Source organism: Callorhinus ursinus, unplaced genomic scaffold, assembly GCF_003265705.2.
Source record: "Callorhinus ursinus isolate GAN/ISIS: 27379988/994484 unplaced genomic scaffold, GSC_fseal_2.0 scaffold64, whole genome shotgun sequence".
Taxonomy (NCBI): domain Eukaryota; kingdom Metazoa; phylum Chordata; class Mammalia; order Carnivora; family Otariidae; genus Callorhinus; species Callorhinus ursinus.
Window position 1 is genome coordinate 143,771 of NW_027397126.1, and position 71,764 is coordinate 215,534.

A 71,764-nucleotide genomic window follows, 5' to 3' on the forward strand; every position below is an offset into this window, starting at 1 on the left:
TTCAATGTTGTGTGTGTAGCTACCACATCTTTCACTGGTCCTGACTTCACTCCTGAATTGCAGAGTATCCCTCCACTTGGATATCCCACCAGTCCCTTAAATCCAACCTGTTCACAGCCAAGCTGTACCTCCTGACTCCCATTTTAATGCTATTAGCAGCCCTGTGTTTTCAGGTTATGTGGGTTCAAAACCTTGGAGTAGTCTTCCAATCGTTCTTCCTCAAGCATTCCCCATCTACCCACCCGATCAGTTGCCATGACAGGTTAGTCCTACCTCTGCATCAGCTGCTGTACCCAGCCTCCCTTCTCTCCTTTCCATTCCTACTGCATACAGTAAGTTAAGGCCTCCTGACTTTTCAGCAAGACTACGTTTCTAGCCCCCCCCTTTTTTTCTTTTACTTTTCTAACCTGAACCGGCCTCCCCTACTGCCCATCTCTCTACATTTCATTCTTCCCTCTTTCTGCTGCCAAATTAACATTGGGGAAGCTTTGACCAGGGAAATGAATGAGTTAAAAATGTCTGTGGCATAAAGATCTTCCACAGTATGGCCTCAGCTTTGCTTTCCAGCCTTCCCCTTTCCCCCCAGCACGGGAATGAGTCAATTCAGTGTTTATCAAGCACCTCAGGTAAGCCAATGACTGTGCTAACCACTGGGCTAAACTTATCTACACTTTTCAGTGATCAGGTATTTACTGAGCACTTACTGTGTACCCAGTATTGTAGAGTTCTCTTTCAGTTTAATCCTTGAACTGAGTCTATGTCCCTAAGAGAATTTAATGTCATCTGCAAACACGGAGATTTCTTTGGTCCTCAGTTAAATTTGAGAGACATTCATTGATGCTTAGGTGTGTTTTATTTTTTTAAAAAGATTTTATTTATTTGACAGAGAGAAAGAGAGAGAGAGAGCACACAAGCAGAGGGAGCGGCAGGCTCCCCACTGAGCAGAGAGCCTGACACAGGGCTTGATCCCAGGACCCCGGGATCATGACCTGAGCCAAAGGCAGACGCTTAACCCACTGAGCTACCCAGGCGCCCCTCAGATGTGTTTTATTGAGTACCTATTTTGGTTAGACCTTATGCTAGATGCTGTCAGTAAAGAAATAAGTAATGCCTAGTTCCTGCCCTCAGAGTACCCATGACCTGTGGAGTAACAAAAGTGTAAATCAAGCATGACAATATTTCAGGAGGGCTAAGAGAGAGAGAGTTGCCCAGTGGACTGTGGGAGCTCATACAAGGGGCCCCAAACTCAGCCTCAGGACATCCCGGAAAGCTTAGTGACCTTTATTCTGAGTTTTGTCAGAGGATAGAGGTTAGGTGAGGAAAGGGTTGAAGGACATTCAAGCAGAGGGAACACATGGAAAGGCACATACATGTGTGGAAACCACGTGAAGCATTCAGGAAACTGCAGAGTTCAGAATGGCTGAAGCAAAAGATATTTGAGGGAGAAGGGTAGGCTATGAGGTGAAGAAGTGGTCGGGAGTCGGGGCTTATGGAGCATCATGGGCCAGGCTAAGGAGCCACAACTGACAACAACGGGGTCACTGGAGGGTTTGGAGCAGGGCTGTGCTATATATAATCAGATGTGTGCTTCAGAAGGATCCCTCTCATAGAAGTATGGAATGACAGTTGGTGGAGACCAAGGCCAAGGTCAGCAAACCTTGCCCGTAAAGGACCAGACAGTAAATATTTTAGGCTATCTGCAGACTCTACAGTCTGGCAACTACTTAACTCTGCCTTGCAGTGCAGAAGCTGCCACAGACCATAGGTAAACAAATGGGCACAGCCGAGTCCAATAAACCTTTACTGATGGACACTGAAATGTGAATTTCACATCATTTTCATGTGTCACGAAATGTTCTTCTTTTGATTTTTGTTCAGCCATTTAAAAAAAATGTATAAAGCATTCCTAGTTTCAGGCCATACCAAAACAGGTGGCAGACCAGATTCCATTGGCTGTACCTTGCTAATCTCTGGACTAGCAGATAAGAGTGTAGAGAATGTAGCCAACTCTTTGGAGAAGCTCATCTCTGACGGGGAGAGAAAACTGAGGTGGTAGTAGAGGCAGGTGTAGACAAAGGCCTGTTTCTCAGAAGAGATCTGGAAGTGGTTTTGGAGAACAGGAAGAGATAGTGGGCCAGTTTTGTAAGAAATGAGTCACGGGGATGAAAGGCACAGCATAGGAAATATAGTCAGTGGTATTGTAATGGCGTTGCATGGGGACAGAGGGCAGCTACACTTGTGGTCAGCACAGCAGAACGTATAGACTTGTGGAATCACTATGTGGTACACCTGAAACTGATAATGTAACACTGTGTGTCCACTAGACTTCAATAAAAAGAAAGCTAGTGGGGCGCCTGGGTGGCTCAGTCGTTAAGCGTCTGCCTTCAGCTCAGGTCATGATCCCAGAGTCCTGGGATCGAGCCCCGCATTGGGCTCCCTGCTCAGCGGGAAGCCTGCTTCTCCCTCTCCTGTTCCCCCTGCTTGTGTTTCCTCTCTGGCTGTCTCTCTCTCTATCAAATAAATAAAATCTTTAAAAAAAAATAAAAAGAAAATAAGAAAGCTAGTGGACAAGGAGTCGTTGAAGATGGTGGAGGGAGATGATGGTTGGAGTAGATCCTGGAAGAGGCAGGGAGGAGGTGATGGAATGCAGAGTACAGACTGCAGTGTATGTTTCGTAAGGGAGGAGGAAACATCTCTTTCACTGAGGCCAGAGGGGAGGAAGAAAGGAGGGGCATTAATAGGATACCTAAGTAGGTGGCAGGGTAAGGACGGTGAGGACTATTTTCTTGAGGATCTTGATTTTCGCAGTGAAAAAGGAGGCAAGGCTCAAATTCCAGGTGATTTATTGGTACGGGCCTCGAATCAGCCAGGATGAAAGCAGGGTGGGGGAGGGAGGTTGCTGTGACCCAGATGCCCACAGCCTCCATGAATGTACAGGAGTGACCAGGAAGTCATTAGGTGACAAGGAATGGAGAGTGTTAGAGCTTAAAATGAAGGCTGGAGGAGTGAGGAGCTTGGAACAACAATGGGGAAGTGAGCTGAGTGGCAACTCCTTCAGGCCACATGATATAGGGCGTGAGTTGCACTTATTGTATGTGTGCATGTGTAAGACAGTGGGGTGGTGAGGAGATAGCACCCCCTGAAACAGCCTCAGAGCACGTGATGTCCTGGGTGATTCAAGTACCCGTTAAAGGAGGAGACAGAAGGGACATCAGTGCAGCAACTGGCTTGGGTTGAGAGAGGGATACATTCTCAGGGGAGCCAAAACTCATGGGGATTGGCCCACTTGGTAGAATCATTGCCATGTCAAGATTCCTCCTGGAACTGTGATATAAAGAGGTGGCTGGGTGAGGGGGCATACTAAGTAGCTGGGGCCTCTAAACAGAGGTAGAGTCCGGTGCTTGAAGACATTTGCTTACTGGTCAGGCAAGCAATCTCTGACTTTGGTTTTTTCTTTTTTTTTTTTTCCAAGTTCCGAACACTAAGAGACTGAAAAATGACTTTGTGCTGAGGCAAAACAGCCTTGGATTAGGTTGGTTCTTCAGGCAAAACAGGCCTGAAGAAACAGGTAAACCAATTTGCTAGGTCTTCTGGGGTAATCAAGCTAGGTCTGGGGAAGGGACAGTGGGGAGACTGAGAAAGATCCTCACCTGGGTCTCCTAAAGGCCAGCCCTGTGTGCACAGGGCAGTGTGGTTAGGCTGGAACCAGGGTATAGGGGACAGGCAGCCATGAGATTTCTTGGGAAGGTACAGACAGAGCCAAGTACTAACAGGAGAAAAATGGCCTCACAGTCCCTGGGACAGTTCCTGACCTGACAGGGACAGAATTTGGAGTTGAACACCTGTTCTAGGTCTTTTTTTTTTTTTTTAAGCTCACTATCCTCACAGAACGTAAAGAGCTGGTTAGTGGGAGTGAATCCAGAATGGGGTAGCTGGGAGTTGCCTGGATGTTATTTGTCTTAGCGAGGAGGTGATATAGCCATGAGATGAAAGCGTTTAAGAATCAGGACTTCTAGTAGGACGCCTGGGTGGCTCAGTCGGTTAAGCGTCTGCCTTCCGCTCGGGTCATGGTCCCAGGATCCTGGGATGGAGCCCCGCATCGGGCTCCCCACTCAGCGGGAAGCCTGCTTCTCTCTCTCCCTCTCCCACTCCCCTTGCTTGTGTTCCTGCTCTCGCTGTCTCTCTGTCAGATAAATAAATAAATAAAATCTTAAAGAAAAGTCAGGAGTTCTAGACAGAATGATAGGAATTGGATTGATAGTACCATTGATGGTATGCAAAATTTGAAAAAGAATTCATGTTTGTAAGGGGAAGATGAGCTCATTTCAAAGCTGTTCTAGGTTTTTGAGCTTGGTAGGTCCCTCAACAGGATGTGCTCAGTATCCCACTGGTAGAGTCCTGAAGGGAGAGTGGCAGGTCAGGGCTGGGGATTTGTAGTGCATAGGTGTAGAGGTAGAAATGAAAGTCCGGAGAAAACAAAAAGCCCACACAGACTAAGGTGTGATTTGATAAGTATGGAGAAAACAGGAAGCCACTGTTCTCCAAGAGGTGAGAACTGTGAATCTTCTGGGGTGCCAGGTGGAGAGGCTGAGAGTAGAGAAAATACTCTTGGAGGAAGAGAGATGAGAGATGGTGTCAAAGGTGACTTCCAAGCTGGGGAAATTTGTGTTAGAACAGCAGGAAAAAGGAGCAAGAAGAGAAAGAGAAACGCACCACACCTCAAAAGATTTCCTCTTTGGGAAGGGAGAGGACTGTTTGGAGCTTGGGTAAATTTGAGCACACACCGACTGAATCTTCTTTGCGAGATGAACGAGTGTCTCTGTACAGGTTCCTGACGTGAGAGATGACTCGCATCTCGGGTGGCTGACATGTAAGGAAAACTGAACGTACAGACACACGCATATTCCTTGCCTTTGAGTCAATTTTTTTATGAACTACTACAGTGTTGTTGGTTTTTTCCCAGTGAGGACAGAACAAGGAGAATCCGATTTAAATGACAGAGATGGAGTTCTAGGCGTCCCCCGAGGGGACAGCTTCTTATCCAGTTAAGAGACACTGGGGGACAATATTGAGATGGGTTATGAAAGCTCGATTCCCCTGAGAGCTCTAAGAATGGGACCAAAGTAGACCTATCTCGATCCGCCTCTGCTTGATTACGCCGAGCTGAGGTTTCTTTTCCAGAAGGCCGTGGGCTAGATGCGACAGCCTTTCGTTCCCTGGCAGGACCTGAGTGTGCGGCTGCGGGGAGCCGGTGCGGTGGAGGCCCGAAGGGCAAAAGGATGGGGCCGAGCGAGCCGGGCGTGCCGCGTCCCCTTTAAGAGCGGCGGCGGTGGCGGCGGCCGCGGCGGCGGCGGCGCGCGCTCCGACGGCTACCCTGGGGCCCCGCCCCTTTCCCGTGAGCCCTCGGGGAGTGGTCCGACCGCGGGCGGCTGCGGGTGAGGAGCGGGGCGGGGGGCGGGGGGAGTCATGGCTCGGCGCGGCTGGCTGCGGGCGCCCCTCAGCCGCGGCGGCGGTGGCGGCGGCAGTGGCCCCGGGGCCCGCCGGCTCATGCGGCCGCTCTGGTTGCTCCTCGCAGTGGGCGTCTTTGGCTGGGCCGGGGCTTCGGACGGCGCCGGCGGAGCGGCGAGAGCCATGGACGAGGAGATCGTGTCCGAGAAGCAAGCCGAGGAGAGCCACCGGCAGGACAGCGCCAACCTGCTCATCTTCATCCTGCTGCTCACCCTCACCATCCTCACGATCTGGCTCTTCAAGCACCGCCGGGCCCGCTTCCTGCATGAAACCGGCCTGGCTATGATTTATGGCAAGTGCCTCAACCCTTGTCCGCCCCCTGGCGCTCCCCCTTTCTCTGCCCGCCGGCTGCTTCGCCTCCTCTCCTGGCCCTGCTCGGCCTGCGTTCGGCTCCCCTTCTAATTCCTTTCATTTTCTGCCTCGCCTTCTCCCCCACCCCCGTTTCTCAGCCTCGTCCCCCCTTTTTCTGTTTTGCCCCCCGTTTTTCTACCTCACTCCATTTCCTCAGCTTCGCCCCCCGTTTTCTCTGCTTCGCACCCCCTTTCCTTTGCCTGTCCACACCTTTTTTTCCTCCGACCCCACCCCCTTTTTCTTCCGCGCATCGCCCCCCCTCCGCCTCTGCCTACAAAGCTCGGGACCCGAGACTGAGGATGGGAAGGGAGTGGGTGCGGTGTCTCGGATTGGGCTGGGGACTGGGGGAGGGGAAGACAGCATAGCGATCTATTTCTCTGGGGTGTCAGTTTGTTTAAGGTCCACTGAAGCTGCAGTAGTATCTCTCCTGCTCAGGATCTGGCGTCCTTTTGGAACCAGAGTCCACCTTTACCCATCACCCAGCTCTTGCTACGCCCTGTCCTTTCGAGGTTGAGAATGAAAACCTTACCTCCCGTGTAGCGCAAGTGAAAACCCGAACGCAAAAGAAGCTACAAGGAAGGCTTGGGATATTTTTAATGACATCCTGATTTATTGTACTGTGCTCGTAATATCTGACTAGGATACGTATGGTCTTCGGTCCTAATCGAGGCGTATCGAGGTGAGGACAGGAAAGAGTTAAAGATCTCCCAGCAGTGTGTTGTACTATACGCTGATCAGGACTGTTCAGCCAAACAGTGATTAGGAACACCACGCATATGCAGTTTGGGTGACTTGCTGATGGCATAAGGTTATTGACAGATCACTGAGTAAATGGCTTCAGTTCTGTTATTTTAGTGTGCTTTTTCCTTTTGAGGTTTCTTATTTATGTATTTTTATATTTTGGTCTTAAAGCGAGAAGGGCAAATCAAACCGTGGGCTCACAGGCATTTTGGCCTGCTCCGAGGCCTCATGAGAGGTAAAGATGTATATTTTGCTGACTGTCTTAATGTGACTGTGAGGGTATAGGTGGCTGAAGACATGAGGGTGGACAGACAATCCTTTCTGTGCAGTCCGTGAGTGAAGATTATCTTCATATGGAACAGGCTTAAACTGATGAGCTTGTTGAGCTTTGTTTCTCAGACTTGCAAATAGGTAGAAGAGGCCTTGGCACAAAAGAGACATTTCTCCACGACCCTCCTCCCCAGCCCTTTCCGGTAAATACAGACTTCTGGAATGTGCATATGTGCATCTCAAGGGTGACAAAACAAGGCAGTTATGTGCATCAGGAAAATGCATGAACTCAGGTTTATTTTTCATCTGTAAGGTAATATGATTCTAAGCCTGTGTGCAAATATCTCTGCTCCCTAGGATTCTTAGTTTTTAGACATATTAGATGGTTTTCATACTTCATATTTTTTGCATTTTACTTGCAGCGCCCCTTAAGCTACACATCTCTATATAATTTCTCTGTATAACAATGTATGATTTATATTTACTATATTGAACAAACATTTGCTAGTCAGCCAACTATGTATTAGGCACAGAAAATACAAAGAAATAGATCTCCACCTTCAAGGCACTTAGCCCTCTTGGGTAGACAGATCACATAAAGAAAATAATGGCATCTTAAATTCAGTTAAATGCCAAATGAGTATTATGGTGTTAAAATAAGGAACTGATCACAGAAGCCTCTTTCCTCCCTATGGAGAGAGTATGATGTAGTGGTTAAAGGTGCAGGGCTTCAGGGGCGCCTGGGTGGCTCAGTTGTTGAGCATCTGCCTTCGGCTCAGGTCATGGTCCCGGGGTCCTGGGATCAAGCCCCGCATCGGGCTCCCTGCTCAGCAGGAAGCCTGCTTCTCCCTCTCCCACTCCCCCTGCTTGTGTTCCCTCTCTCGCTGTGTCTCTCTCTGTCAGATAAATAAATAAAATCTTTAAAAAAAAAAAAAAAGGTGCAGGGCTTCAGACCAGACACAATTTTTTTCTGTAAAGGGCCAGATTGTAAATATTGTTGACTTTGTGGGTCACATAGGTCTCTGTTGCATTTTCTTCTTTTTGTTTTTTTCTTTTTACAAAGCTAAAAACCATAAAAAAAACTATTCTTAGCACATGGGCCATACACAAACAAAGCATCACTGTGGTTTGCCAACTCCTGCTTTAGAGTCAGACCAGGATTCCTGTCCCACTGTGCTAACTGTTCTGTGTGATCTTAAGCGAGTCCCTTACCCTCTTACACTGTGATCTATAAATTGGGGAAAATGATAGGAGGGTTATTGTGAGGAAGAAATGTTTTTAGCTTAGTACCTGACCCCTAAGTAAATGTTCAATAAATGATAGCTGTGATACTATTATTATTGCTGTTATAACTGCATTTTCTCAGGTTAGGCTTAAAATAGTTCTTTTAATTCCTTAGTCGTATAAGAGGCAAACACAGTATTTTTTTAGTATCAAATAAGTACTTAGAATTGCCCCAAAAATATTTGCTCCTTGGTAGTTGATACCATTAACTTCCTCTAACTCTTCAGCTAAATAGAAAAGTGGTATTACTGACTGCATTTCCTGATGTTTCTGGTAGTAAAAGGTAATGGAGTACCTTAGTGTTAGTATTTTGTAAAGGAAAAACAAGAGTATCTCTTGCCGAATATCAAGTGGAAGGGTGTTATCTGGGAGTCAAATCTGGGCTTGCTTTGCCACGACTTGGCATTCTTTAGCCTGTTCCATTTTCTCAGTATGGCAATGGGGGATATGGATAAACAGCCTCCTAACTAACCCCCAAGTCCAGTTTGAGAACAGATGGGATTGGGTCAAAGAATTTTCAGTGCCATGGGAATCAATGTTTTCTAATCCTAATTACTGTCTGCCATTTACCTTTTCTTTGACTCTTATACCATCATAGCTGTTATGTCAATATATTATTTTAAGACCTTTATTTTTCAGCTTGACTTCTGGATGAAAAGGCTCCTTACTCTGGGACTATCTACCCCTCCAAGATTCAGCCCACCGATGATTTTATTTCTGTCATGTCGGTTTAGCTACCTAAATCCTGGAAAATGCTATTTAAAATAAGCCTCTCCTTTATCTTTTCGAGAATCAAGAGTAAAAAAAGAAAAGATTAAATTGTGATCAGTTTCTAGATTGTAATATAGCCTCATTGCTCCAATTGCAAACACAATGTGAAAGCACCCAAGTGTTCTGTTCAGTGGGCTAACTTGCTTAAGAAGCTTAAAAGTGAGTCACCATTAGTAAAAATTGTCAGGGTAGTTAACTAAGTCTGAAAAGTGATCACTCACTGTAGTGTGTTTACAGATAGTATAGAAAGCAAGGGACAGGGAAGAAATATTTTGCCTGAAATTTCCAGCATCCAGAGTCCTACGCTTAACTGACGTGCTTCATCAATAAATATTAAGTGTCTTTGACGTATGAGATATGATGGAAAATACAGATATGAGTCATCATCCCTGCCCACAAAGCACTTACGATCTAGTGCCTTAATAGGTAATGTTTATTGAGCATTCTAATGTGTTCATTTAAACCCCCTAACAACCTTGTGAGATGGGTACTAGTATCTCTCCCGTTTTACATATAAGGAAATTGGGGCAGAGAGAGGTTAAATGACCTGCCTGAAGTCACATAATTTGTAAGTATTGAGCCAGGATTCAGACCCAGTCAGTCTGGCCCAGCAGCCCCATTCTCTTAGCCCCTAACCTTATTGCCTTATACTGAAGAGATAAAACTTAACCATAAAGATAAACCGGTTAGTATTATCATCACTACACATAAGGAAACTGAGGTTCAAGGAGAGGTTATCAACCCTAAGGTCACAGACTAGAACTTGATGGAGCCGGAATTCATACATCTATCTGAATTTCAAACTTGTGCTTTTTCTCCTACATCATGCTATACTAAATTTCATAAGATCATATATGTAGAGAGATAATACTTATGTTGTAGAGGTTTTGGAGATAGATTGTGAGGGAAGGCTGTGAGGGAGTAGAGACCTTAACCACTGGAGCAGTTCATTGTGATGTGAGAACGAGAAGATGATTAGGAAGTTAAGAGAGGCTTGGGGGACTCAGTCGGTTAAGCGTCCAACTCTTGATCTCAGCTCAGGTCTAGATCTCCGAGTCATGAATTCAAGCCCCGCAGTGGGCTCCACGCCAGCATGGAGCCTACTTAAAAAAAAAAAAAAAGGATGGGGGGCGCCTGGGTGGCTCAGTTGTTAAGCATCTGCCTTCGGCTCAGGTCATGATCCCGGAGTCCTCGGATCGAGCCCCACATTGGGCTCCCTGGTCAGTGGGAACCCTGCTTCTCCCTCTCCCACTCCCCCTGCTTGTATTCTCTCTCTCACTGTCTCTCTCTCTGACAAATAAATACAATCTTTTTTAAAAATTAAGAAGAAGAACATTAGAGAGGCTTTGGAAATAGAAAAACCAGACTTCAGTGCTGGTTTTATCACTTAATGCCAAATACTGTTGGCTAAGTCATTTATCCCCATTTTAGAGATGAAGAAACAATGATTGAGAGATTTTTAATAATATCTACTACATAAGGTTATGAGGATTAGATAATATATGAAAGAATTAGGATGGGGATTGATTGATTCAGGTGCTAAGTGAAAGAATTCCCTTGGAAAAGAGGTTGATCTTTCCCCAGAGAGGGGCTAAAGAGAAATGAGCTAATGTTGACACGGGGAGGCTTGGAATTGAGGCAGCTTACATCAGATGGCCTGTGGCTTCTCCGAAAAGGAGGCAGTGAGATTGAAGATTTGAGAAGGAGGGTAAAGGTTGGAGGAGCTGCTGTAGAAAATGTTCTAGGAGACAAAAAGATGAATAAACACATATAAAACTAACCAGAGGTCGGCAAAGGCCTTGCCTTTTTTGGCCATCTTGAAGTTGAATTAGCTTTTTTTTTTTTTTTAAGAAAGATTTTATTTACTTATTTGACAGAGAGAGACACAGCGAGAGAGGGAACAGAAGCAGGGGGAGTGGGAGAGGGAGAAGCAGGCTTCCCACCAAGCAGGGAGCCCGATGCGGGGCTCGATCCCAGGACCCCGGGATCATGACCTGAGCCGAAGGCAGACGCTTAACGACTGAGCCACCCAGGCGCCCCATGAATTAGCTTTTAAAACAAATTCTAACAGCATTCTTCAAGAAGTAGATAAATGTTATATAATACACACACATACATACGTGTATGTAAATCTCTTTGTACATACATACACTTGTTAATCTGTAGAAATTTTATCAATTTTGACCACAGTTGATAGCCCAGCAATATTCCTTCCATATTTTTGACTATCAGAGGCTTTTAGTGTCATAGCCTGGGAGAATGGGCCGAGATCCCTTAGAAAACCAATTTCCATTGACCGTGAGCCCCATACAGTGTTGGAGCCCTGGGTGATACACTGAGTTCTTTATCCCTGGGAGGGGATCCAGCACAAGAGGGTCAGGAATGTGTAGGAGAGGTGGGACCTTTCTATTCTGTGAAAGATATGTCTTTGAGGTTGTATTCTTTGTTGCCTATTAGTGGTAATTTTAAATTTCATGATGTCAATGTTTTTTTGTACCTCTAAGTAGGAGGCTGGAAGTTTCCTCCTTATCCCCTTAACAAAGCACTCTTTTTGTGTACTTCTCTTCACTGAGAATTGCTTTAACTCTATGATTATGATTTGACCTTTCAGAGAACCCAAATTAACTTGAACTGTCAACTTTATTCAGAGAAATTCCAATTTTTCAGATGTCTGATGCTGTAATAAAAGGATCTCAATTTTTTCCAACCTAAGTAATTATTCTCCTTGCTGAAGTTTTGACTGCCAAAGTGTGTGTTTCAAATTTGTCCAAGTGCTGAGTCCTCCTCAGGGCACCCAGTGACATTTCAGCATTGAGTCGGAGTGCAAAACTGGTAGATACCATTCCTTACACAGTCGGCCTTAAGGACATGGAAAGAATTTGTGCTGCTGTTATTATTTGTAGTGGCTTAGCTAGGCTTGTGGCACATAAATATAAAGGGGGGCGGCTTTTACTGAGCCCCTTAATTAGGAGGTCTTACGGGATAGTAGAGAAAGAGCTCTTTCTGTATCATATAGGCAGGATGACTGTGGATCTATAGTCTTTGCTCACCCAGGTTATGTTTATCAAACCCAGCTAATACCCAGCTGTCCCTTTTTTATTTTGTTTTTTTAGAGGTTAGCTATTTTCACAGTGTATCTTTCATTTTTTTAATTTTTAAATAAACATACACGTCTTCACTAATTTCTTCCACCTCCCACACCCTGCCTCTGGCAACCACCAGTCCATTCTCTGTTATCTATGAGCTTGGTGTTTTGTTTTGTTTTAGATTCCACATATAAGAGGGATCATACAGTATTTGTCTTTCTCTGTATGACTTATTTCACTTAGCATAATGCCTTCAAGGTCCAGCCATATTGTTGCAAATGGCAAGATGTCATTCTTTTTATGACTGAGTAATATTCCATCATGTATATACACCACATTTTCTTTATTCATTCATTGATGGACACTAGGTTGTTTGCATGTCTTGGATATTGTAGATGATGCTGCAGTGAATATGCGGGTACATATATCTTTTTGAGTTAGTGTTTTTGTTTACTTCAGATAAATACCCAAAAATGGAATTGCTAGATCATATGGTAGGTTGTTTTTTTTTAATATTTTGAGGAACCTCCATACTGTTTTTCACAATGGCTGCACCAGTTTGCATTCCCACCAACAGTGCACAAGGGTTCCCTTTTCTCCACAGCCTCGCCGACATTTAGTTCTTGTCTTGTTGATCTTAGCCATTCTGACAGGTGTGAGGTGATCTCATCATGGTTTTAATTTGTATTTCCCTGATGCTTAATGATGTTGAGCATCTTTTCATGTACCTATTGTCCATCTCTATGTCTTCTTTGGGAAAATATCAGTTCAGGTCTTCTGGCCATTTTTTATGGAAAAATGTTCAGATCTTCTGGCCATTTTTTAATCAGATTTTTTTTTTTGGCTATTATGTGTATTTTGGGATATTTTGTATCCTTATCAGATATATGTATTTTAGATATTAGTCCCTTAGCAGATATATGATTTGCAAATATTTTCTCTTTCATTTATTTTCAATCTGGGACTTTGTTAAAAACTTTTTAAAAATTTCAGGTGATCGTACTGTTTAGCAGTTACTCATTGCTGCTCGCTTTAAAAAACGTGTGACTGTAAGTTACCTGGAGAATCCCTCATCTCTGCACCCTCCCCACTTCCCACATTTGTCCCCTCTCCTGCATTTATCACTTCCCACTTTGGCCTGGCTTCTGCCCCCACTGCTCCACTGGAACTGCCCTTACCAAGGTCACCTGTGAGCTCCTCGTTCCCACACCCGATGGACCCTTCTTAACACCTGTGTTCCTTGAGTTGGCTGCAGCATTGGCTAGTTTTCATCACTTCCTCCTCTTCCTTCCTATTCCTGGTACTTTTCTTCCTTCCACTCCTTCATCAGCTCCTCCTCCTCTACCAGCTCCTTTACATTGGCTATTAAATGTTGGGATAAAATTCTGGGCGTATATCCATAGTCCTCTTCCCATTTTATTTGCTCCCCAGGTAATCTCAAAGGCACCTGACTTCAGCCATCTCCACTTGAGACCCCCTACTTCCTTGAGCTCCAGATCCCACACACTCAACTGTGCATGTTGTCACAGGTACATCAAACTTAACAGGTCCGAAACAGAACTGTACGTTTTCCCCTGTGAACCTGTTCCCTTTCTCACTGAATGGCCCTGCTACCTATCTGGTTGCTCAGGCCAGCTTACCCATATAGTTGCCAAGTCAGTTTGGCTCCTCTTAGTCTTTCTCCCAGTCTCCCTTCCTTCTGGTCTACTCAGTCACCGAATTCTTCTAAAAGATAATACCTTCTAAAAATCCCTCTCCATCCCTTTCTCTGCCCTCTTAGATGAAGCCCTAAGCTCTTAGTGCCTGAAGGACTGCAGTGGCCTTCTATCTGGCCCCTTCAAACCACTGTGGTCTAGAACAACCAGTCTTTCTAAAATAGAAATCTGATGTCAAGCCACTGTTTATTTATAATCCTTCTATGACTTCCTTTTGCTTTCAAGATAAAGTCTAAACTCCCTTCCCCAACTTGCAAGGTCTTTTATGACTCAACTCCTGCCGATCTTTCACACTCAATTCTCACTTATAACCCAGCCATACTGAACTACGTGTGAGTCCCTGAATGGCCTGTGTTCTCCCACTCTTCCATGACTGGATGTGTCCTACTGTATCTCCTACCTGGAAAACCTCTTCTTTTACTTTGTTTCCTTGCTTAGGTGACTCCTCTGGAAAGACTTCCCTACCATCCCACTACCCCTTCCCACTTTCCCCGGCTGGGTTAGGTAACTCTTTTCTGTTTTTATAACACCTTGTATCCATATCTACCATACTATAATTGTTTATTTGGTCTGTTTTCTCTGATTGGGCTGAGAAGGAGGGACCTTGTTTTCATCTCTGAACCCCGGGGGGCCTACTCAGCGTAGTACTCTAGTCACATATATTAAAAGAGTGGCTGGCAGGTTAGTGTGAAAGGAAACAGGGAGGTAAAGTGTAACTGATAGTGGTATGCAGTACATCTTGGAGTTAAGGGAAGTTCCAGAAGTTTGAGTTCACTTTGCAGTTGAGCTATATCTATACCATGGAATATTATTTGACCATGAAAAGGAATGAAGGTCTAATACATGCTACAACAGGGATAAACCTTAAAAATATGATGCTGAGTGAAAAAAAAAAGCCAGACATGAAAATTCAAATATTGTGGGATTCTGTTTAAATGAAATGTCCAGACTAGGCAAATCTATATATAGAGAAAAAAGATTAGTGGTTGCCAGGGGCTGGGAGTTGGGGGGTGTGGTGAAAAGTGACTGCTAATAGGTATGGGGTTTCTTTTTGGAACATTGAAAATGTTTTGGAATTAGATAGTGGTGATCAGTATATGACCTTGTGACTATACTAAAAGCCACTTAATGGCTTAAAAGGGTAAACTTTATGGTATGTGAATTACATCCCATTAAAGCCATTATCAAACAGTTTGATCAATATAGGTGTTAGTACCTAGAACATTGTGCACATTTAAATATCAATATGATGGTCCATGTACAATTCTAGCAATATGTTGATGTCATAGCACTGGCCTGAGGACTTCTATTCCATGTTTTGATTTTGAAGCACATATTTTTATATCTTTTTAATTTTTTAAAGATTTTATTTATTTATTTGCCAGAGAGAGAGAGAGAAAGAGAGCACAAGCAGGGAGAGGGAGAAGCAGGCTCCCCACGGAGCAAGGAGCCCGATGGAAGACTCGGGGATCATGACGTGAGCCGAAGCAGACGCCCAACCGACTGAGCCACCCAGGTGGCCCAAAGCACATATTTTTAAATTAAAATATGACCTTTTAGTGGTAGAAGAACTCAGTCGATCTACAAATGCAAATGACATTCCGATTTGTTAAATGTGTATTATTTGGCCAGCCAGGTGCTGGGAAGTGTTGCGTGTTTAACAGTCTTATGAATTGATGGGTGGAGGTGGAGGTGGTAAACACATTTGGTTGGGACACCTTGGAGCATATTCTGTGTACGGATCATTTGAAGATATTTTTTATTTTGTTACATTCCTAATCACCTACTTATTATCTTGATCTAGAAATGCAGTGATATATGCTGTAACCTAGGGAATGTTTTTTCCTCTTGTCGCACTGGATTAGATGAATATTAGACTCTTAGATTTTCAAATTTAATAATACTTTAAAATGGGGGCACCTGGATGGCTCAATGGTTAAGTGTCTGCCTTCGGCTCAGATCATGATCCCAGGGTCCTGGGATCGAGCCCCACATCGGGCTCCCTGCTCTGCGGGAAGCCTGCTTCTCCCTCTCCCACTCCCCCTGTTTGTGTTCCCTCTCTCATCGTGTCTCTCTCTGTCAAATAAATAAAATCTTAAAATAATAATAATAATAATAATACTTTAAAATGTAACTGCATTTGGTCTAGAAATTGGTTCTGAACCACAGGGGACTATCATAAGAGCTTTCCTGTTAGCAATCCAAAGGTATGTGTGGGGTACACAAGAAGCAGTCTTTGTCCAAAAGAAGAGCTTATATGGTTCTTTTATTATTTCCAGGTCTTTTGGTGGGCCTTGTGCTTCGATATGGCATTCATGTTCCAAGTGATGTAAATAATGTGACCCTGAGCTGTGAAGTGCAGTCAAGCCCAACTACCTTATTGGTAAATGTTAGTGGAAAATTTTATGAATATACACTTAAAGGAGAGATTAGTTCACACGAACTCAATAACGTTCAAGATAATGAAATGCTTAGAAAGGTAAGTTCTTCGTTAAAGGGAATATTTGGATGTTTTTTTGAAGTGTGTAACTAGCAGCAAAGCGATTCAGGAGAAGAATTAATAGTGAATGTTTAATGATGTTTAAAACCAGTCTCTTAAAATGGAGAAAATCTCAATTAACAAGTGTAATATAATGCTAAGGAAATGGACATCTGTACATTTCATTTTCTGATTGAGGCTAAGTACTATAATCCTTTTTGTTCCATTCTGTGATGTTTATAATTGTAATAAATGGTGACTAGTATTGACTTAAGCAGAATTTATAAGCATTTCTTTCAATTTGCAGATGGTCCTTAGAGTTTATTGGCACATTGAGTTTATTTGATAATACCTAAAATATTTCGTTAATATTTCTTTGAATATTATTATTTCTTTCTTGTTTTAACTGTGTCCTATATGGAGGACAATTTAATCTTTCTTTGATTCATAATCTGGCACAACTTTAGGGGCCTCATTCTGAGGATCAGTTACTGTACCATGCTGTGCATAAAGCTTTATGTAGGAGGCTGTGCCGCAGTCTTACTGGCCCCCAGACGTTCCTGGAGCTGTTTTCTCCTGTCCCCGCCATAGTCCCCCATGAAGCTTCTCGGGGCCTCTTTGCTCGGGTCTCTTGTTTGCCGCCCACCCTCGGCCATGTGCCTCCACTTCTGTCTTCTGCATGGGCAGGACTTGGCTTTCATAGCTATTTGGATTGTGGTTCTGACCATCTTTAATGCTTTTTACAATTTCATACGAGCTTAATTTACTTTGCAGCGAGAGTCCTTTCCACCTGTGGAAAATTCCAGTTCCTTAAAAGTTCTAGTAAATGAAATTTTAACATGGGTATGTGTGTAGCTGCTTTGTGTTCATGTCAGATCCTGCTGCAGCCTTATGAACAGAAAGGGGCATCTCTGTTATTATAAGGAATAGATATTAAAAGAAATAGGCTGTCAGGTCTAGAAATCTTAGTCATTCAGAAATTTCTTACCATAATATTATGCTGTATACCTTTAGAGGCATGACCTGTGTGAGAAGTCTGTTTCTTAATGCCAGCAATAATGGCATACCCCCAAATTTTGTTACCAGTTTGGGGGTGTCTCTTGTATTTAAAGCAAAGATATGTTCATGCTTTTTCCCGTTTTTAAGATTTTTAATGTCATAGTATTTTACCACTCTTTCCACAGATATGACTTAACTGATTGCTCCAACACTGTCTCCTTGTCATTTGGTTGAGAAATAGAACCACAGCTATCCTATATGAAATATTTTTCAGTGACCACAGTAATATTCTTGCCTTTCACCAGTTTAACATTCAATCTTTTTTCTTTTTCATAATTTGATAATGTAATACGAGGTCTTCTACGGGAATTCTTCTAAAAGAACTCTTTATTTTAACAGGTTACCTTTGATCCAGAAGTATTTTTCAACATATTACTTCCTCCTATCATATTTTATGCAGGATATAGTCTGAAAAGAGTAAGTGCTTATGTATTTCATATACTTTGAACAACTTTAAACTCCCTGGACTTTGTCATGTCTGACACTTTAGAAACAGGCAGTTCTTTCCAGCTTTCCCTCCCTTCTCCTCTCCTTGCTGAAATTTATGCCTGCACAAAAATTCTTTCTCTTATTTCCTTTAATGAATAATGCATTTAATATTAGCAAAGCACACTAGAATAGAAAACCTTTTCTTTTTCAAATAATTGGTAAGTATTCTAACACACTGTAACTTTTTAATTTTTTCTTTTTTGTTAGAGACATTTCTTTCGAAACCTTGGGTCTATCCTAGCATATGCTTTTCTTGGAACAGCAATTTCTTGTTTTGTAATTGGGTAAGTACTTGAAGGTTAAAACACTTTTTATCCTTCAAATTATACTTTTTAAATAATGCATATTTGATTTATGCAGTATTGTATTCTTGAGTGTGTCTAAGGACCTTTTTCAATGAAATGCGTTCACATAGATAATAAGTTGTTTGAATTCTCCTTAAGACCAAGGTATTACCATATTTAAATGACACAAGTTAAATTTGGGATTAGTCACAAAGTACTACAGTAGACCCATCTTATTCTTACTGTATTCTGACTTCTTTAACAGTTGCTGTTTTTTTTCTAAAGTAGAAATGTGTTTATTGACCAGGTCAATAATGTATGGCTGTGTCACACTGATGAAAGTAACTGGACAGCTTGCAGGAGATTTTTACTTTACAGACTGTCTGCTGTTTGGTGCCATTGTATCAGCAACTGACCCAGGTATGTGTCCATGAGAGTGGAGCTTCAGTGCTTAAAGTTACAGTGTTTTGCTAGCAAAAGCACATGTGTGCAGTCCTTCCTTTAGGTGTAGAATTCATAAATTCCCATAGTACTGTACTTCCAGTTGTAGAGGAAAAAAACAAAATTCATAGGTCCTTTTGGCTTAAGCACACATTTTTTTTAATTTCATTTTATTTATTACATTTGCCCATTACTGGTCCTCAGGTTGATGCTGTTTAGACAACGGCTGTAAGGCCTTTTCTTTAGAAATTCAGGTTGGTGTCTATCTTTAGTAATTGGGTATTTGGAGAATATGAACTAGATTAGTTAAAATGGGTAATAATGGTACACTCCCTTTAATGCTTCTGGAAAACCAGTTCCCTAAAAATCTTCTGTTTATATTCAGCTATCCACATATAAGAATAAGAAAAACAGTTTTTCAATGATTGTTAGAAGGCAGTTGTGCTACTGTTAGTGTGATTTGGCATCACTGGTGGGCCTTACTATACATTAAAGAATTGTTTTTATAAAATCAGCTATATGGTTATGAAATAGTTTTTTAAGGTTTTATTTATTTGTTTTAGAGAGAGAGAGCTGGGGTATCTGCATGGCTCAGTGGGTTAAGTAAGCATCTGCCTTCGGCTCAGGTCATGATCCCAGGGTTCTGGGATCGAGCCCCACCCCCCCACACCCCCGTCAGACTCCCTGCTCAGCAGGGGAGTTTGCTTCTCCCTCTCCCTCTCCCTGTGCTCCTGCTTGTGCTCTCTCACTGACTCGCTCGCTCTCAAATAAATAAAATCTTAAAAAAAAAAAAAAGAATGCTTTAGAGAGAGAGTGCACACATGCAAGCAACCCGGGGGTGGGGGTAGAGAGAGAGAGAGACTCTCAAGCAGACTCCGCACTGAGCACAGAGCCCCATGAGGGGCTTGATCTCACAACCCTGAGGCCATGACCTGAGCCAAAACCAAGAGTTGGATGCTTAACCGACTGAGCCACCCAGGCACCCCGGAGATAGTTCTGATATGAGCACAGCTGGAGAATGAATACAATTCTATGGAGTTAGGTGGTAGTTTTCCTAATACAGTATTGGTGAGCCTCACAGCTATGTTCACTGTAGGAACTTAGAGAAGATGCAGGCTGAAGACCTAGCATTGGGACTGGGGTTTTTGAACTAAGGATGCAAGGTTTCTTTCACTGGGCTTTAGGACCTTGGCATAGGTTTGTTCTGTTTTACTTTTTGCTCTTGTAAGTTAATCATCTTCTTAAATTGTCATGCAGCACAATTAAAGATAGGATCCTAAGGTTATCTCTGAATTCCTTTGTTAACTCTGATAACACAGGGCATTACGTATAGGGAGTAGGAAAATATGTTCTCTGCTCTATACGAGATGATTTTATAAAGCTCAGAGGGCATTTTACAGAGCGATTTGTATAGTTCATTTTTAAAACTGAAAATCAAATTGCTCCTTTCAAGACCATCAAGGCTGCCCCCTTACTGTTTAGAGCTGCTCCCATTATCTGTATGAAGATAAGATGGTTTTTGCAAGGAGCCAATGGTCTCCGTTTTCTGCGTCCTTTTGCTTAGAAGCAAAGTCCTTGACTTTTCAACATCTATGAGAAATCTAAGTCAATCGGACTGGCTGTGTTACTTCAGCCTTCTGATTTTGTGTTGGTAGAAGTATTGCCGGGATGCTCAAGCAAAACTGTTCTGCTCATATTAAGTTGGACAGTTACATTTCTTCTGAGTTATATAGGCATTTTCCCCTATAATAATTCTGTTATTTTGCAATAGTTTACTTGCTAGAAGGGTGAGCCATAGGTTTTCTTTGCAAAATTCTTCAGCACCGCTTTTGCCCTCCTTTTCTCAGTAAGCTTTTTATCAGTATATTCCAGATGAAATGCTTTGCAGTAGAAACTACATCTTTTAAAATGCAAGTATCCTGTTTTTGTTGGTTGGCATTTGAAGGGGCTTTCCCATCTCTGGTTATAATAATCTTTCATGTCTGCTTGGTCTTATTTAGTGAGTGATCTGTATGTGACTCAGCAATTAAAGTTATATTACAACTTCAATCTCATCTGATTTTTCTAAGAATTCTCATGGAATTGTTGCCTAGAAGAAGGGTTTGTTTGTTTGTTTGTTTGTTTAATCTTCTCAGGCTGTAATAGCCTGATCATTGGCTTCTTATTAAGTTAAATATAGCAGCTGTAATTCTGGTCATAAATTTTATCTCAGCCAAAAACCAAACTTGTGCTTTCATTTCCTAACTGTCTTTGCTAAACTAAACCAGTGTGCTTGAAATTTGCAAGTCAAATAGAAATGAGTTGTAAGGCTCCAAGGAGAAAATGAAGTTTGTAGCAAAAGATGCTTTTCGTAATACCCTTCTTCATCAGATTAATGATCACCTGGTCTGTAAGAAGTTCTGTATATATTCTTTATGGAAAATAAATGTGCAAGACAAGCTGATTAGCATTTGCATGAAATATATAGGTCAGCTCAATCCTCCAGGGTTAATTTCAGCTGTTTGTAAGCTAAAGGAAATATTGCGGGTACACAATTAGGGAAAAGAGAAGTATCAGCGGGAACATACTGAATCTTTAATATGGTAAGAGAATGTTTATTGGGATCGGATCCTAAGAGGAAGAGATGAATTTCTAAGTAGCCATCATAATCATCTATGAAGGGGACTGTGTTACATTCGTGATGTCTAAATACTCCCCTCTTTCTATTTGCTAGTGACTGTCCTTGCCATATTCCATGAGCTTCAAGTGGATGTTGAACTCTATGCACTTCTTTTTGGGGAGAGTGTCCTCAACGATGCTGTTGCCATAGTGCTGTCTTCGTAAGTGTTTGTTTTCTTGTTATTTTCTGTATTTAGAATGTTGGGGTACTAGGAACCGAAAGTCACTTATTGAATGAAGTGCATTATGAATGCAGATGTTTGAAAGACTGAGGCATTGTGTTTTTCCTCTTAAAGAAATACATACTTACGAAAATGTGGGGAAGAAAAAATGGTATAGCCTTCTCACACCTAAAGGCAATTACTCTAAAGATTCGAGGGCACTGACTTTTATTCTTGTTTTCTATGCATGCTGTTTTTACACAGTTGTGATTGTGGCGTGTATATGATTTTTTATTCTGTTTTAACATTATAACATGAACATGTTTTCTTTTTTAATTAAATTAAATTTTTGGAACAGATAATATATTTACATGGTTCAAAAATCAAAAATGTACAGAGAGGTAACATAGAAAAGTCATGTTCTTACTCCTCTTTTCATCCACCTGTCCCCCCAGCCCCTTATATGTAACCATTTTGATTAGCTGCTTGTGTATCCTCCTATTTCTTTATCCAAGTACAACCACACATATGAATAAATATTCTCATTTGCCTCTTATTTTAAAAGTAGCATGCTAAATATATTCTATGCCTCACTTTCTCTCACATAACTATATTCTGGAGATCTTTCCATGTCGAGGCAGAGAGTTTTCTCATTCTTTGTTTGCAGCTGCAGAGTATCCTATGTGCTGTACTATGAACTGTTAAAGTTGATTTAATCAGTCTCCTATTGCTGGAAGCATAAAAGAGTTTTCAGTCCTTTGCTATCCCAAACAATGCTGTAGTGATTAACTTGACCTCACCTGCTTTATACATTAGTAGGATAATTTTCCAGAAGAAGTGAGATTAGTATGTTAAAGGATAAATACATTTGTAATTTGGTAGACATTGCTACATTGCCCGTCAAAAAGATTATGCCACTTTGCACTTTAAGCACTGAATTATGGAAGTGCCTGTTTCCTCATAGCTTCCCCAACAGAATATTTGTCAGACTTTTACATTTTTGCCAGTTTGATGATTGAGCAATATCTCATCGTAGTTTAATTTGTATTTCTCATATTTAACATAAGCATTACAGAAATGTTTGTTAATTTTTAGAAGTGTTAAGACAATTAATGAAATGAGCAATACTTTAGTCTACTTATAGAAGTTACTATACATGTTATTAGAAAGTGTTTGCAGGTGAAAGAATGAGTCTGAACCTCTGAGGGACTCAATCCTGCCAACCCACTCCTACTAAGGAAATATCTAGCCCCGGAGACAGTTGCCTTTACTCCATGCCATCTAGTGGGTGGAGGCCAGGGACGCTGCTCAATATCCTTCAGTACACAGGACAGCATCCACCACCCAACAAATAACTACCTGGCCCCAAATACCAACAGTGCCGGAACTGAGACACCCTGGTGTTTTAACCAAGATCACTTGTACATTGTTCTCAACATTGCAGTTGGTATTGTCTGCTCTTTGTATGGTACCTTTTTGTCATTATTTATGATAATAAAATTAATAATGTTTGTAACAATCTAAAGTATTTGACTTAGTAGAAAATTCCTGAAATTTCAGCTCTCAAATAACCACTATTAAGGTTTTCATCTAGGCTTTTCTATTAGGATATTAACATACATATAAATATATTGATAATTTTTATTTTTTAAATTTAATTTTTTATTTAAGTTCAGTTAATTAACATATATGTATTATTGGTTTCAAAGGTAGAGTTCAGTGATTCATCAGTTGCATATAACACTCAGGGGGCGCCTGGGTGGCTCAGTCGTTAAGCATGTAACACTCAGTGCTCATTCCATCAAGTGCCCTCCTTAATGCCTGTCATCCAGTTACCCCCTCCCCCCCACCCTCTATATTAATAATTTTTAAACAAAAAGGGCATAGTATTAAACATACTCTTCTGTAACTTGTTTTTCTCACTTGGACATTTTACTGTGTTAATACTTCTATTATCCCATTGTATGGTACACCACAAATTTACCTCTCCTATCCCTTACTGGTTAATGTTTGATGTTTTCTAATATCTTTTATTGTGAATGGCACTGCAGTGAACATATTTATGTGCAAATCTCTGTGAAACCTTGTGAGTTTTTCTGTATGATGATTTTTAGGAGTCGAATTTCTAGGCCAGTGGATATGATCAGTAAAAAATTGAGAGATACAGTCCTATTTCCCTCCAAAAATGTAATATAGGTCTAATTTGAAAGCAGTTGCACTACATGTAAGAGGAGCCATAGGTATAGTAATACCCAGCTTCCAAGAATGTAGCACAGGGAAATAGTCCAAAATTTGGAAAAAGTGCAAATATGCTCTTTCACCTCTTTATTATAGTAGCAAAAATATTAGAAGCAACTTTTACATGTCTAACAGTAGGGAAATGGTTAAACAAATGGTTATATCCATTTGGACCATTTTTGGTCTTAAAAACCATAAATGGTGATGGGACCCTTTATGTATAGATAAGATAGCATGACATTAGAAGCCATTTCATATTTATGAAAATAATATTTTTTTAACTTAACTATGGAGGTATGAAAAGAACTTGGTGTACATGCAAGCCCATTTTTCAGCCTTGAACCTTAAAAAACACTGTTGTAACCACGGGGAGAATTCATTATATTCCTGGAAATGTGTTTTTTCTCCTTCTTTTCTTTGACATGACTTGTATGATGTCTTTGAGTCCAGGCTTTTTATAAAAACACTGGTACGTCAATTAACTGAGATGAGAACTAATTTACTAATGGTAGACACTCTCTCCAGACACCTGCTGACAGTGATTCTCTCAGCCACTTCTATTTCCCAGAGTGACTATTTTAAAAAGAAGCATTTTTGGACCAGGTTTGGACTCGTAAAGTTCAAGACAGAGAGTGTCTCCTGTCATTGTGTGTCTTGGCCTCTTGCAGAGTGACTTTCTTTTCAAAAGTTTGAGGTAGAGATCCAGCTGGGTAAGCTAAGTGGATTCTAATTCCTTGGATGGACTTTCAAGCCCTTTTCCCTATAAAAGTCTATTTCAGTGAGTGAATAGATGTTAGGCATTGGGCCCATTCTGGTATTCTAAAAGTTGAAAGGGTACTTCAGTCATCTTTTTTTCCCATAGGAAAAACAAAATGTGACCAGGTTGAGTATTGAGCAGTATTCTTTATATTCTTATGCCTCTGCTGAAAACAAGTGGAATTTTTCATTAGTTTGTTCACATTAGTATGTTAGGGCTTGTAGGCACTCAGTGCTAGGAAGTCTTGAACAGAGTCATAAAAGAATAGTACAGCACAGTATCTTGACGCTGGAGAAAAAGGCTCGGTACAACTTCACACAGAAGACCTTAGAATATTCTATCTCCTGAAATTGTCATTTAAATTTTAGCTGAATTTTCTTGCCAGCTGGATCCACCACAGGGTGTTTTAGTAACCTTTTGTCCTTATTTTAGCAATTCAAATCAGAAGTTTTTGTCCCCTCTCCCCCCCACCTCTCCCCCAGCCCTGATTTCATCTTTCAAGCTCTACTACCCTAGAGAATGTATTTATTTATTTATTTCATTATTTTTTAGATAGTTCGTAACATAAAAGTTGCTTCTAGAAGTAAAAACAATCTCTCTCTTGCAGCTCAATAGTGGCATACCAGCCAGCTGGGGACAACAGCCACACCTTTGATGTCACAGCCATGTTCAAGTCTATTGGGATTTTCCTTGGGATCTTCAGTGGATCTTTCGCAATGGGTGCCGCTACGGGTGTGGTGACAGCTTTAATATCCTTTTGTTAATCTTTCCTTGTTAACCTAAAAAGTGGTTGAATCCTGTATTCCATGGTCTCTCCTGTTCCAGAATTGCCAGTGTGTTACACTTATGTTTTTAAGATTTATTTTTTTAAAGATTTTATTGATTTATTTGACAGAGAGATAGGGAGCATGAGAGAGCACAAGCGGGAGCAGTGGCAGGCAGAGGGAGAGGGAGAAGCAGACTCCCCACTGAGCAGGGAGCCTGATGCAGAGCTCCATTCCAGGGCCCTGAGATCATGACCTGAGCTGAAGGCAGATGCTTAACCCACTGAGCCACCCAGGCGCCCCTATTTATTTATTTCAGAGAGAGAGAGAGAGAGTGGGGAGAAGGGCAGAGGGAGAGAATCTTCAAGCAGACTCTCCACTGAGTGAGGAGCCCAATGTGGGGCTTGATCCCAGGACCCATGAGATCATGACTTGAGCTGAAACCAAGAGTCGGATGCTTAACCGACTGAGCCACTCAGGAGCCCGCATTGTGTTATAATTATTAACCTTATAACCAGGGACTTGGTTTGAAAACATTATGTAATCATCTTTACTGATAAATAAATAAGGGAATTTCCTTGTTTTGCATTAGGCTCCATGCTCTCCAACTTACACTACACAGGTCTGATTAGATGCAGTGACCCTCTGGGAGTGAGTTTTAAGGTTGTAGACGAAATTGATATAAAGGTAAATATATTCCAAGGAGCCTCTGGGTATTCTGCGCTGCTGTTCATTTGCTCTTTGTTGAATACGACAAATAGGAAGTGTACGACCATGATGTCAATTGAACAAAATCAGCTTCCTGGGTTTGGACAGATGGGAGTTCATCTCAACTCTCAACGGTTTTAACCTTCTGTTCTAGAGTCCTTGGCACGGCCACCAGGTTGCTATTTAAAGTGTTGGGCAAATCATTCTTGTGCTTATTCAGAAAACACTTGATTGCCTGCTGCATGCCAGATGCAATGCTCTGGGCATCAAAGATGGACAAGACAGACATGGCCTCTGCCTTCCTAGAGCTTCCAGTATAGGAGCACTGACACTTCACCTGTGGGCCCTCAGTGTAGGAAGGTGGCAGTTGGGGACAGCAGGGAAGATGAGTGGGACTTGATAATCTCTAAAGAGCTTCCAGCTCTAAAACTTCTAAGATATTTTCATACAAAACAAATACTTTTGAGAGCCCCTGACTGGCTCAGTCAGTAGAGCGTGTGACTCTTGACCTCGGGGTTGTGAGTTCGAGCCCGACATTGGGTATAAAGATCACTTAAGATCTTTCAAGAAAATAAAAACGCAAATACTTTTTTTCAAGGATCTGTAAGTTTGCTCTCCTTCAGCCTTGTGCTGGAAGAGACTTGTCTTATGGCTCTTTACAGGTGAACTAAGGCACAAAGAGACAGTAAAAGGTTCTGAAGGCGGAGCCAGGACAAATTGTATCGCTGTCCCATTACAATGTCCTTGAGGGGAGGGAGTCTGTCTTGTTCATCTTTCTGCTGTGGTACACATTTGTGGAAGCAGATGGAGATTCCAGCCTGAGATTTGTCACAGGTCTGCATGGGCCCTTCCCCGGCTGACTAACAAATACTTTTTAGATTCGTATAAGTGAGTGACATGCCCCGGTTTCTTTATCGTGGAATGCTCTACATCACGGAGGTGCTAGGGGATCAAATAAACATGAAATCTCATGGAAATGTCATGTTCTTAGTAATTATAAATTGCTCTAATTAGGGAAGCTGTCTTGCTTTGGGTTGCAGATTAATAGAGGTGGCCTGTTGTGTGTCTGATCTGTTGCTTACATCTCTGTCCTTTATGATGTGGTTTCTGGCAAGGCATGCGATACCCATAAAACAATTGACAAAACTGTGTGACTTCCTCATGGAAGCAAAGACTGCTGACTCCTCAGTACAACGCTCATTTTAAGAGGTCCTTCACTTTGGCGCTTCCTTATTCTGTGACTTGTGTGAGATTGGAGAACCCTTCTTGCCCTTTCATGGTTGTCTTGCCTCGACTATTATTCTTTGTAGTCTTACTTGTGTATTACAAGATCTTGTTACCAACCTTGACAGTCTTACGTGACAAAGTTCACCAAATTACGGGAGTTCCAGCTGTTGGAGACAGGCTTGTTCTTCCTGATGTCCTGGAGTACCTTCCTCTTGGCTGAAGCATGGGGCTTCACAGGTAGGGTCCTTTCTCCTTTTGATCGTAAGCCTTCACAGGGAGTGACTTTGCCAGTCATTGTTTCTACACGGGGGCACATCCTCTAGCATTTGAACGTACTTGTTAGCATTGGGATTTATGCTGTCACTTTAGAATATAAGAAAGATGTTTAATGGAAGTGGTTCCTCTGAACAAAGTAAGTCACAACTGGAAATTTCAACACTGAGCATATGATCTTCTGTAAAATACAAGCCTCAGTATGAAAGTTGGGAAGTCTCCTTTGATGTGAACTTGGAACTTGCTCTCTTTATAGGTGTGGTTGCAGTGTTGTTTTGCGGCATCACACAGGCCCATTATACATACAATAATCTGTCCACAGAGTCTCAGCATAGAACTAAACAGGTAAGAGAAGCTTTATAGTTTGTGAAGAAATGTTTCCTCCTTGGCAGCAAACCGAAGTCTTTCTTTACTGAAAAATCATCTTTAGTTGGTTCCAAATGATGTCTACTCATTTCAGCTCCTCTTCCTTTGACTCCAGAGAGAGATGGGATTGGCAGGTCGAAGGGTGGCCACACTGAGGGTAGAGATAGTTCAGCAGAATAGCTAGGGGCCATTATTATTGTGGTTCCAGTGATCAGTTGGCTTCCCTTCCTTGTTTTCCTGATCAAATCCCTTTTAAGAGGAATGTTTTGGAAGTTCACTCAGGTCTGACTAGAAGGACTGCTGGGTGATAGAAACAAGATTAATTTCTGATCTGACTGGCTCTACTGCTGGGTGACACAGAGAAGATTGACCTCCTTCGAGTGCCTCGCAGCTGCTCTGTCTCCAGGAATGTCAGCTACACCAGTGGTTGGGTTTTATATGGTGCCAAACGATCAGGTGTGCAGGGTACCTGAAGGGAATTATAAAGGAAAGAGGCATAGCATTTCCTAGCTTCATGAGGCGTTTGGGACAAATGAATGAATAATATGTAATATCTGGAATAGAAACAAATGAGTACTTGATTATGATTAGATGCTTTCAGTTTTGCCAAATGACTAGAACAGAGTGAGATTAGCCTTGGAAGGACTCCTGATAAAGCAGGAGCAAATGTCCTTATTCTTTTCTTCTTTCTTCTGGAGCCACAAATTTAGTATGTGACCTGATTAGACTTTTCTTCTCCCATGCATATACACTGAGGCTACAAATCCCTTTTACGAATTAATTTACTGCAGTAAGTGTAGAGAAGAAAATTAGCTGGGGTGTTTGGTATTTTTCTAGACGATGGAGTGGGGAATTAAAAAAAAAAAAAAAAACAAGGTAGGCGTTTCCAGTCTTGTTGGTGATATGAAGCTTGAATAACATTAAAAAAAAAAAACTCAGACTAATGGAACTTCTAGATTGTATGTTTCAAATGATATGTCATACAACAGGTCAGAGAAGCGGGGAAATGGTTTGAGGCTTGAGGAGGCTGGAAAACTGTCATTGAAGAAATGGTGTACCTAGAAAGATCGGAAGGATTCAGAAAAGCATAGAAAAAGGATAAGAAAAGAAGCCATAGGGGAAACAGTACTGGTAAAGGCAGGAACAAAAAAGTAGCTAGCATTAATGAATGGAAGGCCGCAAAGTGTGGCTCAGGGGTTGGCAGACAACGGCCAGACCTCCCTGTAAGGTCTGTGAGCTGGGGATGATGTTGACATTTCTAAATGGTTGGAAACAAAAGAAGATTTTTTGACACGGAAAAATTATATGAAATTCAGACTACAGTGTCCATTAGTAGTTTTATTGGCACACTGCCACACCCATTTTTTTTTTTAACATGTAGTCTCTGGCTGCTTTTGTGTTACATTGGTAAAACTGAGTGACTGTGATAGGGACCATGTGACCCACAGAGCCTCAAATATTTACTTTCTGTCTCTGATCCTTCACAGGAAAAGTTTGCCAACCCTTGGTGTTGTGGATTAAAGCAGAGAGTCTGTGTTGTTCCAAATCCTGGTTCCACTACTTGCTGGCTGTGTGACCAGGGGCAAGTTACATAACTTCTCTGTGCTTCAGTGTTGTCATCTTTAAAATGAGGATAATGATAGTACCTACCTCATGGAGTTGTGAGATTAAAATGAGATAAAGCTTGTAAAGTCCTTAGCATAATATCAGGCACATAATAAAAACCAGATAAAGCTTAGCTATTATCGTTAAACAAATAAGTATAATTATAGTATATTAAGTCATTTAAGGTAAATTAAATATATACTTATTTCCATTTTTAAGTCCCATTTTTCAAGAATGAGGCAAGCCCGGTTTAGAAAGGTTAACTTGCCCAAAGCCATGCAGCCAGCAAGTGGGAAAAGCAGGCTTGAAGCCAGAGCATTTTGACCCCTGGGCACGTGTTACTTAACCACCACCCTGTTTAGTGGCGCAGAGGGCGCATGTGCAAGAGCAGTGGTAGATAACTACGACAGACCGGGGGATGCTGCGTTACAGAGGGCCTGGGACTCATGCATTGGGGGGCAAGTCAAGTTGCAAGTGTCGGGTCCCTGCTGTGCCAGTAATCCTTGAGGGGCAGTGGTGTGAACGGGTGGGGCACGCAGGCAGCCTGGGCAGGGAGGAGCATGCGCAGGGCTATAACCTGCAAGCCCCTGCTCCCTGAACAAGGGCTGAGACCCACGTGAAAAGGGAAACCACACGACAAGGCGGTGATACGGAAGTTGTCATGAAGCATTTGATGCCAAGAGAAAAGAATCTGTACTGGATCTTCCAGCCTAGAAGAGGGAGGTGTCTCCAAAGTGGCGCATCCAGAGAGACTCACTGGGTGAGGGTGTAGGATGGGGGCAGCAGGATAGAGTGAGGGGCCCTTTGCAGTATTAGGGGTGGGGTGTGATGATAGCTTTAGACTAAGGTGGTGGCAGGGACAAGGAACATCCCCAAAGAAAACTTGACAAGGTTTGGAGGAGGAGGAGGAGGACAGTGACTGAACATGGGGATTGACAGAGGAAGTGATGGGGGGGACGTGCGGGGGCAACATCTCTGGCTTTATCTGTGGGACTAGAAATGTCATCTCTACATTTGCTCCCCTCTGAAGCACCTGCTTTGGGGATATACATGAGCTTTACATACGTGGAGTGTCTGCTTCGTTATCTTAGCGATACTCGTGTTTTCAAATGACGTAACTTAATGTATTTACTGGACTAACCTTTTAAAATTTCGTTTCAGTTGTTTGAGCTTCTCAATTTCTTGGCAGAGAATTTCATCTTCTCCTACATGGGACTGACACTGTTCACATTCCAGAACCATGTCTTTAACCCAACATTTGTAGTAGGCGCATTTGTATCCTTTATTATGTGTTCTATTTTGAAAAACTTCTTTTCAGTTGAGATTCGCCCGTGTCTTCTGGAGAGGTGGTTGATAAGAATACATTTAAATATATGAAATTTTCCTCTGAGTAAAACAAAGAAGGATTGCAACTCTTTTTTCCTATTCCATTTATTCTGTTCTCTCTTCATTTTTGTTTACTGCACAAATAACACAGGTTGAGATGACAGAAAAAGGTCTCCGGCCATTCCATCAGTCCCCCAAAATAAAACTGTTTGTCCTCTGTCACTGAAGGGAAGAGAGAGAGAGTAGACCCTGGGAAAGAGCTCTGCACCACGGGGCAGTAGTTGTAGGATGGTGAAGGGCTAAAGGAGGCTGCTTGCCTCTGCCTCTGTCTCTGGCTTTAAAAATCAGTCAAAATGGAGAAGCTGAGCGCATGAAAGAGCACACTCAGGAGTGCCAGCCTCGGGAGAAGGCAGGAGAAAATGGAATCTAACACATGTGGGGGGCGGCCGGCCTCCACCATTGTCCCGGGAGAGGACAGGGGATGGAAAGCTGCAGGTACACACCTGTAAGATGGAGTTCCTGTCTGATGGCTTCTAGTTTTATCTGTAAAGTAGGAGGTGAGAGCATCTGCTGAGAGGGCGGGAGGAGCAGGTGGCCTATCAGTTATCTATTGTATAACAGAGTACCCTAAACTGTAGCAGCTTAAAACAAACAGATCACCTCACACAGTCTCTGAGGGTCAGGAATCCAGGGACAGCTTAACTGGCTTCTGGCACCTCTCCTGAGGTTGCAGTCAGGCTCTGGACTGGGGCTGTGCTCTTTCAGGACTTGACCGAGGCTTGGAGGATCCTCCCCAAGCTCACTCACATGGCTGCTAGCCAGAGGCCTTTCTCCAGGGGACCTCTCCATGGGCAGCTCACAGCACAACTTCCCCCAGAGGGAGCGAGCTGAGAGAGCAGAGCACTAAAGATGGAAGCTGAAGTGCCTTTTATGACCTAATCTTGGAAATGACCATCATCCCTTCCACCACATTGACTGTTGGCCCCTGGTACTTAGTGTGAGCAGGGACTACACGAAGGTGTGACTACTAGGAGGCAGGGATCGTTGGGGACCATCTTGAAGACTGGCTTCCACAGGCGATAGGAGTTTTGAGGAGAAGGTTGGGAAACAGACGTAGAGAGTGTGGGCGAGCGAGTGAGTGAGTTGACCAAAGAAATGCAGTCGGATTGCTGAGCAGTATTAAGGATGTATGTGAGTTTGAGGAATAGGTACAAACAGTAGAATCAGTCTACTTTGTCCAGGAGTACTACTTGGCTGGAAGCATGGAGAAGAGAGATGGGTCCTTCGAGGTTTGGGGTTTAGTCAAGTGAGTGCAGTGAAAACCCAGAGAGGGGCACATGAGTATAGGGTACCAGGAGGAGTGTTACTAAGATGTGGCTGAGAAAGGAAGTGAAGAAGGGAGCAGACTGGTTGTTTGAGGAAAGACTTGAGGGCTCTTTGGATGGGAGGTCCCAGAGAGAGGAAGGTGGGGGAGCCATCCAAGGGGGATAGATAAACGTGAGACATGGAAGCAGAGAGTGTGGTTAGAGAGGGGGAGGTTTGAGTTAGTGGTTTCCAAAAGAAATATTTTTAAAAACTACTTCAGAATGAAGTTTCTGCCAAAGAGATTACCAGGAATATTTTAAAAATTAAAACTCTAAATAGAATCTCTTTTAGAAAATAAGGTATTACTGAAATGCCATTCTGTTGTGTTTTAGTCTTCTGGGAATGAACTTCAGGCAAAAAAGAGAAAACCCTTTTAATAAGAGAAGAACTCTAGCTGGAAGACTCCCATGAGATCAGTCCCTTCAGATTCTGCTAGTCTTTGAGAAACTTGAGCAGTCAACTGGCTTGGTCCACTATACTTATCCAGAAATGAGGCCAAATATTCTCTATACATTTCTGAGTCTGTGAGGAATTCAGGTTCCTCAGTGCAAGAGCCTACCGTGAAAATTGACTTACCAGGAGAGAGTTGTCCTCTTGCTGTAGTTAGGATATAGGCTTGACGTTACGTGACAATGACCCAAATTAACCAAGGTTTAAACAAGGTAGAAGTTTCTTTCTTTCTCATGTCAAAGTCTGAACTATTGTGGCAGCTCTGCTCCACAATCATCAGGGACCCAAGCAGCCTTCTTGCACCCATCCCTCAGGAGTTGCCCTTATTCTTAGGGGCCAGCAAGGCTCACCCCTCTGTCTGCCACTTCCCTTTAAGGACATGACCCAGAATAGGCACACATCACTTCCAGTTAACATCCATTGGGTTACACGTGCAAGAGAAGCTGGGAATTCTATTCTTTATCTAGGTGACTATGTATGCCGATGAAAATTGGAGGTGAGAGTGAGGGAGGGTCTACCGCTAGAGAGGAAAGGAAGGGTGGATATTGAGGATATAACTGGCAGTCACTGCCACATTGGCCCATGTGTTTTGTTGTTATTTTCTTATTTTTTTAGGGAAGCACCATTTTTAATAACTTCTGCATTCTAGAGTAGTTTTAGATTTACAGAAAAATTATGAAAATAATACAGAAAGTTCTCCTGTACCCCACACCCAGGTTCCCCTGTTGTTAACATCTCACACGAGCGTGGTACACTTGCCACAATTAATGAACCAGTATTGACACATTATCATTACCTGAAGCTCATACTTCATGCAGATTCTCAGTTTTTCCCTAAAGGCCTTTTTCTAGTCTAAAATCCCATCCAGGATGCCACATTTCATTTAGTTGTCATGCCTCTTTAGGTTCCAGTTGACTGTGACAATTTCACAGACTTCTTTTTGATGGCCCTTGATAGTTTTGAGGGGCTCCTGGTCAGGTACTTTGCAGAATATATCACAGCTAGAATTCCTGATGTGTTCCCCATGATTAGACTGGGCTTGTGCATTATTCCCAAATAAGACACAGAAGTAAGGTGCCATTCTCATCACATTATGTCAAGGGTACATACTTATTAACATGTGAATGATGTTGTTATTAGCCTTAATCACTTGACTGAGATAGTGTTTGTCAGGTTGCTCCACTGTAAAGTCATTGATTTTTTTTTTTTCCCTTTCTATATTGTACCACTTGGAAGGGAGTCACCATACGCAGCAGGGAGTTAGGTTCTTAAGGACAGAGTATCTATAAAATTATTTGGAATTCTTTGCATGGGGGATTTATCTATTCTCCATTTTTATTGTCATTTATATCAGTATGGACTCATTGATATTTATTTTATACTTTGGGTTATAACACATTACTACTTTTTAAAATCTTGTTGCCCAAACTGTTCCAGCTTTGGCCATCAGGAGCTCTTTCAGTGGGTACTTTGTCCCTTTAGCACACTCCCATCACTATGTGTTTTGAATTTTTTTTAAGCACTTCCTTACTTTCTATGGAAGATGCTTCAATGCTCATCTTGTGTATTTTCTGCTCCAGCCTCAGATCAGCCATTTTTCCAAGGATCCCAGGTTCTTTTTATTGGGGAACGGTATTAGAAACCAAGATCTGGGCTGTAAGTGTGTTCAGTGTTATTGGGTTGTCCTGGCTTCTAGGCACTCTCAGCTGACACAGGGAGGTAACATGTATGTATATACTAGCTCCTGTATATACATATACCTATACATATATATGTAACATCCGTATCTCTATTAAGCTAAGCATAAGTTCATACTGATGTCTTTACTGCTAATCCATTACCACATGCATCATCCTGGCCTCCTCTTCTTGATGACCTGTGAACTCCCATTCCAGTAGTGAGAAACGTGGCTCCCACTGTCCACCATCCCACTCCCTTCAGTGTTCCATTCCAGCATACATAGGAGCATCAGAATTGTTAACCAGTACTCCCATGGGAAACAACTTGACCAACAAGCCCATGATGCTTATGTGCAGTTCTTTGTGCCTTTAGTCTTACAGACTCTGTGCACTTCCAAAGTTACTGAAGCTTCTGAAGATAGTCTTTCACCGTCTTGAGTGTGTAGTCTAGATAATATTAATAGTGAAATGAAATTAACCTTAACCTATTAATTTTAGATTGCTATTTTCTTGGGAAGAGCTGCTAATATTTACCCCTTGTCCCTCTTACTTAATTTGGGTAGAAGAAGTAAGATTGGATCAAATTTTCAGCACATGATGATGTTTGCTGGTAAGTTGTAACTTTCCCTCTCTTGGCCCACTCCACAAAACCACTCACAACACATATGCTAGCTTGATTTTAAACAGAAATGATGTGCTAGTAATATAAGAGTCCCTTAAACTTTGAAGTTGCAACCTCCAATAGAAAATTCTTTTTATAGTGTCCCATTCCCTTCTGTGGAAATTTTCTGGTTTCAAATTCCTGGTTCAGAAATCTGTCACATGTAGTAAAGAAGATAAAGATGTATATATTTTCACACAGAAACCTGTATGTGAGCATTCATGGCAGTTGTAGTCATAATTGCCAAAACCTGGAAACAGCCCAGTGGGTGAACAAATAGGCAAGCTGTAAGACGTCCATGAGGCCGTGGGGTGCTCCTTAGCACTAAAACGCACAACTGGGGATACACTCAAACAACATGGATGCGCCTCAGAGGCATTGCGCTGAGTGAAAGAAGCCAGTCTCAAAGGGTTACATTCTCAAAAGGACAAAAGCACAGTGATGGAGAACAGCTCAGGGGTTTGGCAGAGTGACAGAAAGGTGGGGCTGGAAAGATGTAGTACCAAGGAATTTGGTGAGGGGGTTGGCGGGGGTGGTGACACTGTTCTGTGTCTTGGTTGTGCTAGTGGGCCCACGCCTCTATGCATTGTCAAAACTCGTGGGACTGTACGCCCAAAAAGAGTGGATGTTACTGGGTATACGTTTAAAAATAAAATTTAAAATATTGTTAAAAGGTCAGAGCATGTCAGGATCCTCTACTAATTCTCTGTATCTGTATATACTTTTGTACGTTAATACATATTATGTATTTGTTCACATGCTTCTACGTTCTTAGAATGTGCCTTATTTCTCTGAATTTCTGAAGCTAGCATTGGTAAGGAGTTATGGAAGAAATGCCTCTTTCATTCCATTGCAGGCCTCCGTGGCGCGATGGCATTTGCCTTGGCCATTCGAGATACTGCCACTTACGCACGGCAAATGATGTTCAGTACCACACTTCTGATTGTGTTTTTTACCGTGTGGGTATTTGGTGGTGGCACCACTGCCATGCTCTCATGCTTGCATATAAGGTAGGTAGTGCCTGGGAACCTCATTTTACTATTAAGCTCTAATTTAGGGTTTTCTTTTTCAATTATGAGAAAAGTTTAAGCTTTGACAAATGTATAATGTTTTATTTTTTCCTTTTAAAAATTATGTAACCTGTAGTACAGAGAAAATGGGAAATGTGCAAAGGAAAGTTAAAAACCATTGTTTACACTTTGAGGGATGTCCTTCTAGATCTCTTGCTATGCATTATATGTATTTTTAACAAAAAGGGGCAACACTGCAGGTGATCTTATAAGGCAGTTTGTAAATGTAATACAGCATGGACATTTATGTTAGGAAATATATTTACATCAGAACTTCATGGCTGCATACACCATAATTTATTTAACCAAATCCCTATCTTTGGACTTTTGCATCGTTTCTAGGATTTTTCTGTTACCATTACCATTTGAGGATTTTGCTATTAAGTGTTACCATTAACAGCGTGAACATTCATAAACGCACACACCACTGTGCACTTGTTTGATTATTTCCTTAGGATCCATTCCTAGGAGTGGCATTGCTTGGTCAAAGGATATGCATATATTTAAGGCTTTTGATCCATATCACCCAATCAGACCGAAAATGTTTCTTCTCATCTGCAGCATATGAAACAGTCCAGTTTATCTCAACCCTAATCAGTACTAGACGTTATCTTTCTTTCTCAACTTTATGATCAGCACTGTCTGTGACCTGACAATCTGAGGCCAAAATTGCAAGGTCTTAGTGTTAAATGCATACTAGTTAATGTATTCAATTGGAAAGCTCCCTGTCTCTCAGGAGTGCTGCATTGTTTCCATGGATACAGCAGCCTGTGTTGCTAAAGCTTTTGTAGATTTTAGTTCTGTGTTTGGCTGAAACTTCATAGACCTTCTGCTGAGCCTCTAGAATGTGTAGGGTTCATTAGAGAAAACAGTATTTCACATTTTATAGAATCTGTTCTCTGTTTTTTCCATTCTATTATGCCTTTCTCTTAAACATTCTAGAGACCAGCCGGCCCTAAATCACACTTTGAATGTTGTTGTTATTGTCTTGATTTCTTTTTACTTTTCAAACTCCTTTCTTACCATTTCTGTGCTATTATTGCGTATAATTGAAAATAATGTTCTTCTAATCCTGATCATGACTTCAGGGAGGACCTGGCATTTGTTGAGCACCTACTATGTGCTGGGCATTGTGCTAAGTACATTTCACGTATTTATCTAATCACAATAGCTCCATTTTACAAGTGAGGAAGTAGTGGCTCCAAAAGTTTCTAAGTTGTTCAAGGTCATACAGAGAATTAAGTCTCAAGACAGAGGACCCTCCAGTCTCACCTCATTTCTCGTAGACCATACTGCATCAAGAAATGAGGGTGTTCACTTTTGGAAGGATTAAACTCCTTTCTTGCCTTAAGAGCTTGTAAATGACGATTCTTCCTTATTCTGAGAAGAACAAAATTAAATATAAGATAATTTATGAAAAATAATGCTCTTCAGTAGTCTCAGCTTTTCCATGGACTCAGTTCTCTTTCCTGACGACCCTTCACACAAAATACCCATGCCTCCCACCCCCCCTAAAAAAAAAAAACAACCCACCTAGAGTTGAATCCACCTCACCAGATTTGTAAGCCGTTTGGCCCCATCTTGCCTGTCCTGGAGCATAGTTTGGCACTTAATTATATGCATTGCCTTACAATCTTAGGTTAGTTCTTATTGTGGTTGTTTGGCGGGTTTTTTGGCCTCTTTGTGAGCAGAGGATGGATTTTAAGTTTCCTTTCCCTCCCCCCGGATTTGTCTAGTACAGTTTTGGAGATGCTGAGAAGTCCTTAAAGTTTAAGACTCGGGCAGACTGAGATTTGACTTTGAGTTCTTGCTCCTTCATTCTCCAATTCTGTGGGCTTGGGCAAGTTCTTGACTCTTTTTACGCCTCAGGTTCCTCATTTGTAACGTGTGTGATAATACCTGCCTCCTTGAGGGTTGCTGGAAGGATTCAGTGAGCTAATGTCTGTAGAGCTCTTAGCACAGCATTTCCAATGTGCCTTTTTATTCATTCATTTGATTAATACCAATTGATCGCCAACCATGTGCCAGGCACTGTTTTAGGCTCTAACTTAGTGGTTCTCAATGGAGGGGTGCAATTTGGCAACGTCTGGAGACATTTTTGATTGTCACTAAGAGAGGAGGCTGCTCCTGGCATCTAGTTGGCAGAGGCCAAGGATGCCTCTAAACATCCTGTGGGGCATAGAGCAGCACTCCCACAACAAAGAATTGTCTGGACCAAAATATCAGTAATGCAAAGGTTAAAAGACCCTGCTCTGGAGGGATACAGTGCTAGCAGTAAGGTAGAAAAGGTCCCTGGTCTCATGAAGTCTACACTTTAGTGGGAGAACACAGACAATAAGCTAGTAAACAAATAGATGAAGGAAACAATTTAGATGATATTAAGTGCTGTGATGACAAACACAGTATGGGATAGTGATTGGGGATAGAGTGAATTTTATACGCAGAGGTCAGGTGAGGTCTCTCCGAGGTTCCTTTGGAGCTCAGTCCACTTGAATGACAAGAGATTGTGAGTTAAACAGTGAGCAGGAACAAGAGTGGCCCAGCAGTAGGGAAAAGAAGTGCAAAGGCCCTGAGGCAAGAGCAAACTTTGCCTGTTTAATGAACAGAAATAAAGCCCACATGGCTGGAATATTAGTGATTGAAGGGTAGGTGGGAGCTGAGGTGGGCAAGATCCTACAGGGGCAGGGGTTAGCAAATGTGTCCTGTAAAGGGCCAGATAGTTAATATTCTAGGCTTTGCCGGCCATATGGTCTCAGTCTCAGCTGCTCAACTCTAGCGTGAAAGCAGCCATAGACAATGCGTAAATCAGTTGGCCTGGCTGTATTCCAGCAAAACAGGAGGCGTACGGGATGGGGCCCTGCCATCCAGTTTAGGGAGCCCTGCTCTCTGGCCTTGTAGGATGTGGTGAAGAGTTTAGATTTTAAAATCTTGTAGGATTTTAAAGCAAGGGGGCGACACGATCTGTTTGACCGTGTGACAGGATGGCTCCAGCTGTTGTGCAGACAAAGGATCCTCAGTGAGCGAGAGCCAACCAGTGAGCTCTTCCTGTGTCCTTTCACGTAGTTTGTGACAGTGACACTTGGCTCCCTGTCATTTCCCGCACAGACTTGGCACTTCTTGGTCTCCGAGCCTTTGCTCATGCTGTTTCCTCTGCCTGGGCTTCTCCTTCACCCCCCAGGAACTAGCACAGCTCAGAGGCCTCCTCCCTTTGCCCTGTTCTGTGGGACCCCCTCTTCCCTTGGCTGAACATGGGCATGCCTGTTACAGCGCCCCTCTCGGCCAGCCTCGGAGGGATAGCAGCGTCAGAAGAGCTATTGTGTGGTGAGAGTGAGATGAGGCATCAGGCACTTGAAAAATCTTTAGGTACATTTTCTCATTTAATCCTTGCATCAACTCTGTGGTGGATATGGTGCCCATTTCCCAGGTGTAAAATTGGGGTTCATCGGGCTGCATAGCCTAAGCTCACCCAGCTAGAAAGGAGCTGAGGCCAGATGGGAGCCCAGCCCTCCCCAGTTGCAAAGCCTTTGGGGATTGCGCTCTAGTTGTGTCTGTGCCCCCCACTAGTCTGTGAGCTCCTTGAGGGCAGGCGCTGTGTCTCATTCATGTCTATGCCCTGTGCCTAGCACAGTGCCTGGCAGATAATAAATGCTCTATAAATGTTTATTACACTGAACTGGCTTCCAGTAACGTTCCATCTGAGTATTACAAATGTGCTATCCCCAAGACCACTAGATGTCACTTTAGATGCACAAATGTGTCTAGAGTTTGCTATGGCTAAGAAGGTATTAAACAGCTTCTGGCCATTTAACAAAGACGAGACGAGCCTGTCTTTGAATTATGAATCTGGTCATGGCCATCTGTTTTCAAGTACTTGACCATGATTCACTCGCCTTCCGGATGAGGTCTTGCATCATTTTCCTCCCTTTCGTGTATTCATATTCTGGGATGCTACTGCTACAGCTTCTCACGCTGCTATTTTTTCTGTGTTGTCTGTAGTAGTGACCTTAATCGATAAACATTTGAGCACCTATTGTGTATCAGGTACTGTGCTAGACTCTGGGGCTACAGAGATGAATTGAGACATGGCCTTTACCCTCAAGGAGCTCACAGTCTATTTGGGGAGACTGACAGGTAAATAATTATACTCTACTGCGCTAAGTATTATAATAGAGTAATCTAGAAAGTGCTGTAGGACAGAGGAAAGAATGGTTCCACCTGCAGGGGTCATAGAATGGTTCCTTTGGAACTTGCCGAAAGAGTAGGAAAAACATGAGGGACAGTGCATTTCAGATAGAGGGCAAAGGCATGGAGGCTTGGGAGAGGACAGGTCTGGGGAGAGGAGTAGGCGGGGATGGCTAACATAGGGTGTATAGAAGAGAACGAGAGGAAATGAGGGTGGGAAGGTAGGTTGGAGTGGCAGGGGTCACTAGTCTGTAGAGAGTCTTCAGTGCCGCCCAGAGGGCTTTAGACTTGACCCTCTGGGTTATAAGCCACTCTCAGAGTCTTCTAACAAGGGAACGACCCTGTGAGTTCTGTGCTTTAGACAGCGAACTCTAGGGGACAGCCTGGCAGCCGGGCAACTTTACAGCCAATTGCAACTGACCTCCTGAGTCACAATGAGGCCTGAGCTTGAGCTGTTGGAATGGAAAGGAGAGAAGATGGAAGAAACCATGTAGGGAAAGAACGAACAGAGTTGGTGGGTGCCGGTATTGAGAGAGAGGAGGCAAAGACAGCTTCCTAATGAAGCTGTTCCCTGGGCTACGGAAAGCAGGAATTTTAAGCAGATAAAAGATAATTATGAAGAAGCCAGGCTAGTATCTGTCCATTAGCCTGTGAAAACAACAGTAACCGGGCCCTCTCTTCAGTCATCATAACAGAACGTTGCCATGAGAGCCGAGAGGCCCGCAGACACGCAGCTCCCTCCTGGAACTGCGCCGCGCCGGCCTTGTGTTCGACACTACCCGGTGGTTCCTATTCCGCAACTAGGGCAGCTCTCCTCCCCCCCCGCCTCTGCTTCTAGTGCCCTGCCATTCAGGGAAGAGAATGTTATTTTTCCGAAACTGGTAAGTGGGATTGCAGGAAGAGACTCCCTAGTAGACCCTGCCTGCCTCAGGATCCAAGCTGTTGCTAAGGAAAGTGGCAGGAGCCAAAAGTCTACATCAACAACCAGAGAGAAGCAAGAAAAATATTCACCATTCCATAGCTTGTGTGTTGGGGAAAGTAGCAGCCTGACAAGGCACGTATGGGAATAGACCTTGTTTTGGTCTCAAGATCTCATTTGCCTTTTGTGTTTCTCCTTTAGGGTTGGTGTTGATTCCGACCAAGAACACTTGGTAAATATGCATTTGTGTTGTCTAGCATTCCTGTCGAACGTGCAGCCGTTCGGAAAGAAAATGGCCTACCGTAGACTTCCTGCCGCTATTATTTAGATCCCGTCCTGTTTGTACCAGCTTTTAACTGACACCGTCCCTGGCTTTTCTCACTGCTTGATAGAGACAGAACCAAATTTTAGACAACATGTGGTTATCAGGGGTGACAGCTCTCCTATCTGTGGGCCAGCCCGGGCTTTGGCCAGGGTGGGGAACAGTCCCGTAAGCGCTCCTGGGTTTTCAAGTGACGGCTCTGGCACACGGAGCTTTTTTCCACTCCGGTTTGCGCATGAAGGCTTGTCTCTGATGTCAGCCCCACTCCAGCTGCTCTTCCTGTGTAACTTTCAAATTGGATGACCAGCAGCTGCCCTTGAGAACCGCCCAGAAGCTTTGCAGTCCTCAACCAGTCTTCCCTGGCTGTTCAGGAGAATGTACTTTCTTGTCCCATGCCTCTACCTTGCCCACGTCTCCTTGCTTAATTCCAGGTGTCCTTTTCTCATTGGTTCCTCTGAACCTGAGCCTGGTAGGTGCCTTCTCTAAACTGGCCACCCTTTTCTGGTGTTTTCCCATCTGCTTTTTAATGGTTTCTGAGCACCACTGAATACATGACTCCATCCTAGACATTAGATGAGAAATCACAGAAATTATGTCTTTAAAGATGGAAAGCCTCTCTTCCAAAACACATTCTTTTTCTTGTCTGAAACAAGCCACAGTCTATTTGTCTTCAGGGTGTGGTTCCAAAAAAAAAAAAATTTCTCAGATTCGTTTCCTAAATGCTGATTTTGTTAGCTGTTGAGTGATGAGTGTGTAGGTAATATAGTCAGTACTTGCCTCTTTTGTGGTCAGAACCGGACTAGTATAGTTTCATGGGCTTGAAATACTTGTGCAAACCAGGCTGGATAAATCCCCATGATGCCGAGCTGCTGGGGTAGTTTCTATGTTTCTAAGTAGTTCCTCAAGGCTCCACCCCGTGTGCAAATAAGAATCGAGTATCATATGATTCACCAGACAAATGCTTGGTCATGAGCCACGTAAGTCTCCACCTGCTATGTCACCTCTGTCACCACAGAGGAGAAATGGGAATGGCGAAAGAAAGCCAGGTAGGTGAGTAGCAGCAGTGAGATACAGAAAAAAATGCCGTTTTTCCCTTGCCCTCAAAACCATATGGGTGTCTTGCTTTGTTACATTGTATAGTCAATATTTCAAGTGTCCACTGGGAAGCAGAGAGGAACATGATAGTAAGTATGGAGTATGTGGGCATTAGGTGTATAGGTGTTTATGTGGTGAAGGGATCGTGAGATTTATAGACCCATTGCTCTTCAAAACGCAGAGACGTACAAACCTTTGTGTACCAGTGTGAAAGGAAGTACAGGTGTTTTTCAGCTCTTGTAAGCCGATACAGTGTTCTCAAACATTCTTATTTTGTGTATGTTTTGATACATGTTGAGAGGAAGGTTTATTTATTTATTTTGAAGATCAGGAAGGACAGGAAAGAACCAAAACCCAGAATCTAAACTCTTTGTTCTTCAGAAAGCCTGGGACTGTGCATGGAACATCCATGCTAGAAAGGGCCTTTGAGATTCTTTACCCCTCGCCCTGTGTATATGAAGAAATCCAGGCTCAGAGAGGGGAAGGGACTTGTCCAACTAGTTCGTGTCAGAGCTGAGATGAACCAGATCACCGAACTGCCCCACTGCTGACTGTACCACATTACAAATAAGGACCCAGTTTGGTTTTGGAAGCTATTTTAGAAGGGGCCTGCTTGCTATGTTAGTTTTCCCTTCTAGCCTCTCAGGCTTACCATGGAATTTTTCTGCTTGCTTTCATTTTGCTAGTGGTCTAAGAACATAGTAGCATCTTTGCAAAAGCCAGTTACTTTTGGGACCCATAGCAACTCCCAAAGATAGGGATGTCGATGTGATGTTTTCTACTTAAGATGCAATTCACATTGTGGGTGTAAGTCTTGCAGATTTAAGGGCAAATTATCCCACATTGATTTTTTTTAAATGACAGTAGACCCATAAATCAGCAGGCAGCCCGAGTAATAGAGGTGTTTAGAAAAACATTTCAATTTAGTATTCCAGAGCTGCAAAATACAAGCTATTAAATTTCTAATGTTACCCATGATAGAGGGTATCTTGTATGAAGTAGGCTATATTTCCAAGTCTGCAAAGAAATGATTCTAAATAAATGTGTTTTTTATCTTGGTGTATGTATTGATTTCTTTATTATCTGTTTGCAGGGTATTCCTGAAAATGAGAGAAGGACCACCAAAGCAGAGAGTGCCTGGCTTTTCCGGATATGGTACAACTTTGACCATAAGTATCCTTAACTGAGGGGAAAAAATGGTCGTGTGAACACGGCCAGTTACAATTTAATGGAATGGCTGTTTTGATTTTTCCCTTCCTGAAGTGGAATACAAAACCTACCTCTGGACTTCCCTTTCCCCTCCAGTGTGGTGGACGGAGAAGGTTATTAAAGACAATCCACACAAATGAATTCCCCTGAAAACCCAGGACGCCAGCAGGGAGCGGTTCGTATAGAAGGTGGCTGTGTGATGGGCCTCCGGAGCCCTTATGGTAGACTTTCTTCCCTCTCTTGGCCTATTTATTGAGCAATCGTCGTCTTTTACCTAATTTAGTGAATCTTGCAAAAGGTTTTTGCCGGTTCTTGTCAGTGCACCTGCTAGGATAAAAGAGGAAATGCTGCCTCAGGGAAAAGCGTGAGTGTGAGGTGAAAACAGAGTCACGTTAGATCCCACAGTAGCCAGTGGCGGGCCTGCTTTCCCTGACCTGTCAGGAGACTGGAAGATTTGCCTCTCCACTCAGGGTGCCAGTGTTTCATTGTTTACCAAATCTCTGTCCTCTATAGTAACTGTCTTCTTCATAATGCTACTTTGGGTTGTGTTACGTTGTATGACCTGTTTAAGTCATGCCTTTCAGAAAACATTTTATCCCTTACTATTTACTAAATTAATTTCTTGGGGGCACTTGGGTGGCTCAGTCAGTTAAGCATCAGCCTTCAGCTCAGGTCATGGTCCCAGGGTCCTGGGATCGAGCCCCACATCGTGCTCCCTGCTCAGCGGGGAACCTGCTTCTCCCTCTCCCTCTGCCCCTGCTTGTGCGTGCTCTCTTGTGCTCTCTCTCTCTGTCAAATAAATAAATGAAATCTTTAAAAAATCATCTTATTTGAAAATTGAACTGGGAAAAGGGACCATGCAGTTCTTTCAGGCTGAGGCTTATTAGTAAATGAATCAAAACCCGGTTTGTGTTCCACCAAAGCCAATTTGGGACAACCATGTAAAAAATGTTTCCCTTGCTTTTGACTTGCTGATGAAAGCCTTGTATATTTAAGAAAAATGCACTTGGCTCTTATCATTAGAAGCTACTACTTACTATATTCCATTTGCTAGATTTTTACAATCACTTTTTGCAAGTACTCAAAATTAAATTACTGTATGGAAACAAGAATGCAAGCATATCTGTGGTATTAAGACTCCCAGTAGGGAGAGAGATCCTGGCTCTTTAAAATTGTTTAATGATTATGTCATTACTTCTGGCTCCATTATCAGCATTTTGGGTATAAGCCATTCCCATATCTCTTGGGGCTTTTTCTTCCCTCTGATTTAACAAAAATTGTGTAATGTTTCCTGCATAAAATGTTTTGTACGTTTTCTGCATAATATATGTACAAAACAACTAAATAATCCTGATGTAGAGAAAGAGCAGAATAATAGCTTATTTTTCTGTATATTTTTATAGAAGTGAACATTAAGATTTGACTCAGTACTACTAGACTAAGACCCAGTAATTTTTTTTTTTTTTTTTGAGAGAGAGAGCTGGGGCAGGGAGGGCCAGGAGGAGAGGGAGAGAGAGAATCTTAAGCAGGCTCCACACCCAGCACAGAGCCTGACATGGGGCTCGATCTCACGACCCTGAGATCATGACCTGAGCTGAAACCAAGAGTCGGACACTTAACCGACTGTGCCACCCAGGCGCCCTAAGACCCAGTAATTTTAATACCTAGTGCCCCTAGTAGAATTAATCATTCATCATTCTGGATTTCAGGTCCTTTGTGTAGCCAGATTGTTATAATTGAGATATAAATGAAATATCCAAATCTTAAGCTTGCAACCTACGTATATACCTGTGTGCTTGCTACCCTTGTAAAGATATTTAGAACATTTCCAGCATCCCCGAAGCTGCCCTGTGTTCCCTTATAGTCCGTGCCTTCCCTGCCGTTCCTCCCTGCAAAGGGCAACCACCATTCTGATTTCTAGCAACATGGATTAGTTTTACCAGGTTTTGATCTTAATAAAGATGGAATCATGTATCACATAATATTTTATGTCTTGCTTTTTTCACTTAGCAACATGTAATTAATCCATATTGTTGCCTGTACCAATAATCCATTCTTTTTCATTGCTTTGTGGTGTTCCATAGTGTGAATATACTACAGGTTGGTTGGTTTGTTTTTCCAACCGTTCTACTGTTGATAAACATTTGGGTTGTTTCCACCTTTTGGCTGTTACGAACAAAGTTAAACATCCATGTATGCATCTCTTGGTGACCATCAGCATTCATTTCTCTTGGGTATATATACCTAGGAGAAAAATTTAGGGCAAGTGTATTGTTCAGCTTTCATAGATACTGCCAACCATTTTTCCAGAGTGGTTGTAACCAATTTACATTCCCACCAGCAGCTTAAGGGAGTCCCACTTGTTCCAGATCTCCACCAAAACTCGATATTTAATCAGCCTTTTAAATTTTAGCCATTTCCGTGGGTGCGTAGCGATACCACGTGTGGTGTAATTTGCATTTTTCTGATCGCCAGTGAGATCGAGCATCCCTTCATAGGTTTATTGGCTATTTGGACTTCATTTTTTATGAAGTATGTCTGTTTAGTTCTTTTGCCCATTATTTAATTGATTTGTCTTATCTTTTTCTTACTGACTTGTAGTTCTTTCTGTGTTGAATTGGGTTCTCTGTTGGTTATATGTACTATGAATATCTTCCCCCAGTCTGTAGCTCACCTTTTCATTTTCTTAATCCTGTCTTGTAAGGAACAGAAATTCTTTATTTTAATGAGGTTTACTTTATTACTCTTTTCTTTTGGTGCTTTTGTGTCTTGATAAATCTTTTATATCCCAAGATCCTATGTTTTCTTCTAGAAGTGTGATTGTCTTAGCTATCACATTTAAGTCTTCAACCCACCACAAATTAATTTTTGTGTATGGTGTGAGGTATGGGTCAAGACCTACTTTTTTCCCATATGAGTAGGCAATTAACCCAGCACCATTTATTGAAAATGCCATCCTTAACCCACTGAAGTGCAGTGGGGCCTCTGTTGTAAATCACATGGCCATATAATTGGTCTGTTTCTGGACTTTCTTTTCTCTTTGTCTTTTTTTTTTTTCCACATCAATACCACACTCTATTAATAACTGTACTTTTTAATAAATCTTGCTATCCAATTGGTGAAGTTCTATAGGTTTGTTATTCCTTAGTATTGCCTTGTCTATTTTAGGTTCATTGCATTTTCATCTAAATTTTAGAAACAGCCTGCCACTTTCCATACACAGACTCACGCACACTCACACTCACCCACTCACCCACTCACCAAAAAAACCTGCTGACAATTCTCTCGGGTTTGTATTAAATCAATAGATGAATTTGGAGAGAACTGACATCTTAACAATATTGAGTCTTCCAATCTATGAACACAGTATATTCTTTAATTTCTCTCATTAATGTTTTATAGCTTTCAGTGACAAGTCTTGCACATCTTTTATTATATTTATTATCCCTAAGTATTTGATGCTATTGCAAATATATTGACCTTGTATCCAGCAATCTTGTTAATAAGTTCACTTATTATTATAAAATAGTTTATAGATTTTTTAATTTACTGTTCATAAAGTCAGGTGAAAAATATTGTGTCTTTTTTTCTTTTCTAACATCTTACTTTTTTTTTAATGTCTTATTACACTGGCTGGACCTCTCCGGTACAATGTTGAATGTAAGTGATGATAGTGGACATTTTTGTCTTATTCCTCACCTCAGGAGGAAAATTTTCAATATTTCACCATTAAGTATGATGTTAGCTGTAAGTTTTTTTTAGGATTTTATTTATTTATTTGAGAGAGAAGGAGCACAAGCAGGGTGGGAAAGGACAGAGGGAGAGGGAGAAGCAGACTCCCCACCGAGCTGGGAGCCCGATGTGGGACTCGATCCCAGGACCCTGGGATCATGACCTAAGCCACCCAGGCAACCCAGCTGTAGGTTTTTGAGATAGCCTTTGTCAAGGATATCCCCTTCTATTTCTAGTCCGCTGAGAGTTTTTATCATGAACAGGCATTGAATATTATCAGATGCTCTTTCTGCATCAGTTGAGATGATCATGTATTTAATTTGTTCTCCTTTAATCTGTCGTTGTGCTATTTACGTTGATTGACTATTAAACCAGTCCTGCATGGGTGGAACGAATCCCATCTGGTCGTGATACACCATCCCTTGTGTGTGTCACTGGACTTAATTTACTGATATTTTGTGTCTGATTTTTGTGTCTGTTTTCGTGAGTGATATTGGCTTGTGGGTTTTTTTGTCATTGTTGTGATGTCCTTGTCAAGCGTCTATAACAAGATAATGCTGGTTTGATGACATGAATGGAGAGGAATTTTTCTCTTTTTTTATTTTCTGGAGGATTGGTATTTTTTTTCTTCCTTAAGTGCTGGGAAGACTGTACCAGTGAAGTCACCTGGGCCTGGAGTGTTTTGTCTGAGAGACATAGGACTCGTCCTCATTTTTTAAAAAAGGTTTTATTTATTTGAGAAAGAGAGAGAGTGCAAGTTGGGGGAGGGGCAGAAGGAAAGGCAGAGAATCTCAAGCAGACTCTGCGCCGAGCGCAAAGCCCAGCACGAGACTCAGTCCCATGACCCTGAGATCATGACTTGAGCTGAAACCAAGAGTCAGACACCTAACTGACTGAGTCACCCAGGCGCCCCAGGACTATTCCTCATTTTTAACTGAGAACAACCTTAGGTTGTGACTTTAGAAAGTGGGGAATATGTATATGTGTCTTTCTCCCATTGTCTCTACTTTTTCTTACTATTCCCTCTTGTTTTCTTCTGAGTATTATATATATATTATCATGTCTGTTTTTATTTTTTTAGAGAATAAATGAACACTGAAATGAGGGTCTATGATAGAGGAATTCGTGATACATAATTTTTTTTTGACGTTTTTGGAATTGAATTTCCTTTGATACGAAGTTTCAACTCATTCAAGATGCTAGCTGAATTCACAATAGATGATTAAAACCATTTTTGTTACTAAATTCTGCGGCTGGAAAATTCCATCTTTTTTCTGACTCTTACCACTCTTTACTTTCCACCGCATCTCCTTCGGCGCTAAACTGAGAGTGATTCTGTCTTCCCTTTGGTTTTGGTAAAAGCAGAAAGGCAATGTGATGCCGTGGACGTGGCACAGGGCTTGAAATCCAACCAATCCGAGTTCATGTATGGGTCCTTCACTTGCTTCATTGTGTGACTTTTCGGCGGGTCATTCCTTTCCCTGAGCCTCAGTTTCCATTTCTGTGAAACAGAGATCATAACGAAATCTCCCTTTGCTGTCTCACTGGCATAATGTGAAGGCCCTCTGCTGCCCTCTGAAGTGGCGGGTGCACCAGGAGGGCGGTGGTGAGCACACGACCTGTTCTTTTGCATTTGGGGAGAAAGGGCCATGGCTCTTCCTTAACCTGCGGCACAGCTATCTGAAGCCCCTGCTGACGCACAGTGGACCTCCGCTCACTACAACGCTCCCTGCCTGCTGCGGGCCCATCGCCAGATGCCTGACCAGCCCCCAAGCTTATGAAGTAAGTTGCTTTTATCCAAAACCTAAGTTGTTCATGAAGTTAAATTGTTCCGCTGTGTGGATGCGTCACTGGTTTGGTTTTGCTTCACTTGCCTTTCAGGTACAAAATCCATGAGAGGGAATATAAGCCCATTTTGCCCAGCCAGAAAATACATATAGATACATAGAGAAATCTAGAGATACAATTTCACGGTCTTTGAAACATCATTTGAAAAGAGATCTAGTGTTATTACCTCACTTACTGTCAGTGATTTTAGTAAATAATTCTATTTCCATGCTGGTTTTGACTTATTTACAGTATGTGGCCCAAGCTCGGTACGGAATGTGTTACGTTTTCATCTAGGAATTAGAGTGGTCACAGTCATGTTGAGAGGATTAATAAAACAATTTCTGATACTCCTAAAGTGCACCAGATGGTCTTTTACTTCAAGCCTGCCAACTTCGGGCTATCAGGGAGAGTTTATCTACCGGTGCTCCTGTTCCACACTGCTAGGCAGCACGAGCACACCTAGACAGTACCTAGAGTCCCTGTTTTCTTTTTCCTTAGCTGCCAACATGAGATTGGTGATTCGGCGAGCGTCGCAGCACAGAAAGAAATGACAAATGCTAACCAGCCTTCATTTTAAAATAGGAACATCTTATTTTTCAAGTTCTTTTTAAGAAACCTTTGTTTCCAGCCCAAGCCTTCAGAAATCGTCTGTGGCATCAGATACAGTGCCCACATTAACAAAGCCCGCCACCGGGGCTAGTCTGATGCAGCAGCTCGAGTACAGTGACAAGGCAGTGGCGACACGTGTAGACAGGCACTGGGCAGTTCCCCGCACCCTCCTCTGTGGTGTGGTAGAGCAGAGCCCCCAGAGAATGGACGGGAAGAGGGGTCTTAGTAGAGGCCGCACCTACAGGGCGGGGCACCCCAAGGCTTTGTGGGACGCTGAGTCCGTGCACCTTTTTGAAGATTGTGCCCGGGGGTGGGGGGAGCAGGCATGTTGTCTTGTCTCTCCCTTCCACATTGCCCGGGCTCCCCTCTCGAGCAGCCTCCATCTCCTCTGTGCCCTGTCAGCCCACGAGGCTCTGTGCAGAGGGGCGGCCAGCTTTGTCAGTTCAGTCAGTGAGGCTTGGCTCTTGGGTTCCAGAGACCCACTCACCGTCACCAAAAGCCGAGAGTTCCACAACAACTGTGCGTCCTGTGGAATATAGCAAAATACAACATGGTTGTATTTGTCCCCTAGGGCTGCCATAACAGAGTACCACAGACCAAATGGCTCAACAGGAATGTGTTGTCTCGTAGTTCTGGAGGCTCGAAGTCTGAGGTCAAAGTGTGGGCAGGGTTGGTTCCTTCTGATGGCTGTGAGGAAGGATCTGCTCTGGGCCTCTCCCCGGCTTCTGGTGGTTTGCTGCCAGTCTTTGGTGTTGCTTGGCTTGTAGGTGCATTACATAGATCTCTGTCTTCATCTTCACATGACACTCGTGTGTGTGTGTGTGTGTGTGTGTGTGTGTGTGTGTGTGTGTGTGAGAGAGAGAGAGACCAAATTTCCCCTTTTGTAAGGACACGCACCAGTCATACTGGATCGGGGCCCACACTAATGACCTCATCTTAACTCGATCATCTGCAAAGACCCTATTTCCATATAAGGTCACATTCACAGGTACTGGTGGTTGGGATTTCAGCATCTTTTGGCGGGGATATCATGTAATCCCTAACAACCAAAAAACTTAATTTTTAATGTTATTTTTCATTTATTAATTACCTACTTTTTTAGTTATAAAAGTTACCACACTTGTGGCCAGATATTCAAACAGTATGGAATGTACAAAGTGAAAAATCAGTTTGCTCCTTCTCCCACCTACATCCTCCCAGAGACAGGCTTTATTAAGGATTTATTGTGTTTACTTCCTAATACAGAGGAAGTACATGTTACTTACATGTGTATATATAGCTTTGCACAGACTTAACGTATATAGCTTTGTTACTGTTTTATACAAATGAGATCACAATTGCATTGTCCGGCCACTTGCATTTTTCACTTTAACGATAGATCATGGCTACTTTTCTACGAGTACATTATCTTCTCCTTATTCGTGGCTGCATAGTGTGTGGCTGGAGCAGCAGTGATTTAATCAGTCTCCTACGGATAGACCTTTAAGTTGTTTCCTTTCCTTTTTTGTCATTACAAACCATGTTTATAGTAAATATTCTTGTACCTATGAATTTATCCAAGTACATAAATGTATATAAGATAGATTTTAAGGGTTAAATTGCTGAGTCAAAAGGCATTATATGCATTTTAAAATTTGATAGATATTGCCCCAAATCTCAAACTTAATATTAAGTCCTTAGACAGTGCTGAAGAGCCTCTGCTGGTGTGTGAAGGAGCCCCCAGCTTTGTTGCGAGTATCACTCAGTGAGGGGACAGACCCCAGTGGGTCTTCACGTTATACTATACAGGGCAGGAGGGCATTATGGTTGGTTGGTGAAATGGGTTTGTTTGGTTTTTAATTCACCTGGCTTTGAGTATTTAGGCAAATTTCTAGCCACAGCAAATTAAAACTGTTTTAAATTTATGTCTAACAGTCTCCTCAATCTGACTGTCTTAGACAAATTTAAGACTTTCAAACACATACAGCTTAGGAGAGCCGGATATACGCTGTTTGTATCAGTTCTACTTCCCTCAGGGAGTATTAGTCACAGACTTTTTTTGCCAGATCCATAGGAGTGTTTAGAATGATTCTTATGCTATATATTAGAAAAAGGTGACTTTCTGATTCTTAAAAGTAATATGTACTCAATATAATAAAATTTCAGTACAGAAACATAAGAAAATAAAAATCACTAGCAATTTTATCACGCAGAGCTAACGATCATCATTTTGTTGACTACCCTTCCAGACTTTTCTATGCACATATAACATTCTTTTATTTACCAAAATGACATTATATATGCTTGATTTTTCCCCCTTTTGTAGAACTTTATTTAATTCTACTTTTTTGGCCACAAAGTCTCCATGAGAACCAAAAGCTTATTGAGCTGGGAGACAAGTATATGGTGAGGGTTCAACATATTTGGGGGATATTATAACTCTAGGCATTGTTCGCACTGAAGTAAAAGCTTCACTTCTATACCTCCACTTGGTGATCCATTGAACTTACGTTTGGAGAATACTTTCTGTGTGCCCCGAGCTGTCTGGTGGCCAGACTAGAGCATAGAAGGGGCTCAGAGGCTAGTGTGGGCTGGGAGAGCAGACCAGTGTGCATGCAGCTCTGGTACAAGGGTGAAGGGCACCGTAGGGCCAGGGCTAAGTGTGGGACGCTGGGAGAGAGCACAGGAGGCACACCTAAGCCAGCTTTGCAAGATCAAGGAAGACTTCCAGCAGGAGGGGACTTTCTTTTACGCCAAGACCTCAGTGATAAGCAGGCCCTAGTCACAGGAAGGAGGGCGGGGGAGACAGGAAGAAGGGAAGGCATGAGTGATTTGAGCACCTGTCAGCAGTTCAAATGGCAGGCACACAATGGGCAGCTGGAGTGGGTGAGGCAGATGCAGGGGCGGGGCAGGGCTGGGGGTGAAGGGCCCAAGTCACCACTCAGTGCCTTTATTTTTATTTTTTTTGTTAATTTTATTTTGTTATGTTAGTCACCATACAATACATCATTAGTTTTTGATGCACTGATCCACGATCCATTGTTTTCATATAACACCCAGTGCTCCATGCAGTACGTGCCCTCCTTAATGCCCATCACCGAGCTAACCCAACCCCCCACCCTCCTCCCCTCTAAAACCCTCAGTTTGTTTCCCGGAGTCCATAGTCTCTCACGGTTCATCTCTCCCTCCGATTTCCCCCCCCCTTCATTTCTCCCTTCCTTCTCCTGATGTCCTCCATGCTGTTCCTTATGTTCCACAAATAAGTGAAACCATATGATAATTGACTTTCTCTGCTTGACTTATTTCACTTAGCATCATCTCCTCCAGTCCCATCCATGTGGATGTAAAAGTTGGGTATTCATCCTTTCTGATGGCTGAGTCGTATCCCATTGTATATACGGACCACATCTTCTTTATCCACTCGTCTGTTGAAGGGCATCTCGGCTCTTTCCACAGTTGAGCTATTGCAGACATTGCTGCTATGAACATTGGGGTGCATATGGCCCTTCTTTTCACTACATCTGTGTCTTTGGGGTCAGTACCCAGTAGTGCAATTGCTGGGTCATAGGGTAGTTCTATTTTTAATTTTCTGAGGCACCTCCACACTGTTTTCCAAAGTGGCTGTACCAACTTGCATTCTCACCAACAGTGTAAGAGGGTTCCCCTTTCCCCACAACCTCTCCAGCATTTGTTGTTTCTTGCCTTGTCAATTCTTGACATTCTGACTGATGTAAGGTGGTATCTCAGTGTGGTTTTGATTTGAATTTCCCTGATGGCTAATGATGATGAACATTTTTTCATGTGTCTGTTAGCCATTTGTATGTCTTCTTTGGAGAAGTGTCTGTTCATGTCTTCTGCCCATTTTTTTTACTTTGATTATTTTGGGGGGGGGGTGTTAAGTGCCTTTAAGCCAGGGTGAGGACTGTGAACTTTATCCTGAGGGCAGCAGGCTAGCCTTGAAGGGTTTTAAATAGGGAATCCTTGAAAAGTCTTCTACTGGAAATGTTTCTTGAGTCACATAGCAATTCTTAAGACTTATTTTATTTGCATTTAGAACCAGGAGCAACTGAAAGACGATGACTCCGATCTTATTCTCAATGATGGCGATATTAGTTTGACATATGGGGATTCTACTGTGAACACCGAATCAGGAGCATCCGGTGCCCCTAGGAGGTTTATGGGGAACAGTTCTGAAGATGCCTTGGATCGGGAGCTTGCATTTGGGGACCACGAACTGGTCATTCGGGGAACACGCCTGGTTCTTCCTATGGATGATTCTGAACCCCCATTAAATTTGTTAGATAATACGAGACACAGTCCAGCCTAAGCTTACTAATGCTCACTTAGTGATTTGTAAAATTTGCACATGTGATTGTGAAGAAATTTGTACTACCTAAAAAGTCCCAGTGCATGTCTCTGAATGTTTAAGCTATATAAATACTCTTTATATGGCATCGAGAGAATATAAATATCCTGTACAAGGCAGATTGTGAACAAACTATTCTTTTATGTTTCGTTGGCTGCACTATGTAGATTGGATCTGTTTTAGAAAAAAGTTATTTTCACAGTGCTGTTGTGTGTTCCGTTAGCTTTACCTCTCAGTTAAAGTATACAAAGTGACAGATTTACTCTTTCTTACACTTACCTGATACTTAACCAGAATACCAAGTTCTTGTGCCGTGAATTAATTTTGTTTCGTGGGAGGGGAGGGAGAGGAAAGAGGGAGTGTTATCTCTGGGGAAGCCCATGGAGGGAGAGGTTCCTTTGTTGGGAAACTTGTGTTCATTGCTACTGCCTTGGTCATGACCTTTGTCTCTCCTTTTTCTCCGGATGGTGTTCGGATCTTGTCCCGTTGGAGTTGGGAATGAAGTGGGGAGGGGCTCTCTCCCCCGCCCCTTGCTATGAAGGAACAGATTCATTGACTTATAGCACACTGGTGTTCAGAAAAGAAGGGCTACAAATGACGTTCAAGACTGTGTTGCTTTTCTCCCAGACCAAGACCGTAGGAAGGAGTCGCATCATCCTGCCAGGTTAGCCGAAGTACAGGTGTAGATGGCACAGGGCACGTGGTCTGCATTGGCGGGGGCCGGGGCAAAGCGCAGGAGCGGAGGAAAGAGAAGGGGGGGTGCTTCGGATATCTCTCTTCCCAAATGTGTAAATATTCCATATCAGATAAGTTTAAATAAGAAACTCAGTTGCTGCTTACTTTTGGATTATATACTTTATCTGTATAGCAAGCTTTGTGGTCAGGTGTTTTTTATATCGATTTAAATCGCTGCTCTTTAGCAGCCAAACAGGAGCAAAATGTAAAATTTTTGAACTTTACTATGTCTCATTGTCATTCGTTAGTCTGTAGTTGATGTTTAAAGTTAATTTATGACTCCATGATCGTTCCACACTACATCAAAGTCAGTCGGAGAGAAGCGCACCGCTCTGGAGCTTATCGTAAGGGCAGTGTTCCTTTATGTGCACCGGCTAGACTTGTCTTCGTTTCCATGTTACTTTTTAATATGAAATACTGAAGCTGCCGTGTGGGTGTGGGTGTGGGTTTTTTTTTTTCTTTTACAGTTTTCAAGGAAGAGTACATAGCAACTTCCCACTTCCTATTCAGAGAATGAAAGTAGATTCTATTTTGTAATGCTGAAAAAACCTACAGGTGCACTGAACGCTTAGAAGGGGGGTACGTTCTGATGTTGATCCTGACCTGTTAATGTTTCGGAAGACAAATGGGAACTTTTGTGGGTCTTTCCCCCCTTCGTTCTGAGTAGCATTGCCTTAAATCTTAACCCAATTTGCAAACTGATGTGTTTACATGATGTTCAAATTTCCCAGCAAAAGATGTCTTTCCAAACAAAATATGTACTTATTCTCCCCAAGGTGTCTGTACTGTTGTGAACACTCCTTGAGATTTTAAGGGAATTCTACTGTTGTACCCTCGAGCGGCAGCTCTGTTGGCACAGCCATTTGTTACGTAGTGGTAGCGACTTTCCTGCTATGCAGGAGCCCCGTGACGTGTGCGTTTGATAGAACGTGTGCCTCTTCATGCAGTCTCTCATTTCTTGTTAATGTGTGTTTGAGGGGCTTTGAACTTCAGCGTCATTCACCCACGAAGTTATTCAAGTTGTAAGAGGTTATACAAGAAATTAACAACTACCTTTTTTATTCTGTCAGGTTACTGAGCTCACTTTATGAAAATAGCTGTAAATACTTAGCATGACCCATTCAGTAACTCGTCTCTTTCAGCATGCATAAGACTTTTTCTTAGGGAAACCGATACAGCTTGAGTCAACTAAATCTGCCTTCGTACTTTATCAAAGGGGATCCAAGGCTGCTGTGCTTATGTCAGCATCTGAAAACTTCTCCTCTCCTCTAATCTGTGTGCACATCTCCAAGCAAAGAAGAAACAACAAACTGTGCTCATATACCTGTTGGTTTTCGACACCTGAGTGAACTCGAATGAAGGACAGTCTGAGGTTACCATCACGCACAAAGTAGAGCTGCTCTCGGACTTAACTGTTCTGTTCTTTGTGAACCCTACATGTTTGAATGACTCAAACATTGCATCTTTTAAAGTTATTTTGTAAGGTTCTTGGCATTTTATCCTCGTCGTCCGTGTTTGGCAATGTGCTGTTAAAGAAATAGACTTAATCTGTATGTATTTTTTGTTTTCCCTTGGAGTACTTGGACAGATGTTATAGTGGTTTCTTTTAGGAAAATCTGTCATTAAAAAAATTATAGCCTTGCAAATAACCACTCACCGTATTTGAGTCACAGTTTATTCTAGTGAGAATTAAAGAGTGCTGACTTCATTTATTTTTCTACCTATACACTTACTGGGAAAGCGGGGCAGACCAATGCTTAAAAAAAGAACAGACAGAAACCTACCAGAACGTAATATATGGGGTTGCCAATTTGGGGGGCTTATGTGGAAGGCTGGACATATTTGCTTGTGGTCACAATTGGACCATTTAAGAAATAAGACTCAAAGCAGTCAAAGTCTTGTCACATTGATTTGTAACCTGTTAGCTCGGTAATGGATAATGTCATGAAAATGTCAGTCCCATTATATAGCGAGAGTAGATTCTGTGTCCGGTTAGGTAGAAAGGCTGTTCCAAGTTCAGTTGAAAGCATGGTCACGCAAATAGCCCCTTTTCCAAGTTAAAGATGGGTCTTTCTTTCTGTACATGAGCAGTTTTACAGGTTAGGGTTTGCTCACAGCAACTTTGTCTAGTAAAGACACCAGCCACACTAGTACTCTGTTTTGTTGCCAGCTTTCTTATTCATGGTCCAGTGAGACACACAGGTGGTGGGCCCACACACATTTCTTTTCTGGAACAAACCATGTTTTCTTTTTTTTTTTTTTTTAGATTTATTTTATTTCTTATTTACTTATTTATTTATTTATTTGACAGAGAGAAAGAGAGAGACAGCAAGAGAGGAAACACAAGCAGGGGGAGTGGGAGAGGGAGAAGCAGGCTTCCCGCAGAGCAGGGAGCCCCATGTGGGGCTCAATCCCAGGACCCCAGGATCATGACCTGAGCCGAAGGCAGACACTTAACGACTGAGCCACCCAGGCGCCCCAAAACAAACCATGTTTTCTAATTCACAAATAAAACCTGACATTCAATTTCAGCAAGTACATTTGTTAACCTGACTCAACATAGGAGTGTAAAGAGATGGAGGGTAGGGACGCCTGGCTGGCTCAGTCGGTGGAGCGTGCGACCCTTGATCTCAGGGTCATGAGTTCAAGCCCCATGTTAGGGGGGTTGTTTTCTTAAGTTTACTTAAGTTACTTAAGTTTAGCTACTTAAACCTAAGTTTACTTAACAAAAAGAGATGAAAGTATAGATGTTTTAACTCCATCAGGCAGTCTTTGATAGGAAGCACCCCACACAGATGATGCAGCGTAAGGTATGAGGCTTGGAATAAATTGGAAATGATAACAATATCAATTCCCATTTTTTGAGCCCCTCTTGGATACAGGCTGTGTGTATACATGGTCTTCTTGAAAATCTACATTTTAATTTAATCCGAATCATGCTGTGAGAGTACATTCTTTTCTTCTCATTTCACAGATGTGAAAGGTAAGGTGCAGGGAGGTCGTCACACTGCTAGTAAGTGACAGAGCCAGGACTCAAATCCAGTCTTGATCCAAAGTCTAGATTGGTTTTTTTTTTAAAGATTTTATTTATTTATTGGAGAGAGAGAATGAGATAGCATGAGAGGGGAGAGGGTCAGAGGGAGAAGCAGACTCCCCGCCGAGCAGGGAGCCCGATGTGGGACTCGATCCCGGGACTCCAGGATCATGACCTGAGCCGAAGGCAGTCGCTTAAACCAACTGAGCCACCCAGGCACCCCAAAGTCTAGATTGTTAACCACTCCTCTAGTGGCCCCAGTGGCAGGCTGCGGGCTAATCCATCTTGAGAACTAGAAGGAGGGTGCAGAGAATTACAGACTTCCATCCTGCTGCCCACTGCCTGCTTGACATCAGGCCAGGGAAGGGCGTGAAGTCTCAGCTCTGTCCCTCCATTCGCTGCCCTGTTGGCTGCCAGACACGAGTTTGCCCGGTTGAGAAGTTTCTTGATTTCTTAGTAAAGTGCCCTCCTGTGTCTCTTTGAGCCCATAAGCAAGGCAACCTGGCTAGCACCATGCCTTCCACTCTACCTTCCACTATTTTCGCGAAGGGGGTCCATCCTTTGTGGCAGAGTGTGTGGTCCTGAACAGTGGCTCTGTGTCCACATAATTTGGTGTAGTAGAAAAATCCCAGGCTGGGGAGTTACACAGATCTGGTTTCAAATCCAGCCTCCGCTGTTACACAATGTCAGCTCGTTACTTGACTTTGCTGAGCCTTTCCACTTCCTTAGCTATAAAGTGAATTCATTCAAGGAATATTTGAGCACTTCTTTGTGCCACACGCAGTGGCTATAGTAGCACATGATTACACAACGATCCCTGCTCTCACAGAGCATATTCTACAGAAAGACTGATTGCCTTCCAGTAGGGGAATATCTGTCTTAATTAATCAGCAGATAACATAAAATACAATAGCCATAAAGGCTGTGATGGCAGAGTACCAGAGGCTGGGAGAGGGGACTGTTGCCTGGCAGTAGGGGAATAGGACAGATCTTCTAATGAAGTGGTATTTAAGCTGAGACCTCGAAGCTAAGCACGGGGTCACCCAGATGAAGGGGGGTGAGGGCGAGGAGCATTCTGGGCAGAGTGAACAGTGACAACTCGCCACCTGTAATCGACCTTCCACCCAACCTTCATCCAATCAAAGAGTTACTGACAAGACATACCACATGCTATGCTATATACATAGAGCGAGGAAAAAGATCGACGCAGGCTACCCTCCTAGCACTTACGTGTCCGTGTGGAAGGCAGTGCCCACCGATTTTAACAAGGGGCACCTCAAAGCCAAACCTGCCCCTGTGACTTCCTCCCCTTCAGCCCTTTCCGGCCACATGCGCAAGGCAAGTCCGTGCCCTCTGTTCACTCGCAGCCCGTAGACATTTGAAAAGAGGAGCTGGTAGTATGCGTTCTGGGTCTTTCTGCCCCCAAGCTAACATCCCCATTCTCTTCCTGTCTTCTGGACATGCACCAGGAGTCTGTTGTTCTAGACATTTTTATGAATGCGCCTGAGACCATGTTGACTTTATGTTTCGGTGGCCACATCTCCCTCATCTTGCCATGGGCTGACTGTCCCCAGAAAGTCTGGGCGGGGGCCCCCTGCCCTCACAGAGCTTTTGTTCCCGTCGGAGCAGGCCAACCATAAATAAATGCACACACAAAATAATTAGAGATTGGGATAAGGGACAAGTGGTGAATGTGATAGAGGGTGATGGGCATGAGGAAGCTGCAGGGTGGGTGTGGGAGGGCTCAGGAGGTAATGTCAAAACCAAGGCTTGAAGGAACCAGCCAGGCGGACCGCAAATGGGGGAAGAGTGGCGGAAAGGTCTGGTTTAGGGTAGATGCTCAACAAATGTGTGTCAAAAAGGAGCAAAATGTCCTCCTGACCTTTACTGAGTTGGATCTGGAAGGCCTCCGTGGTGGAATAGGAGAAGCAATAGGCCAGAGGCCCCGCCCTGCCTCCCACTGGGCACTCTTGGGAAGCCCCCTAAGCCCCTCTGGGCCTGTTTCTTCCCTTATAAAATGACGCCAGCTGACTGACTGAGTAAACATTTATTGAGCTACTGTCAGGTACCAGCACTGTGGTAGGTACTGGATTCTGATTCCAGCCCCGTGTGGCCACCAGCCCTGTTCAGGGGAGAAAATGAAGTGATGTACATCGAGACATTTTGACCAGGATTGCGAAGGCTCTTGAAACTGAGGTTGAGTACTCTGTAAGGTTTTGCTGATGAGGTGCCATCTGAGTAAAATATGGGAAACACTTTACAGACCATGATTCGACTCCGGGCTGCTTTCTTTTGAAATCTCCAGTTCAGCAAGTTGGAGGTGTCCCAAGCTGTTGCCATGGTGAAGACTGAACTCTGAGAACTGGCTTAGCTGGGGCTGTCATGGCTGGAGCCGGAACTCCATGAGACCTGACAGTTTCTGGACAATTCTGTCTGCCTAGTGAAAGAGCTTCTCTCCTTTTTCCATGCACCACACTGTAGCTGGACCCCAGGTCTGCTCATTTTCCACTTGGTGCTGGCTGATGGGCGCTGGGTCCCACTAAAGAGACACAGTTGTTGTGCAAGTTATTTCTTTTGCAGCGATGAAAAAAATGCATCGAAGGCTCAGTGAGCACTTCTTGGAAACAAGGTTTAATTTCTCCAGATTTGTTGGAATTGAAGTGGCTCGCTGTGTGTTTAAATACTAATCTTACAAAAATTGCTTGAGAAGTATTCAATTCTTGGTTGCTCTGGGAGTCACGAGGCTTTATTGCATGCTTTTTTTTTCTTTTGTTCATTTGAATTTCCTATACAGCTGTGTTCCCGTGTAGACTGGGCAAAAAAGCATGTGAGCTGTTTTGTTGTTGTTGTTGTTGTTGTTGTTTTGTCCGAAAAAAATCTGGAAGACTTCTGTCAAATAATGGAAGATGCCTGTTTTCTGCGTTTTTTTGTTTGTTTGTTTGTTTTTTAACCGTAGAGCTGGTTTAGTGTGAGAAAGCAAGACAATGGCAATCAGACCCCTGATTGTGCTACAAAATTGATTTTTTAACACTTTCTTGAAACCTCGACCGTCAAAGCTCCATTTTCTCAGGGGAGCCAAGAGGTTGATATTTAAACATTCCAGCCAACTGACACTTCACTGCCTAACTTCCAGTCGGCAAACACTGAACATGTCAAATGGGCTGAGCCCTGGGCCAGGCGCTGGGGACACGGAGGGGACTCAGTCACAGTTTTGATCTCCAGGCAACTATGGCCCATTGGGTAAAAGCATTGCAGTTGTGTGAAAAGCATTAGCAAGGAACTTCAGATGGAATTCCCTCACCCGTTGCTGCTTCCGGTCGGCAGATCAATGGTCCCTAAAGATGTCCGCGGGACATCCCGGGAACCTGTGACTATGTTAGGTTACATGGCAAAGAGAATTAAGGCTGTAGGCAGAACCAGAGTTGCTAACCAGCTCATCTCGAGACGGAGATTATCCTGGGCCCGTCTACTCGCACAGGCTCACAAAACTAGAGCCCTTTCCAGGCCGTGTTCGGAGAAAGAGCTGAGACAACAGAAGCAGGGTCAGGGAGATGCTACATTGCTGGATTGGAAGAGAAAGGAAGGCCGTCTCTGGAAGCTGGAAAAAGCAAGGAAATAGATTCTCCCATACAGCCTCCAGAGGGAATGCAGCCTGCTGACACCTTGACTTCAGCCCAGTAAAACCAGGTCAGAATTCTGACCTCCAGAACCATAAGAGGACAAGCGGGTGTTGTTTGAAGCCGCTAAGTCTGCGGTAATTTGTTAGGGCAGCAATAGGTCGCTAACATGCTGCCTTCGAGGGAAAGGATGTGGTCTCTGTTACTATTTAGTTCTGAAGGTCTGCTCAGTGCCAGGCACTGTTCCCAGTGCTGCAGACACACCACTGAGAAAATCCACAGTCCACAGCCCAGTGAGGAAGACTAGCAACACAGCACCATGATGGAGGGGAGTCCAGATGATAAATGCACAGCCAGAGGAAGGATCGGGTGGCTGGGAAGGCCCTGCCGTTCCTACGACTTGAGCACTTAGACGTTACTCACTGGTGTCAGGAATTTTCCCAGGGCACCATGCCCACTCCATTTCCGCAGAGTGGCAGTGTATGGAAGACATGATCATATTTGGGTTCTAGAAAGGTCGCTCTCCTTGCAGCTGCAGTAGGAAGGATGGATTATCCAGACAGGGGCAAAAGTGGATGCAGGGGTAGTGGTTAGAACACTTGGCCAGGTGAGAGAGCTGGCCCGGACGAGACAAGAGTCATTTGGTGGGTAGACTCGGCAGGATTTAACGACTAACTGTAGAGAATGACCGGGGCGGGGCGTAGGGTGGCAGTTACAGTGACACCCTATCATCTGGGGTTGGGCAAATGAGGGGGGCAGAATGACAGTAACTGCAGTTCTAGAAAATACTTTCATGACAAAGAAGCTAAGAGATGGAGCAGTCAAGGTACAAATCTAAGTTTGCCCCTGGATCCCTGCGGTAAGGAAAGACAGAGCCCAGTTGGGAAGGGGGTGGGAGAAGGGGACTGAGGGCCCCCAGTGAGAAAGCTGAGGGAGGATGCCAAGTTTGAGAAATGCCAAGATTTGTAATCCATTCTCCCGTTATAACCTAAGAACATCTGGAGCTTTCTGCTATGGGTGGTGTCTGGGGAAAATAATTGCTCTGACCCAAGTACAATAGATGGAGGAAAAAATAAATTATTTTCCCTCCTTACAAAAAGCAGAAAGCTTCCGAAGTTCTCAGGGAACGATGGGTGGTGTGATTAGGAAATTAAAAAGTGCGTCACTCTGGATTTCGGTGTATCCTCCACGGGTCTGGCCAGAAGAATGAAAATATATGTTGCGGGCTCTCTAAAATGCAGTTCTTAGCATTTTCTGGGTGGGTCAAGGGCCAAGGAATGAATACTGGATCTGGAGAGGAAGCTGCGGCTAGTTAGCCAGACCCTTGCTGGTTCCGTGGAGGTTGACGTGCGAGCACGGAGACTGCTTCACCCCGCTTCTCCCCAAAGGCGGTCGCCAGCATTCTCTAGCAAATCCCAAGCTCTCCGGTCTGCTGTTCTCAAGCCCTCTGTGCCATTGGCTTTGCTGAAACCGTCGGTGCTGGGGCTGCAGTCTCTGTGGAAGTTTGAGCCAAATAGCAACTGTTGGGACAGAGTTCATCAGATATGCAGGGACTCAAACTCTTTTAAAAATTGATTTTTGCCTCAATAGAAGGAAATCGGCAACGGACAGTGTAACTGACAAAAGAAAGCATAGAGGCCTATAGTAAAGTGAAGGAAACATCTGGTTTTTGTTTTCTTAACTTTTATTAATTCATCTGAGTTGTGAGTCACCAGCTCACCCAGCCAATGTTTCCAAAATGGAGTCTTCGTTGCCTCCAGAGTCGTTGGGAAAAGTCACTTCAGCACTACCTTGAGAGAAAGATGACCTGCAGGGAGGTGTCAGGTTTTTCTTTTTTTTTTTTTTTCAATGTAATGTTGGCCCTGATTGGTATTTCCTAAAAATGCTTTTATGTTAACTCACAATTACAGTACTTCCTCAGCAGGATTTTAGTCCTCTGCCCAGAAATTGTAGGACTAATGTGCTGACCTAAAAATGTGCATTAAACTCAGAATCTCACGAAGTATGCCCTTCATACTATAAAGAAAACTTTCTTGGCTCACCTTAGACTTTCCCAGGAGAGGTTGGGATGAGATGTATAGCCCCTGGAGACACTGTGGAAGGAGAAAAGGCTCTCTCTCTCTCTCTCTCTCTCCAAGGTTTTCTTGAACCAACACCAACCCCACCCCACAAAGGGAGCTCAGGTGGAGACACCAAGGAGAGAGGATGATGTGCTGGGGCCAGACCCTACCGCCCTTGGGGCTAGTGATTCTCTGTTCTCCTCCACAGCTCTTGGTGACCAACATTACATTTTCAAGATGGCTGGTCAGAGTTCAAAGTTGGCCTATGGCTACCGTCCGGGACAAGCTGGCTGGTCTGTGGAATGATGGAGCCAGCAGCTTTGCTCTCGTTACTCTGTACTCTCTCCAGCTGGGCTGTACTTTTTCTGACCCATTGGTAGTGATGTCAGTAGTGGGGGTCAAATCTCTACCTTTCATAGGTGGCTAATTACTTGATTCTACTAATCATTTATTTACTGAACAAACTTTGACTGCCTACCCTGGCTACTGGGAATTGAAAGGTGAATAAGGCAAGGTTCATGCCCTCGAGGAGCTCACAGATTAGTGGTAGAGACAGAGCTGCAGGAAGGGGGCATTGAGTTGAGCTTTAAAGGACATGTTAGATCTCTGAGCCTGAAGCACAGGAGAGAGATCTTGGCTTTGGGTGTGGATGAAATCACCAAGAGATCTTGGTCTACAATAGAAAGAGTCCTAGAAATAAAATATGAAATAAACCAAAACCAAACCAGAGCAAACAAAACCAGTGACATTTAAAGGGCAAGTAGAGGGACGCCTGAGTGGCTCAGTCGGTTAAGCATCTGTCCTCGGCTCAGGTCATGATCCCAGGGTCCTGGGATGGAGCCCTGCATTGGGCTCCTTGCTCCGCGGGGAGCCTGCTTCTCCCTCTGCCTGCCACTCCCCCTGCCCTCGCTCTCTCTTGCAAATAAATAAATGAAATCTTTTTTAAAAAAATAAAGGGAAAGTGGAATAAAAGGAGACTGGGAGGGAAGAACTTGAGGGGTTGGTGGGAAACAAGAAGAAAGTGGTGTTAGAGATACCAAGGGAGAAAAAGGATTTTCATAAAGAAGGGATGGTCAATAATGTCAAAATCAGTCAAGAGATCAAGTCAAGGTGCCCTTCAAGTGCGAAGGGCATCCACTGGGTCCAGGAATATGGAGCCATCACTGCCCAACAGTGATGGTAAGAGAACGGCCAAAGCAGGTTAGGAGAGACCTCCTGACTGCTTGGAGGTGGGAGAGGAGGGAGAGTGGAACGTTCGGGATAACTACCAGGTTTTTGGCCCGAGTGAGTGATGAGTGGTGGTTCCATTCAGGAAGAGCAGGTCGGGGGAGAGGGAGAGGGAAGGAGTTCAGGTTTGGACCCACTGAGCATGAGGTACCTGTGGGTCTCTGAGTGAGGATGACCAGTGGGCTATTAGCTAAATGGGTCTAGAGCTCCAAAATCCTAGTTTGTAAGTCAAGCAGACTAACGTGGCCAGTTTTTTTTTTTTTTCCTATGGGGAACTCCCTGCCCCCTTTTCATTATGCCCTTTTCCAGGATCAATCGCTTAGAAATTTCCTGATTCTCGGTATTTCTCTGAGTTCTCAACTGATTTTATTTGAACCAGAAACATCTGTGCATGTAGTTTCTGTACCAGGCATTTGGAGCCACTTGTAAAGGGAAACAGAAGAATTTACAGGCAAATTAAAAGGGAGCTGGAACAGCTCTTCTCTCTGTACTGAGCCAGTTACCCACCTCCTCTCCATAGCATTGATGGATTGATAGAACTCTCTCTTGTTGCTAACCTAAGGAAGAAACCAAAGGGTAGCTTTAGATTCTATCTCAGTTTTTTTAAAGATTTTATTTATTTTCGTTTGAGAGAGAGAGCACGAGCAGGGAGGAAAGGCAGAGGGAGAAGCAGATTCCCTGCTGAACCGGGAGCCCAACATGGGGCTCGATCTCAGGACCTGGAGATCACGACCTGAACCAAAGGCAGACACTCAACCATCTGAGCCACCCAGGTGCCCTAGATTCTATCTCAATTATACAGCAGCTAATGTCATAATGATGGACAATGATCTCATTCTCTATTAAATAAAGCACAAAGCAATTGCAAACATTTAAATGACATGACTGAATTGGACAGGGTCTGCCCTAGTCATTCGGGACAGGAATCACAGTGCCTGTCCCTATGCCGTAGATAGAATAAGCTCTCAGGTCCTTATGTATGAAGGAGGGTCTGTGTCTAGGTATTCCCTCTTGCCTTCTACGGATAATCTTCATTTCTTGCCAGCTTCAGGCTCATATAGTTTCCTACTCTAAGAGAGTCCTTATGTTGTGTCCCTTGCAGTAAAGGAAAACTGCAAACTTCATAAAGAAAATGATGTCATTGGCCTGCCCTGTTCTCGATTCCCCATCTGATTGAAAGTAGATACGAGACTGGCAACAGCAACAGTATAAATGATCAATTTCTGATGTGTCTGGTCCAAGGGGGATTACTTTGACAGTCTGCTCTAACTGTACGAGCAATGTTTCCAATAAAAAGTTTTATTAGGTGTTGTCACAGATGTAAATGTTTCATAAAGATATCACTCCAGTTGTAAATCATATACTTGAATTCATACTAAAGTCACCTCATTAAATACCAAGAAAAACTATGTCTTTCACATAAATTCTGGTCTCAAGTGACTTTTTAAAAAAAGGAGCAAAGAGCGAAAAACAAAACTCAAGCCCCAGCCACCTAAGGCTGAACCTGGGGAGACTGACAGGCGTAGGAAAATCGTCTTTGTTTCTGTGATCTTCCTTTGAAAATTGTGTATTCCAAAATACTTACTATCTTCCTATGTTTATCGGATTCTCCCGAGATAATAGAACTGGAGAAATGATCCACACTCTAACTTAAAAACAAACAAACAAACTCTGATTTATTAAGGCACAATTTATATACAGTAAAACTTACCCTTTTTCATGTATAGTTCCATGGGTTTTGAAAAACACACAGTCACATAATCACCACAAGAAGGACACAGAACATTTTTAATCACTCCAAAAAATTCCCTTGTGTCCCCACCCCAGGTGCCTGGCAACCACTGACCTGTTTTGTCCCTCTAGTTTTGCCTTTTCCAGAATGTCACATAAACAGAGTCATACAGCATGAGCTTTTTGCCGGCTCTCTGCTTTTGAAATTAACGGTGTTTTTCAGGTAATAAAGATTAATACATGTTCAGTGTGGGAAAACGTAAATGTTTAAGAAGAGGAAGATGTAAAAATGCTTCCCAAAGACAGCCCTCATTAACATTTTGATGTGTTTCCTTCTACTCCTTTTGCTGGATATGCACCTGCACTCCCGCATACAGAAACAAAATGTTCTATGAAATTGGAATCCCACCATCTACAGGATTTTGTCTTTTTATTTCGTGAGCATTTTCTAACTTCAAATCGTGAGCATTTTCTTAAGGATGAACTCTGGCTGGAGGGTTGGAGGCAAGAGCCTGATCGGCAGGCTCAGGGGTGGTGGACAGGAAAGAAAACCAGAATCGCCAGGACCCAGAGGAATGGGCTCGAGAGCTGCCTTTGGTTTCCTGGGCTGCTGAGCTCCACCTGTTTTCATCAAAGCCTATTTTTTGTTGCTGCTGCTGTCTTTTTCTTGGACTGAAACAGACACGCTCCAGGGATGAGCTCGAGGCCCATTCCTCTGGGGCCCACTGCGCCCCACCCCCCCCGCCCCGCCCCGCCCACTGTGCTCCTCTCCTGCAGAGAACTTTGCAGGGCACATTGGAAGGGCTCGTTTATTTCGTCCAGCTCCCCTGCTAGACGGTGCGCACCTCAGGCACAGTCACCTCATCCTGTTCGCTCCATTTCCCCCCCGCCTGTGGCATGTTATGCAGCAAAGAGTAGATACTTACCAAGAATGAAATGAATGAACAGGACGATGCACCAAGATGAAACGCTCCCTTCGCTGGACCAGTTGCTGCCCCTCAGTTTTGTTCCCTCTTCTGCTTTACCCTCAGAAATACCTCTGGGGGCATTATTTTGGGTGGGCCATCACAGAAGGAGTGGGTTTTCCTTTGGGATGCCTTGGCGTTTCTGATTCACAGCTACAAGCCCGGCAAGATGGCCCACCAGCAACTCTTCACCGGGGAGGCGGGCCACAGTCACGTTATCCAGGGAGAGGTAGAAGGCAGACCTGGCCGGGAGGAAGGAAGAGGCAGGCTGCTCAGAGTCGCCGCTCGCCAGGGATGGCGTCGTGCTTCCCGCCCGGCCGGCTCAGCCCTTGCCCTGCCTGCCCTCTTGGGGGGTCAGGAGAGAATTGAAAGGGTCTACTCTCATTTCCCCCTTTGATCCTAATCATTGGATATTTTTCACGTGGACTAGTTGCCACTTACGTACAGAGCGCCTAACGGGGGCCAGGGACACGGTTAAGCCCTTCACACACATCGCCCCGCTGAGTCCTTCCGGCAGCCCTCTGAGCGAAGCACTGCCACTATCCCTCTTTTACAGATAAGCTACAAACTGAGGCTCAGAGAGGGTCAGGGAATGTCCGAGGTCACACAGCTACTCAGGACGGCGTCTGGGCTACCGGGAACACTCTGTCAATGGTAGCTGTTATGGATGTTATCACTATTATTCGTCATAAGCAGTGGCTGATGCCTGGGCTCACAGAGGCCTGCCCAGGGGGCCACGAGACCCCCTCGCCCCCCTTTCTGCGTCTTCAAGACTTGGGAAGGTGGCTCCTTGGGTGGTGGGAAAAATGATACCGTGCTTGTGTTTGGCTCCTTCTTGGTTCCCACAAATGCCCTGAACATTTTCCATTTTCTGAGCACTTTTGTGAAACAGCTATGATGTGGTTGATAGTATTTGTAGTCAGAGCCAAGTCAAGCCTTCCTCTGGAGGAGAGCTGGAAACCTCTAAGGGTCTTGTCAGTGCTCGCGAAGCCCACAGGCCCCTTCCCGGGGTCCCCCGAGCCTGAGGCTTTCCGGGCAGGCAGCAGCCGAGACAGTGCGCCCATTGATCCCCACGCCGTGTCTCCGGGTGGGGAAACCGGCACTGTATTGGCCTGGCAGGGCCTTGCTGGGGCCTTTCTCCAGCAAGCCCTCTGCTGGAGCCTCTGATCTGCTCATGATGCTCTTCGTGGTTTCAGAACTGCTACGGATGGCTCAAGATGATTTCCCCTCCAGTTTTTTTTTTTTTTTCCAGGACCCAGGAGAAACTTTGAAACTTAAAATTACCCCCGTGCCAGGAATCCCCACAGCCTCCAGCTGAGGGGTAGATGAGCACCATATGCTGTTTATATAAAAATAAATGGCTTCCCCCCATGAAGCACATGGGTCTGAATCACTGGCTAACCCCTCTTTTACCTTAGCAGCTGGAGCAATGGCCCTCTGGATGAAGACGCGTCTGCAGAGATCAGTTTGGCTCCAAAAAGCCCCGGTTTGTTTGTGCGAGAGCTGTCTCCTAGGGAGGCAGGTGGTGGGCAGGCCAGCAGCCCCGGTGGGACCAGCAGAAGTCAGGACCCAAAGGCCGACAGGTAGTGCTGGGCGATGCCCTTCTGCCTCCCCAGGTGGACTTTCAGAGGGGTCCCCTTATCTAATGCCCCCCAACATCATGAGCTCTAGAGATGAGGGAGAAGGGGGGTCTCTTTTCTTGGACTTCAAACACCAAAGGACTTGGCTTGGGCAATAGCTGTTCATTCAGTCATTCATTGGTTTGTTCGTTCATTTGTTCATTTGTCAAGGAATTATTGAGCACCTACTACATGCACATCCTGATGTTGCACAAAGTCTAACCTCAGCCTCCAGTCCCCAGTGATGACCCAACCAGGCCACTGGGCCCAAACTGAGAGTTTGGAAGTGAGGCAGATGGAAACTCACCAGCCTAGGCATAGTGAGTGAAGGCATCGGGAGCTGCATTTCAGTGGGGTGCCTTTCATTCACTCAACAATCTGTGAGTGTCGACTGTGTGCCAGGCACTGTGCTAGGCTCATGGCTCATCAGAAGGGAGAATCCCAGCTCAAATCGAAGGGAATTTCAGATAACAGTAGCGAACTTTTTTTTGAGCGCTTGCTGTGTGTGCCAAAAACGATGCTGAGCGCTGTGCATGCCTTGTCTTTTTGAATCCTTGTTCCAGAGCCGGCAAGATGGGGAAACTAAGGCTCAGAGATTTTACCGACTTGCTCGAGGCCACCTAACCAAAAAGTGGCAGAAGTAAGCTTGAAAAATCCAAGTGAGTCCAAAGGCCTGGGGCTGTTTTGTGTGCATTCCTGCCTGCCATAGAGGTCAGTCCACTGTAGCCCAGAGTCCAGATCTGGCCCACTGCCTGTGTTTATGCTGCCGAGAGCTAAGCATGGCTTTTACATTTTTAAATGGTTAAAAGAATCAAAAGAATAAGCTTCTCTGAAGTGAAAATTACATGAGATTCAAATTTCAATGTCGATCAATAAAGTTTTATTGAGACACAGCCACACCCATTCGGTTACACATGGTGGAAGGCTTTTCCTCTGCAACAGTGGAGTCGAGGAGTCATGACAGAGACCTTATGGCCCACAAAGTCGAAAATGCTATCTAGCTCTTCACAGGAAGAGTTTGCCAAACCGCCCTCCCCATCACCTTGTGGGTCACTGGCAGAAAAAAAAAATTAAAAAAAAGCAGGTCTCAGGCCATGTCTGAGCTCAGGTGGTTTCCAGAGCCCTGCTCTCCTCTCCCAGCCCCTTCCTCAGCCCCTCACAGAGAGCTCCAGGGAGCCTCCAGCAAGCATCTCCATGATGGCTGCCTTTGGGGTATTTTCAGCACTTCTTTCACGAATCTTTGAGGCCTGAGATGTGTAGGGTGGTATTGGGTTTTTCCTCAAATGTTTAGATGAAAACGTAGACAGCAGAGCGAGGAGTATATGTGAACAAAGCCCTGAAAGCAATCCTGTTGGTCTTTGCCGAGAGGTGCCAAATTATCTCAGGCTCCACTGGGAGCTGCCTGCAGGACCTTATATGGGCCTAATCTCCCAACCCAGGCTTGTCTTGCTCTGCAGCATGGTCAGATCCACTTTTAAGGTTATGTGTGACCATTTCTGGTCTTTCCATTTGCTCGGGCTGTGGGGGAATTCGCTTCTGCCACACTTGAAGGAAACACGAATGCTATCAACTCCGCCCCCGTCTTATTTGGACACAAAAGATGACAACTGACCTTTTTTGGGGCAGTCATCTCCCTTTATGTTTGTGGGTGAGGGGAAGCATCTTTGGAAGCACTGGAGTGGGGGAAATGCGGCTTCATTACCCTAGTTGTTTCCTGGGATGCACGGGATTGAAGAGATGTTGATAAAGAAGACATTCACAGTATGCCTCCAGGCAGTGGGTACTGCGTGAGGCATTCCAGGTGGGTTATGATACTCAGACCTCGCTGCATTCATTCATGCATCCCACAGCCAGCTACTGAATGCCACCTGACATGCCAGGCACTGTGCCAGGCCAAGGCCGAGACAGTGAGTAGGATGGATGGCCCCTAGCCTCATGGAGCTAACCCACCAGTAGGAGAAGCAAATCACAAACAAGTCAAGACACGTTACCAATCATTACAGATGGTGTTGAGGGCGACAAAGCAAGACAACTGTGGGCCAGGCCGGAGCCATGGGAAGACCTACCCGTGACTGGGGAGTCAGGGACAGCCTCTCTCAAGAAGAGGCCCTAAGGATGAGCCCCTGGAGCATAATAAGGAGCTGGCTGAGAGACTCCCAGAAGCAGGACTGAAAGTCTTGGTGTATAGGAGCTCAGTTAAGAACGTTAACGGAAGGGACGCCTGGGTGGCACGGTCCGGGCCGTTGAGCATCCAACGCTTGGTTTCAGCTCAGGTCAGGATCTCATGGTTGTGAGATCAAGCCCCGCATCGGGCTCCGAGCTCAGCACAGAATCTGCTTGAGATTCTCTCTCTCGCCTTCTGCCCACCCCCCCCCATGCTCTCTCTCTCTCTTTCTGAGATAAATAAATAAATCTTTTCAAAAAGAAGGAAACAAAGAAAAGTTACCGGAAGAACTATGCCAGTGACTCGGTTGACGGAGCTTCGTGCTGATCTAGAAACCTTAACCTGGAGCCCTAACTCAGGCTAGCCCTGGAAAACACAGCTTTGGTTCAAAAGAGAACAGCTGGGCAAGTAAGGTGTCTCCACGATTGGGCATCCACGTCCACAGAGGTTTCTGGAGTTCTTCCCGAGCGCCAGCGCGCTCCCCGCCCTGGGGATCCAGAGATGAACCGGACCGCAAGGAGCTCACGCTTTACTGGAAGAGATCAGATAAGCAAATAAATGACCGGAGAGTGTGGTAAATACA

At 43.6% G+C, this 71,764-nt stretch overlaps 1 protein-coding gene across 2 annotated transcripts; it reads left to right on the top strand.

Moving 5' to 3' along the window:
- The first annotated feature begins 5,450 nt into the window (after positions 1-5,450).
- Positions 5,451-56,416, top strand: SLC9A6 (solute carrier family 9 member A6). 2 transcript variants are annotated; one of them, XM_073885669.1, is made up of 17 exons: positions 5,451-5,800; positions 16,006-16,205; positions 17,604-17,681; positions 17,961-18,037; positions 18,345-18,457; positions 21,192-21,297; positions 24,900-25,046; positions 27,128-27,228; positions 27,521-27,609; positions 30,397-30,510; positions 34,554-34,665; positions 35,573-35,726; positions 39,828-39,917; positions 41,089-41,119; positions 43,398-43,477; positions 48,922-49,027; positions 53,718-56,416. In XM_073885669.1, the coding sequence occupies exons 1-17, from the start codon at positions 5,467-5,469 to the stop codon at positions 53,988-53,990; spliced, it is 2,205 nt and encodes a 734-aa protein (XP_073741770.1). In that variant the 5' UTR covers positions 5,451-5,466; the 3' UTR covers positions 53,991-56,416. The 2 variants fall into 2 exon arrangements, with proteins under 2 accessions (XP_073741770.1, XP_073741771.1); XM_073885670.1 differs by lacking the exon at positions 39,828-39,917.
- Positions 56,417-71,764: the final 15,348 nt, after the last annotated feature.

Bases quoted from the DNA above. Each gene is read 5' to 3' on its own strand.
- SLC9A6 (XM_073885669.1), top strand. From the start codon at position 5,467: ATGGCTCGGCGCGGCTGGCTGCGGGCGCCCCTCAGCCGCGGCGGCGGT. The intron at 27,610-30,396 runs GTAAGAGAAGCT...ATTTCGTTTCAG, and splicing joins CTCAGCATAGAACTAAACAG to TTGTTTGAGCTTCTCAATTT. The intron at 49,028-53,717 runs GTAAGTTGCTTT...ATTTGCATTTAG, and splicing joins CCAGCCCCCAAGCTTATGAA to AACCAGGAGCAACTGAAAGA.